The sequence below is a fragment of the Lactuca saligna genome, chromosome 4, assembly GCF_052625555.1.
Source record: "Lactuca saligna cultivar CGN05327 chromosome 4, ASM5262555v1, whole genome shotgun sequence".
Lineage (NCBI taxonomy): Eukaryota > Viridiplantae > Streptophyta > Magnoliopsida > Asterales > Asteraceae > Lactuca > Lactuca saligna.
The window spans coordinates 9,459,626-9,531,714 of NC_136420.1; the positions used below are offsets into that span (position 1 = coordinate 9,459,626).

The window sequence follows — 72,089 nt, forward strand, 5'->3', positions numbered from 1 at the left end:
ATCGGGAAACAACTAATGGACAGAGAGAATGAATATAATCCATGTCTCAGTCCATATGATATCTAGAATGGAGGAATATATGATCCCTTATCTAATGGACAAGTCATTGACAAGATCAGAGTTCATCTACAAGGTCAGAGTTCGACAGAAGCTTTTGAGAGCTACGATTGCCAGTTGGTTCCTGAAGTCATACACAATAATAGTTTTAGACTTATCCAAGTGGGATACTGTTGGATTAATGTCTAAGTCCATAACTATAATTTGTAAGACTTGACCCGACCCGGCATGGTCCATTTGGGTTGCATACCATCATGCACTTGGATAGACTAAATGAGAGAAATAAGACACTTATGGTTATTAATATATTATAAGTTCTAGTATATTAATAATAAGAATAATGAGATTATTTAATTAGTATTGATCAAGAATTAATCTAGCATTAATTGAGTGATCAAAAGAAGACTAATTAAATATATGGGTTGATTGTGTAAATCATCCATACTTGTATAGTGGGCTAATGCTCCATGGATTATCTAGTTGGGCCAAAACCCATATGATGCTCCATGGATGCTCCATGGTGTATTTGAACCCATGGATCCAAGGAAATGGAAAGTCATGACAATTAGGGTTTACCCTAATTGTATAACTATATAAGCATCTTATTCTTGAGGAAAAATCGGCCACTAGTGAGACTAAGAAAGGGCTAGCCGATTTCATGAAGTGTAGAATTCTCTCTAAGATATTCTAAGTGTTTTGATGATTGTGAACCATTTGAGGTTTCACACTTGGGGCACTAGGCACTCAAGCTTCATGAAGACAAGCACCATCAAAGAGGTATGTATTCTATCTTGTTATATTGATAGTTTTGTATGCTAGTTTAGGATAATACCTTGGATATTCATATTTGCATGTATAATAGAGAAAACATAGATCCAAGGTATTTAGGGTTGCATGTACACTTAGGAGTGTTAGAATGCTCATAACCCAACAGTTTACAGGTGTGCCTCCTAAGATGCAGGTTGAGTTTCGGATAGACCTGGTCCCTGGTGCAACACAGATCTCCAAGGCACCATATCGCCTTGCGCCACCTGAGATGCAGGAGTTATCCTCTCATCTTCAGGAGATGTTAGGAAATGAGTGTTGGATTAGGTGTCTAAGCCCATAACTATAATTGGTATGTACTTGACCTGATAGTAACATGGTTCTTTTGGGTTGCCTTCACCATAGCAATTGGATAGGATGAGTTTTGTAGAAAGATGTTAATTAATGATTTATTAATATATTATAAGAATAATATATTATTTGAGAATCATATTATTTAATTAGTATTGATCAGAAGTTAATTTATTATTAATTTAGTGATCAAAAGAGATTGATTAAAAGAACGGGGACTGATTGTCTAAATCAGTAATAGTTATAGTTTGGGCTAACGTATTCTCTTGATATGGGGTGGACGAAAATCTATGGGAAGCCTATAGAGTTTTCGCCCAAGGTCTATCATGGGGTATGTGGATTGCTTAAGGCCTAAGCAAGAGAATTAGGGTTTCTAGTTGAAAACCCTAGTAGCAATTCAACTATAAAAGGAACCCCAAGGCTCCTAAAATCAGCCACTTGATTCCCAAGAAGAAACCCAGGCCGATTTGTGCAGCCTCTACCTCTCTCTCTTGTTCATCCATTGCTAAGTGGTGTTTGTGACTCTATTAGAGGTGTAACACTTGAGGCACTAAACTCTTGAAGGCTAAGATCAAGTAATCAACAAGAAATATATTCTTCTAACCCTAGTTTATTCATTGAATCCGAAAATTGTATGCTAGTTTAGGGTTCTTGCTTTGGAAAATTGATTTTCATGTATAAATTGAGAAAAACTAGATCCAAAGCAATTAGGGTTGCATGTGCACCATAGGAATGTTGTAATGCTTAAAACCCAATAGTGGTATCAGAGCTTAGTGTGTTTTTCTGTTAAATTTGATGCTATTGTGTTTTGCCAAAGCTGGGGCAAAATCTATTTTGGCTCTTTGACTGCAGAACTCGAGGAGTCCTAAGATGGATTCGACGAGTCCATGCCCTGAATCGACGAGTTGGTTCGTCAATTGGCAGTTTTTTTGGGTCTCACGCCTAAATTAGATAAGGATCATTACCTTAAATTGTTTTAACTGTTAAAATTCGAACTTTCTGTCATGGTAATGAATATCCTCATCTAAGTGAAAGATAATGCTTAATTTTAAGATAATGTCCAAAATTATGTGATTAATTTGATTATTTAAAATTTGATCTAGAAGTTTTGAAAAGTTTCAAAATTTGCCCTCAAGTTTTGGAATTTAAAATTTGATTAAAAGTTCTAATTATGAAATATTAAATTCAAAAACCCTAGTGTTTTAAAAGTTTAAAATACAACTCTTATACTATTATAATATTAAAAGATTAATATGTATATATATGTATAAGATGAATCAGTGTTACCGTTAGTAGACCTCATTCACGAAGCCGATCTATAAGAGGGGGGGGGGGGTATTGTAACAGCCCGAAATTTTCAGGTATTTATTTTGGACTTATTTATGGAAATTGTGAGTGGAATCGGCGAGTTGGAGCCCAGACTCGCCGAGTAGGATCGCGGATTTGGGCACGGGTTCGCGTCCGGACTCGATGAGTCCAAGAGTGGACTCGGCAAGTCCACGCTGTGTGGTGAAACCCTAATTTCCGGGGTTTGCAGCCTATTTAAAGGGCCTTATGGCCGTCATTTGTGCTCACCCAACCCGTAGAGAGAAACCCTTGTGTGCTTGAACGTTTTGAGAGAGAAAGGAAGCATTCTTGACCCTTGTGTGTGTCATTTAGCAAAGAAGGAGAAGATTCTAAGCAAGAGGAAGCAAAGGAGGTTGCTATTCTGTGGAGTTGAAGCTTAGATCATCAATCTAGAGGTATGATTTTGGATTACTTTCTGTTTTGTGATGAATAATGGGATCTAGGGCTTCTTGTGGACATTTATGGGATGATTTGATGCCAAATAGTTTTCTTCTTGTGTTGAGGCTCTGGATCTGGATCTATAGAGGTCCAGAGAGCCTCATTCTTCAAGCTTTATGTATAACAATGGAGTTTATGACCTTGGGTTGTAGTATTTGAGACAAAAACATCATTTATGGTCATATAGAGATTATATGTGCGTCTAGATAGTGACTTTACGTGCCAAATATGCTTGGAAGGACTGGATCTATGGGTTAATGGACTGGATTTGACCTTATGAGCAAGTTTGAGTCATTGCATGGAACGGACTCGCCGAGTCCGAAGAACAGACTCGGCGAGTAGTATGAATGTTGCCCGACCACATAGCGAGTGGTCTTGCCGAGTTGGGGATGGTTGACTCAGTGAGTCAGGGGGGAGTCTGAGTGGACAGGTGGACTGAGTCAAGCTGGACTCGCCGAGTTGTTCTTGATACTCGGCGAGTTGAGTCGTGGTGGCCCCACAACTCATGCCAGGTGGAACTCGTCGAGTTAGGAGGATACTCGACGTGTCAAGGGAGGATTTCAGGGAAATCAGTGTATACGCTCAGACTCGCCGAGTCGCTATTGTGCACTCGCCGAGTCCGGTCAAAGTTGACTGTTGACCGTTGACCTAAGTTGACTTGTTAAAGAGTAGTCAACCTTAGTTGGGAAAGTGTTAATTAGAGATGTATTGTGATATAGGAGGACTTTAGCTCGGGGGATCGAGCACTAGTGATTTCAGGATCCACGACTTACAGAGATGCGAGGTGAGTCTCCTCACTATACTTTACCTTGAGTAGGTAACTAGAGTTATGTGATAGAGTGTTTGTATGCTATGTATGTTATGTGTTGTACTGCATTATTCATATGTGATTTATGATGTGCATGTTTACAGAGTTAGAACCTGAGGGTTCACAGAGTTTGGGTGCACGGACCCACAGAGTCATAGCCTCGAGTGGCTAATATGTGTTATATATGGTATTTTGGGGAACTCACTAAGCTTTGTGCTTACAGTGTTTGATGTTATTGTTTCAGGTACTAGTGACGACCGCGGGAAGGCGTTGGCTTGATCCATACACACACACGGAGTTTATACATTTGTGATCTTGGGATTTTTTATTTACTTGAATTGGATAATTAATATGGTTGTTTTATGAATATTAAATGAATTATGTTTTACGAAAATTTGAAAATTTTGTTTTGAAATTTACGGTGTTACAATTTGGTATCAGAGCCTTGGTTTAAGGGATTCGGGTACACCTTCGGGGGCGGTGCATGGTCCAAATAAGAATCTTTGGAATACCAAGAATCAAGGAGGGATGGGTTGTCGAGTGTGAGTATGCTCGAACGGATTCCAATTTATCGTATGTTGTATTTCAGAGGTTAATCATGGTGAGGACACGTCATATGCCAGAGGGTGTCGGGGCTAGTGATGAGGAGATCCGGCAGATCATTCATGAGGAGGTGGCTGCGGTCATCAGAGCAGAGATACCAGAGATGTTCGGGTCTATTAAGACCGCGTTGATCGAGACTTTCGACGAGCGTTATGCCGCTCTTTCTGAGGCTGCGGTTGCGGTGGCCACTGCAGCTGTTGCTGCTGCTAGGCCGCAGGGTGGTGATGCGTTGCTGTTCCGGGAGTTCAGCAACACGAAACCACCGAAGTTTGATGGGACCCAAGACCCGGTGGTGGCCATGAGATGGATTTCTGACATAGAGGGGTGTTTCTTCACTTGCTCATCTCCTGAGCATCTGAGAGTACGTTCGCGCTAAACCATCTTCGCTTGGGAGCGAAGGACTGGTGGAAGTTTGTCACAACACATTTTTCGCCTGCTGAGCTTGCGGCAGTGACCTGGGAGAGGTTCACTGCCATGTTCCGAGATGAGTATGTTCCCCAGGTGGAGCGGGAGCGGTTGGCCCAGGAGTTTTTGACCCTCAAGCAGGGTACTGAGTTTGTTACAGTGATCACCAGGATGTTTCACAAGAGGGCGATGTTTTGCCCTGAGCACGTGTCCACTGAGCAGGCACGTATGAGTCGATATTTGAGTATTTTGAGATGAGACATTCGGGAGTTCGTGGCGAACTCCTCATACCGGACATTTTCCGAGCTTCAGGCAAATGCCCGGAAGAGGGAGATTGAGCTGGAGACCCAGGCTAGGGAGGAGGCTGAGTCTCAGGGGTGGGATCAACGACCGGTACATTTCCATCCGGCAAATAAGCGGGCCAAGCCCGCTGATCCCAAATCATGGATCCAGAAGGGCCGCACTTGTGGAAAGTGCGGCAAGGGTCATGATGGAGTGTGTAGAGCAGGATCTTGCTACAAATGTGGCAAGGAGGGGCATATGGCCAAGGACTGCCCCAAGGGGTTTGCAGTATGTTTTCACTGCAACCAGACCGGATACCGGAAGGCGGAGTGTCCGAAGTTGTGTGAATCGGCTCAGGGAGCACCTCAGGGATCTGCCCCTGCCGTCATCAGAGCTACCGGGAGTGGGCCAGTGAAGGCCGAGGCGCCGAGGGCACGAGGGAGATCATTTCAGTTGACCGCGGAGGAGATCCGCGCAGTGCCCAATGTCATGGCTAGTATGTATTCTTTCGTGTATTTATTATAATGTTGAAATATTATGCTTATATTATGTTATGCGTAGGTACTTTTCTTGTGAATTCTGTACCTGCCTTGGTATTATTTGACTCGGGTGCGAGTCGGTCCTTTGTATCTTTGGCTTTTAGTCAGCACATCAGTATTAGTCGCGAGGCGCTGAGTCGGCCTCTAAGAGTGTCCATAGCTGACGAGAAGGCGATATATGCCACGGAGGTGATCCGTGGGTGCATACTCGAGATTTTCGGTGTTGAGTTCCCGATTGATTTGGTTCCTATTGCCATGGGGGATGTTTGTGTCATCGTGGGCATGGACTGGTTGAGCAAGTTCGGTGCGGTTATCGATTGCGAGCGACATCTAGTGACCATATGAGACCCTAGTGGGGGAGTTCTTACAGTGTACGGCGAGGGTACCCGTTCTGGATCAGCATTTTGTTCGGCCGCTAGGGTGAGACAGTGTTTACAGCAGGGCTGTAAGGGTTTTGTGGTGTACGTGTCAGATACGCGGGTTGATTCCGGGAGGCTGAGGTTGGTAGAGGAGGTTCCTATTGTGCGTGAGTTTCCAGATGTTTTTCCGGAGGAGTTGCAGGGGGTGCCTCCCGTGAGGCAAGTAGAGTTCAGTATTGATTTGGTCCCGGGGGCTGCGCCTATTGCTAAGGTGCCTTATCGTCTTGCACCTCCAGAGATGCAAGAGCTATCCTCGCAGCTTCAGGAGCTGCTGGGGAAAGGGTTTATTCGGCCGAGTAGCTCGCCGTGGGGAGCGCCCATTCTGTTTGTAAAGAAGAAGGACGGTTCACATCGGATGTGTATTGATTACCAAGAATTGAACAAGCTGACGGTCAAGAACCGTTACCCATTGCCGAGGATCGACGATTTGTTCGACAAGTTGCAGGGAGCATCTTGGTTCTCCAAGATTGATTTGAGGTCTGGATACCATCAGGTGAGGGTACGAGATGAGGACGTCCAGAAGACAGCGTTTAGGACGCGTTATGGGCATTATGAGTTTGTGGTGATGCCTGTTGGGCTCACCAATGCTCCGGCAGTGTTTATGGATCTGATGAACCAGGTATGCAGGCCGATGTTGGATCGGTCGGTGATCGTATTTATTGATGACATTTTGGTGTATTCGAGATCTAGGGAGCAGCATGAGGAGCATTTGAGGGAGATCCTTAAAGTTCTGAGATCGGAGAGGCTTTATGCCAAATTCTCCAAGTGTGACTTCTGGTTGCGAGAGGTCCAGCTCCTTGGACATCTTGTTAACCAGGATGGAATATTGGTCGATCCGGCCAAAGTGGAGGCAGTTATGAGTTGGGAAGTGCCAAGGTCACCCTCCGAGATCAGGAGTTTTCTAGGGTTGGCCGGTTATTATCAGAGATTTATCAGGGATTTCTCCAAGATCGAAGTACCACTCACTAAGTTGACCCGGAAGGGTGTTGCTTTTTCATGGGGTCCCGAGCAGCAGGCTTCCTTTGAGACGCTTCGCCAAAGGTTATGTGAGACCCCGGTGTTAGCCCTCCCGAAGGGTATGGAGGATTTTGTTGTATACTGCGATGCATCGATTTTAGGATTAGGAGCGGTCCTGATGCAGAGAGGGCATGTGATAGCATATGCATCGAGGCAATTGAAGCCTCACGAGTCGAGGTATCCCACCCATGACCTAGAGTTGGGGGCAGTGGTGTTCGTCCTCAAGATATGGCGCCATTATTTGTATGGGGTTCGGTGTACGATATACACGGACCATAAGAGTCTGAAGTATTTAATGGATCAGCCCAACCTAAATATGAGGCAGAGGAGGTGGTTGGAGGTGGTTAAGGATTATGATTGTGAGATCCGGTACCATCCGGGCAAGGCTAATGTGGTAGCCGACGCCCTGAGTCGTCGGACAGAGAGTGCCCCGTTGTGAGGTGTGTGTTTGCGCTTGACCGTGATGACTCCAGTGTTGGACACCATTCGAGGAGCACAAGCTGAGGCAGTGAGGTCGGAAAACCAGAAGAGAGAGCGAGTTGTTGGATTGGTATCGAAGTTCGTTACTGATGGTTGGGGGCTTATGACTTTTCAGGGGCGTATTTGGGTACCGTTCGTGGGAGGTACGCGTACCATTTTGATGGAAGAGGCTCATCGGTCGAAATTCTCAATCCATTACGGGGCCACTAAGATGTATTTGGATTTGAGGAAGGAGTATTGGTGGCCCTATGTGAAGAGAGACGTTGTGTGGTTCGTCGAGAGGTGCTTAACCTGCCGTAAGGTTAAGGCCGAGCATCAGAGGCCGCATGGTAAGTTGTAGCCATTGGAGATTCCCGAATGGAAGTCAGATAAATCACCATGGATTTTATCACTAAACTGCCAAGGACTACTCGGGGAGTTGATGCAATTTGGGTGATTGTGGATAGGCTGACGAAGAGCGCTCACTTCCTTGCCATCAGTGAGAGTTCTTCCGCAGAGAAGTTAGCAGAGATATATGTGAGGGAAGTGGTATCTCAGTATGGGGTGCCGATCTCGATTGTCTCTGACCGGGACGTGCATTTCACTTCCAGGTTCTGGAAGAAGTTCCACGAGGAGTTGGGTACTAGGCTGCATTTTAGTACCGCATATCACCCCCAGACAGACGGACAGAGTGAGCGGATGATTCACACCCTCGAGGACATGCTCCGAGCATGTGTATTGGATTTTGGGGGAAGTTGGGATACGTATTTGCCGTTGGCCAAGTTTTCTTACAACAACAGCCATCATTCGAGCATCGATATGCCACCCTTTGAGCTGTTGTACGGAAGGAAGTGTTGAACCCCATTTGTTCGGGAGAAGTCGGGCAGCGTGTTATGGGTAATATGGAGATAGTGCTTCAGATGACAGAGCAAATCCAGCAGGTCAGACAGAGGTTATTGACTGCTCTGAGTCGACAGAAGAGTTATGCAGACAGACGCCGGTCCGAACTTGAGTTCCAGGTCGGTGATTTTGTGCTCCTGAAGGTCTCTCCTTGGAAGGGAGTGATCCGATTCAGGAAGAGGGGCAAGTTGGGGCCCCGATATACCGAACCATTTCGGGTAATCGCGAGGGTAGGCAGGGTAGCCTATCGCTTGGATTTTCCGGCAGAATTGGGGCAGATTCACGACACTTTCCATGTGTCGCAATTGCGGAAGTGTATAGCCGATGAGTTGGCAGTGGTTCCATTAGACGATATTCAGGTGGATGCGAGCCTGAATTATGCTGAGAGGCCAGTGCCCATCAGAGATCGGAAAATCAAGGTTCTGAGGAACAAGGAGGTACCTTTGGTCTTGGTTCAGTGGCAGCATCGGAAGGGGTCCGAGATGACGTAGGAACCAGAGCGTGAGATGCGAGAGCAGCATCCAGAGTTATTTGCAGAGTGAGACTTCGAGGGCGAAGTCTCACTCTAGTGGGGGGGAATTGTAACAGCCCGGATTTTCAGGTATTTATTTTGGACTTATTTATGGAAATTGTGAGTGGACTCGGCGAGTTGGAGCCCAGACTCGCCGAGTAGGATCGCGGATTTGGGCACGGGTTCGCGTCCGGACTCGACGAGTCCAAGAGTGGACTCGGGTAGTCCACGCTGTGTGGTGAAACCCTAATTTCCGAGGTTTGGGGCCTATTTAAAGGGCCTTATGGCCGTCATTTGTGCTCACCCAACCCGTAGAGAGAAACCCTTGTGTGCTTGAACGTTTTGAGAGAGAAAGGAAGCATTCTTGACCCTTGTGTGTGTCATTTAGCAAAGAAGGAGAAGATTCTAAGCAAGAGGAAGCAAAGGAGGTTGCTATTCTGTGGATTTGAAGCTTAGATCATCAATCTAGAGGTATGATTTCGGATTACTTTCTGTTTTGTGATGAATAATGGGATCTAGGGCTTCTTGTGGACATTTATGGGATGATTTGATGCCAAATAGTTTCCTTCTTGTGTTGAGGCTCTGGATCTGGATCCATAGAGGTCTAGAGAGCCTCATTCTTCAAGCTTTATGTATAGCAATGGAGTTTATGACCTTGGGTTGTAGTATTTGAGACAAAAACATCATTTATGGTCATATATAGATTGTATGTGCATCAAGATAGTGACTTTACGTGCTAAATATGCTTGGAAGGACTGGATCTATGGGTTAATGGACTGGATCTGACCTTATGAGAAAGTTTGAGTCATTGCATGGCACGGACTTGCCGAGTCCGAAGAACAGACTCGGCGAGTAGTATGAATGTTGCCCAACCACACAGCGAGTGGTCTTGCCAAGTTAGGGAGGGTTGACTCAGTGAGTCAGGGGGAAGTCTGAGTGGATAGGTGGACTGAGTCAAGCTGGACTCGCCGAGTTGTTCTTGATACTCGGCGAGTTGAGTCGTGGTGGCCCCACAACTCATGCCAGGTGGAACTCGTCGAGTTAGGAGGATACTCGACGTGTCAAGGGAGGATTTCAGGGAAATCAGTGTATACGCTCAGACTCGCCGAGTTGCTATTGTGCACTCGCCGAGTCCGATCAAAGTTGACCGTTGACCGTTGACCTAAGTTGACTTGTTAAAGAGTAGTCAACCTTAGTTGGGAAAGTGTTAATTAGAGATGTATTGTGATATAGGAGGACTTTAGCTCGGGGGATCGAGCACTAGTGATTTCAGGATCCACGACTTACCGAGACGCGAGGTGAGTCTCCTCACTATACTTTACCTTGAGTAGGTAACTAGAGTTATGTGATAGAGTGTTTGTATGCTATGTATGTTATGTGTTGTACTGCATTATTTCTATGTGATTTATGATGTGCATGTTTACAGAGTTAGAACCTGAGGGTTCACAGAGTTTGGGTGCACGGACCCACAGAGTCATAGCCTCGAGTGGCTAATATGTGTTATATATGGTATTTTGGGGAAATCACTAAACTTTGTGCTTACAGTGTTTGATGTTATTGTTTCAGGTACTAGTGACGACCGCGGGAAGGCGCCGGCTTGATCCGTACACACACACGGAGTTTATACATTTGTGATCTTGGGATTTTGTATTTACTTGAATTGGATAATTAATATGGTTGTTTTATGAATATTAAATGAATTATGTTTTACGAAAATTTGAAAATTTTGTTTTGAAATTTATGGTGTTACAGGTATAAGGAATCTGACTATAAAATGGCGGTTGAATGGGTGTCCACTCTCACCCATCGCTTCCTTGATCGGTGGAGGGTTGTTAGCCGAACGGGTAGGATAGGACATTAATTCCTCATTAATAAGTACAATGAATATTATAAAGTAACTAAATGTTTTTATAAATTCTTAATCTTAGTTACTTTAGGAAAAATGTGTAAATGATGATATTCCATGAAATTGCACATTGCACCTTGCCAAGTCGTTAGTGGAGCGTGTGTGGTTAACCGACACACTAACTTAGACTAACAAGGCTGGCAAAGGGTAGCTCGAGAATTATCATAGATTAATGGAGCGTGTTTGGTTAACCTACACATTGATTAGGTGGTAAATGACATCGAGAGTGCCAAGCTAATTTGCATGGTTATTCACACCTTGTTTGTGATCATTAGTATCCCAGTTACAAAATTTAAGGGCATAATCGAGATTAAAAATGCCATTGAAAAGTTCAATGAATCTCAAAAGAATCTAGGAATCTCAATTCATTTAAAACCTAATTCTTCATTTCGTTTTTCGTGGTGGAATTGGTAAATTTCCATTTACCTACCTTCAAATAGTTTGCAATTGGATTACGACATTCCTCTTCCGAATTGTGAACTATTGTGTTGGGTCCTTGCCTTAATATTTCATTTGGGTGTTGTATTAAGAATTGTTTATCTAATCAAAACTTTGTTCCTTTTCTTTTTTAGATGTCTAGCTCAAACAACGCTTCCGACTCGAACTCCAACTCCTCAAGCTCTTTTTCTCTTTTGAACATTTGTAGGAGCGTCACTTTTGATGGGTCCAATTTCAATGATTGGATCTGCAACATTCGCATGGCCCTTAGATACGAGGAGAAAGAATACATACTCGACAAAGAGCTTAAAGAGATAGATGAAACCAAAGATACTGCTGAAGAAATACCTGAGTATAGGTCTCACAAAAAAGACGCAACAAAGGTGTCGTGTATTATGGTAGCCACTATGACTCTTGATCTGCAGCGGTTCTACGAGGACTTCTGGCCTTATGACATGTGTCAAGATTTGATGGAAAAGTACCATAAAAGCGTGCGTTAGGAAAGGTACGAGATTGTCACCACGTTGATAACAACCAAGATGAAAGATGGAGAGTCCATCACGATCCACTTGCAAAGGATAAAAAGGTATGTGGATCGTCTGCTCAAGTAGAATGTCAACTTAGATGAAGAGTTGGCGATTGATATCATTCTCCACTCTTTAGCTCCTTGTTATGATCAGTTCAAGATGACTTATCTGTTGGATTAGGTGTCTAAGTTCATAACTATTTCTGGAATGTACTTGACGATTAGCATGGTCCATTTAGGTTGCATGGCATTGAAACACTTGGATAGACTAAATGCGAGAAAGGACAATTAATGATTATTAAAATATTATAAGTTCTAATAATTAGTTTGGAATTAATTAAGTGATCAAAAAGAGACTAATTAATATATGGGGTTTATTCTGTAAATCATCTATTCTTGTATAGTGGGCTAATGATCCATGGTTTGTATGGATTGAGGTAAAACCCATAAGGTGCTCCATGGATAGTCCATGGAGATTGCAAACCCATGGATCACGGAATATGGAAATCCATGACAATTAGGGTTTATATGGTGTAACCTACTTGTGCCACAACTATATAAAGACCCCTATGCAAGCAAAATGGGCACTACTTGTACAAGCAAGAAAGAGGGCTAGCCGATTTTAAAGTGTTAGTGAGCTTCTCTCAAGGTTATTCCAAGTGTTGTAGTGTTGTGTAAGACATTTGAGGCATCACACTTGAGGAGCTAGGCTCACAAGGTTCTCAAGGAATCCAAACAACAAAAAGGTATGTTCTTCTTATGGCATTTATGTTTAAAAGTTCCCTATGCTATGCTAGATAGGTTAAGAACCTTGGAAAAACAATTTTGTATGTATCTTAGTAAAACATAGATCCAAGGTTTCTAGGGTTTCTTGTTCACCTTAGGAGTATTAGAATGCTCAAAACCCTTCAGTGGTATTAGAGCATAGGCTTGTTTATTTGATACTTGATGCAAACTTGTTGAAAAAACTTAGTTTTTTGCATTATGCAGCATGAAATCGTCGAGTCCCTGGAGGGACTCAACGAGTTCATGAGTTAATTCATCCTACTCATCGAGTAGGTTCGTGCACTCGACGAGTAGGAGCCCCATAATGCGGATTTTCAAGTTTTGCTGCCGGAAATGGACTAGAAACATTACCCTAAACTTTTTTGGTGTTGTAAAACTTGTTTTAGATGGTGTAATGGTTATGCTAATCCATTTTCAATAGCTATTATCAAAATTTCAAGTTTTATATGGTTTATTTATGATTCTTGAAATAGTTGATATGCATGTTCATGAACTTATGAGTTTAGAAGATCATAGGAATTATTATTAACTTGCTTGTTAGTTTAATTCTTGATCATTATGTGTTTTAATGGAATCCATAATTTGTCCTCAAGTTATGGATTACGAATAGTCATTCTTTTAAATTCCATTAAAGAAACACATAGGTTACATAAAATGAAACGTCTCTCATTTTAATAATGTTGGGTTTTGAGCAATCTAACACTTCCTAAGTGTGCATGCAACCCTAATAAACCTTGGATCTATGTTTGTCTAAATACATGCAAAATAATAATTTTCCAAGGTTTATAACCTATCTAACATGGCATGGGGAACATTTCAACATAAAAGAGTTAGAAGAGATTACATACCTTTTGGTGAGTTTGGTTCTAAGGAGTTTGAGGGCCAAGCACCAATAGTGTGAATGCCTCAAATGGAATCACAAACACCACAAACTCTTGGAAAACTTTGAGAGAGTATACACCTTGTATAAAATCGGCCACACACATGCACACACACACACACACTAGTTCACTAGTTTTCTCTTAGGCTCCATTTCATGCTCCATAAGCATGCTTATATAGTGTGCATGGTTAGGGTGAAACCCTAATAACCCATGTCTTTTCCTTTTCCAAGGATCCATGGGTTAAAAGCTCCATGGATCATCCATGGACTTCCACATAAGCCTAGCCCATTAACAAATGAGTATTAGCCCACACTATATAAAACAAATAGCCCATAATTTAATTAGTATTCCTTTTAATCTCTAAATTAATTCATAATTAATTTAAGACTAAAACTAATTAAATAACGTAACTTCATATTAATATATTATAACTCATAATATATTAATAAACATATGTGTATAACTCTCATAAAATTATCCATAATAGTTTGGATGAGATGCAACCCAAATGGACCATGCCGGTCGGGTCAAGTATATACCAAATAAGTTATGGACTTAGACACCTTATCCAATAGACTCCCACTTGGATAAGTCTAATAACTATATTTGCCTATAACTTCAGGAACCAACCAATAATCGTAGCTCTCGAAAACTCCCTCAAACAATGAAGACTCTGTCGAACTATGAAGCGCCATTTTAGATAAGTGATCACATAATCCTCTGTTCTCATGATATCAGCCGGACAAACACATGGAACTATGTCTTGCTTATTGTCTAGCAGTTGTTTCTCGATTTTCCGATTTGTTTGACGAAGAACTTCACTGAACACATCGGTTTAGTTCTGACCAGGCCTGGTATATGGGTCAACACAAAATCATCGAGGGGCCCAGATATCGCTTCTATTTCTAGAAGGAACAGATAAACTTCGACTGATATGCTTGTTCTACTACTTATTGAATTGTACACAAAGGCACGTTTTATAACATCAAGTTACTGATGCATTTACGTGCAATCAATGCACAACCAACTCATAGGTAACAACTCATATCTCTAGGTTTAAAGATTTATATGATGTTATCGTCTCACGATCACTCGAGATAAATTCCATGAAGTGATACAAGTGAGCGTGGGTTTATACCATACTCATAACTTATGAGTACTCATGAATGTTGCAGCAACCATTGCCATGTCTAAACACCTTTAAGGCATCTACAAACCCAATTCATGACAATCTTGATTCATACCTACTTCCGACGTATGATCGATTGTGGAGGTTTGAATAAATTAATTATTCTGGAAGTCAAAACATGCAAAACTGAAACAATAGTAAATAATTGACAATGATAGTAACACTTTAGTCATAAATAAATCACAAATTTTATTCATCATCAAACGTCGATTACATTTTACAAGTTTCAGGAAAACTATCTAATCTGTAAAACTAATATCGTCCCTCAGCCCGATGCGTCTCGCATGCTGAAAATGCTTAACCCTCGTCAGTCCCTTCGTAAGGGGATCTGCAGGATTCTCATCCGACGATATCCTCCTTGTCACAAAGAGTCCTTCTTCAATCTTGTGTCTTATGAAGTGATATTTTCTGTCAATGTGTCGGGATCTGCCATGATCTCTTGGTTCCTTGGCTAAGGTAACCGCACTATTGTTGTCACAGAAAATCTCTATAGGTTCCTTAATAGCTGGTACAACTCCAAGGTCTTCGATGAAGTTCTTTAGCCATATCGCCTCCTTCGCTGCTTCACTCGCTGCTATATACTCTGATTCACAAGTCGAATCAGCCACCGTCTCCTGCTTGGAACTCTTCCAAGAAATTGCACCTCCATTTAAGGTAAAGATCCAGCCCGACTGAGAGCGGAAATTATCCCTATCAGTCTGAAAACCAGCATCACTATACCCTAATATTCTCAAGTCATCACTGCCACCAAGGGTAAGGATCCAATCCTTAGTCCTCCGTAGGTACTTGAGAATGTTCTTTACCACGGTCCAATGAGCCTTGCCAGGGTTCCCCTGATACCTGCTGACCATGCTCAAAGCAAATGCCACATCAGGACGGGTACAAGTCATAGCATACATGATCGAGCCAACTGCGGAAGTATATGGTAATTGGCTCATCTCAGCTATCTCTGCCTCTGTACTCGGACTCTGAGTCTTACTCATTTTGGTATTGCTTTGGATCGGTAAATCTCCTTTCTTGGAATTCTCCATGTTGAACCTTTTCAACACCTTATCCAAGTAGATACTCTGACTAAGTCCAATTAGTCTTCTACTCCTTTCTCTTAATATCCTTATCCCTAGGATATAGGTAGCCTCCCCTAGGTCCTTCATAGCAAAGCACTTCCCAAGCCAGGACTTAACCTCCTGCAAGGTTGGGATGTCATTTCCTATGAGTAGTATGTCATCCACATACAGTACCAAGAAGCTAACTATACTCCCACTAGCTCTGACATACACACAAGACTCATCTTCGCTTCTCAAGAAGCCAAACTCTTTTACCTTCTCATCAAAACAAAGATTCCAGCTACGAGATGCTTGTTTTAATCCATAAATGGATTTCTCAAGCTTGCATACTCTATTAGGGTACTCTGCATTGACAAAACCCTCTGGCTGATTCATTTACACATCCTCAGCCAACTTTCCATTAAGGAAAGCGGTTTTGACATCCATTTGCCATATTTCATAATCATGAAATGCTGCAATGGCTAACATAACCCTAATAGACTTAATCTTTGCTACCGGCGAAAAGGTTTCATCATAATCAACACCTTGAGTTTGAGTAAAACCCTTCGCAACCAGTCGAGCCTTATAAGTATGCACTTTTCCTTCCATGTCTGTCTTCTTCTTGAAGATCCATTTGCACCCGACTGTTTTACGGCCTGGTACATTGTCAACCAAGTTCCAAACTTGATTGTCATACATGGACTGTATCTCGCTGTCCATAGCCTCCTTCCATTTAGCAGACTCCGGGCCTGACATGGCTTCCTTAACACTGCTAGGTTCATCCAAATTTACTAGTGTACTATCACTAATAAACGTATCACCTTCCGTAGTAATATGAAAACCATAATAAAACGAAGGTGTGTTCCTAACCCATGTGGAACGCCTCGGAGGTACAGACTCGTCAGCTGGATCAACAGGAGTTTCCTCCTCAGGTTGATTGCTAGTGTCTGAGGTTCCTTCACCAATTGATTCTTGAATTTCTTCAAGATCAATCTGCCTCTCACCGTCTCCTTGGCTTATAAATTCTTTCTCGCGAAAGATCCCTCTTCGTGCTACAAAGACCACATTCTCACTGGGTCTGTAGAAGAGGTAACCGAAGGATTTCTGTGGGTAGCCGATGAAAATACACCTTTCACTTCGGGGTTCAATCTTATCATGAGTTTCGCGCCTCACGAAGACTTCGCAACCCCAAATTTTGATGTGGTCTAAATTGGGAACCTTCCCAGTCCACATCTCATGAGGTGTTTTGGTAACCTTCTTTGTAGGGACTAGATTAAGGATATAGGCGGCAGTCTCTAAGGCATACCCCCAAAAAGAGATTGGTAACGAAACTCGACTCATCATAGAGCGAACCATGTTCAACAAGGTTCGATTACGCCTCTCATCTACACCATTCAGCTGTGGTGTCCTGGGAGGAGTCAATTGTGAGACAATCCCACACTCCTTAAGGTAGTCAAGGAACTCGGTACTAAGATACTCACCACCTCGATCGGATCGAAGCATCTTAATGTTCCTGCCCAATTGATTTTCTACTTGCTGTTTGAATTCCTTAAACCTTTCAAAGGTTTCGGACTTATGTTTGATTAAGTAGACATACCCATATCTACTAAAATCATCAATAAAAGTCACATAATACCGATTAGCATCCCTTGTGGCGGTTTTGAATGGCCCACATACATCAGTATGTATTAGGTCCAACAAACCTTCACCCCTCTCACAAGTTCCAGTGAAGGGTGATTTTGTTATTTTCCCAAGTAGACAAGATTCACAACTATCATCTGATTTGAGGTCAAATGATTCCAAGACTCCACTCTTTTGGAGTTGGCCTATGCGTTTCTTGTTTACATGTCCAAGACGACAATGCCACAATGATGCTTTATCTAGGCTAGTAGAAGAATCAATATACAACACATTATTTCCTAAGTTGTCCACAATCGACACAGTTTCATACACACCATCACAAGGTAATGCTTTAAAATAAAACACATTATTAAAGAAAGCATTAATACCACCACATTCATTATCAAACGAAAAGGTAAAACCTTGTTTGTACAAAGCATGAAAAGAAATAATATTCCTCGCCATTTCAGACGAGTACACACATTTATTCAAATCTAATTTTAACCCATTATTAAGCAACAAAGTATAAACTCCAATCTTGGAAACAGGTGAAGCCTTCCTATTCCCCATGATTAAGTTTATCTTCCCGTGCTCCACATCCTCACTTCTTCTTAGGCCCTGCAAATCAGAACATATGTGAATACCACATCCTGTATCAAGCACCCAAGAGCTAGAATATGTTGAGTAATTAGACAATATAGTGTAAATACCTGCATAGGTGGGTTTCACTTTCCCATCCTTTAGATCCTGCAAGTACTTAGGGCAGTTTCGCTTCCAGTGTGCCTTTTCATGGCAATAAAAGCATTCAGCATCCTTGGGAATGGCAGAAGGAGTGACAGAACCGTTCTTAGTCTTTGATGAGGAGCCTTCAAGAGACTTTCCCTTGGTACCCTTCGAAGGGTGCTTCCTCTTTTTCCCTTTGCCTTGCCTAATAGCTAAAACAGGGGTAGAAGTTGGAGTAGGAGTAGTAGAGGTAACAACCGCTTTACCCTTAAGACCGGTTTCAGCGGTCTTCAAGAGTCCTTGAAGCTTGCTGAGGGTAACTTCCTCCTTGTTCATATGATATGTCATTCGAAAATGATCATAACAAGAAGGCAAGGAGTGCAAAATGATGTCAATTGCCAACTCCTCGGGGATGTTAACATTCAGCTTCAGCAAACGGTCCACATACCTTTGCATCTTTTGCATGTGGCCTGTGACGGATTCACCATCCTTCATGCGGGTAGTTATTATGGAGGAGATTATTTCATACCGCTCCTGACGAGCACTCTGATGGTACCTTTCCATCAGGTCTTGGTGCATCTCAAAAGGGTAGAAATCTTCATACGACTTTTGGAGCTCGGCTGTCATCGTGGCCATCATGATACATGCCACCTTAGTAGCATCTCTCTCATGAGTCCTGAATTCAGCGATCTCCTCAGGAGTAGCAGTAGACTCATCAAGTTCTTTTAACTCCTTATCGAGGACATATTCCTTGTCCTCGTAACGAGTAACCATCCTGATGTTCCTAATCCAATCCATGAAGTTGGAACCATCAAAGATGACCCTCCCACAAAGATTCATGAGAGAGAAAGAACCAGTTGGGTTAGAGCCTGAAGCATTAGTGTTGGAAGACATCTGAAAGAAGAAAGTAAGTTTAGATTAGATATTTAGGATCCTTAATAAGACACCCAAATGTAATATTAAGGCTAGGATCCAATCACAATATATTACACTTAGAAGAGGGATGCCGTAATCTAAGTAATAATATATTTGAAAGGTAGGTGAATGACGATTCACCAATTTCCACCATGAAAACGAAATGATTTATTAGGTTTAATTGGATTTGAAATTCCTAGATTCTTTTGAGATTCATTGAACTTTTCAATGGCATGTTTCAATCTCGATTGTGCCCTTCAAGTTTTGTGACTGGGATGCCGAGGATCACAAAACAAGGTGTGAATAACCATGCTAATTCACTTGGTACTCTTAATATTATCACCTAATCAATGTGCCGGTTAACCACACACGCTCCATTGATCTATGACAAACATTAAGTCACCCTTCGTGATCCTTACTAGTCCTAGTTAGTGTGCCGGTTAACCACACACGCTCCACCAACGACTTGGTAAGGTACAAAGTGTGAATTCCATGGACTAGCACCATGTTCACATTTTTCCTAAAATAACTAAGATTGGGAATTAAAAGAGTTTAGTTATTTTATAATATTCATTATACTTTTAATGAGGATTTAAAGTCATTGTTCTACCCGTTCGGCTAACGACCCTCCACCGATCAAGCAAGCGGTGGGTGAGAGTATACATCCATTAAGTCGTCATTTTATAGGCAACAACCTTATACCCACCTTATAGACCGGCTTCGTGAATGAGGCCTACTAACGGTAAAACGACTTATTCTTATACATATATATAATAATTAACCATTAATGTTATAAATAGTATAAGGGTTGAATTTTAACTATTAAAACTCTAAGGTTTGGAATTAAAGTTTATTAAAGTGTGTGAAACTTTACAAATTCCAAAACTTGAGGGCAAGTTTTGTCACTTTGCAAAACTCTTCATTTCATAACTTATGAATTAAAGGTTCATAAAAATGAAGACTCTTCATTTTCATGTAACTTATGTGTTTTACGTTTGTGTTAAATGAAAGTGACCTTTGGTAATCCATAACTTGAGGACAAATTATGGACTCCATTAAAATACATAAATGATAAAGAATTAATCCTAAACAATTCAGCAAATAATTCCTATCATTTTCTAAATTCATAAGAACATGAACATGATCATCAAAAATTCAAGAATTATATGAACACATAAAATCATGGAATTTTGATATATGCTATTGCAAATGGATTAGAACAACCATTACACCAACTAAAATAAGTTTTATAACACCAAAACAGTTTAGGGTAATGTTTCTAGTCCATTTCCAGCAGCAAAAGTCGAGAATCTACACTCTTTCGATCCTACTCGTCGAGTGCATGAACTTACTCGCCGAGTAGGTTGAAGTTTGCCTTGGACTCGTCGAGTCCCCCAATGGAATCGGCGAGTCCACCATGCTGACAGCAACGATTTCGACTTTTTTTCACTATTTTGCATCAAGTATCAAACAAGCAAGCCTAGGCTCTGATACCACTGTTGGGTTTTGAGCAATCTAACACTTCCTAAGTGTGCATGCAACCCTAATAAACCTTGGATCTATGTTTGTCTAAATACATGCAAAATAATAATTTTCCAAGGTTTATAACCTATCTAACATGGCATGGGGAACATTTCAACATAAAAGAGTTAGAAGAGATTACATACCTTTTGGTGAGTTTGGTTCTAAGGCCTAATAACCCATGTCTTTTCCTTTTCCAAGGATCCATGGGTTAAAAGCTCCATGGATCATCCATGGACTTCCACATAAGCCTAGCCCATTAACAAATGAGTATTAGCCCACACTATATAAAACAAATAGCCCATAATTTAATTAGTATTCCTTTTAATCTCTAAATTAATTCATAATTAATTTAAGACTAAAACTAATTAAATAACGTAACTTCATATTAATATATTATAACTCATAATATATTAATAAACATATGTGTATAACTCTCATAAAATTATCCATAATAGTTTGGATGAGATGCAACCCAAATGGACCATGCCGGTCGGGTCAAGTATATACCAAATAAGTTATGAACTTAGACACCTTATCCAAAAAATAAACCATTAACTCATAAGTTATGAAAGATGAAATGTTTTGAAAGTTAGAAAACTTGCCCTCAAGTTTTGGAACATGTAATGTCACATTAAAAACTTTAGTTCCAACCCCTAGAATTTTAAAAGTTAGAATTGAACCCTTATACTTTATAATATTATAAGTTTACTATTTATTATACACACACACACACACACACACACACATATATATATATATATATATATATATATATATATATATAAAAGAATAAGTCGTTTTACCGTTAGTAGGCCTCATTCACGAAGTCGGTCTATAAGAGGGGGGGTATAAGGTTGCTTCCTATAAAATAACAGCTTAATGGGTGTCCACTCTCACCTACTGCTTCCTTGATATGGGGAGGGTCGTTAGCTGAATGGGTAAGAGAAGGACTTTAAATCTTCATTAAAAGTATAATGAATATAAAGTAACTAAATGTTTTTATAAATTCCCAATCTTAGTTACTTTAGGAAAATGTGAATAAGGTGCTAATCCATGAAATTACACTTTACACTTTGATTAAGTCGTTAGTGGAGCATGTGTGGTTAACCAACACACTAACCTGGACTTAACAAGGTAGGAAAAGGGTGGCTTAAGGTTTATCATAGGTCGGTGGAGCGCGTGTGGTTAACTGACACATCGATTGAGTGATAAAAATTAAGGGTACCAAGTAATTTTCATGGTTACTTCACACTTTGTTTTGTGATCCTCGGCATCCCAGTCACAAAACCTGAAGGGCACACTCGAGATTGAAACATGCCATTGAAAAGTTCAATGAATCTCAAAGAATATAGAAGTTTCGAAACCAATTAAAACCTCATAATTTATTTCATTTTTCATGGTGGAAATTGGTGAATCGTCATTCACCTACCTTCAATTATTTTATAGCTTGGATTACGGCATCCCTCTTCTAAGTTATAAAATATTGTGTTGGGTCCTAGCCTTAATATTACATTTGGGTGTCTTATTAAGGACTATCTCTATATCTAATCTAAACTTGTCTTTCTTCTTTTCAGATGTCTTCCAACAATGCTGCTTCTGGCTCAAACCCTACCAGCTCCTTCTTTCTTATGAACCTTTGTGGGAGAGTCATCTTTGATGGATCCAAGTTTATGGATTAGATCAAGAACATCAGGATGGTCACTCGGTGTGAGGACAAGGAATATATCCTCGACAACGAGCTTAAGGAGCGTGAGTCGTCTGTTACTCCTGAGGATATCGCTGAATATCCGACACATGAGAGAGATGCTACCAAAGTGGCATGTATCATGTTGGCCACAATGACAGCCGAGCTCCAAAAGTCCTATGAAGACTACTACCCTTTTGAGATGCACTAGGATTTGATGGACCGCTACCATCATAGTGCTCGTCAAGAGCGGTATGAAATTATCTCCTCCATGATAACAACCCAGATGAATGATGGTGAATCCATCATGGGACACATGTAGAAAAATGCAAAGGTATATAGACCGTTTGCTGAAACTGAACGTGAACTTCCCCGAGGAGTTGGCAATTGACATCATTTTGCACTCCTTAACTTCGTGTTATGATCAATTTCGTATGACATACCACATCAACAAGGAGGAAGTTACACTTAGAAAACTTCAAGGACTCTTGAAGACCACAGAAAGTGGTCTTAAGAGTAAATCAGTTGTTACCACTCCTAATCCTACCGCGGACCTTGTCTTGGCAATTGGGCAAGGCAAAGGAAAGAAGAGGAAGAGCCCTTCGAAGGGTACCAATGGAAAGTATCTTGATGGCTCCTCTTCAAGTGGAACCAAGAAGGTTTCGTCACTCCTTCTACTAACCCTAAAAAGGTTCAATGCATTCTATTCCATGAAAAGTCGCACTAGAAGAGAAACTGCCCAAAGTACCATCAAAATGTGAAGGATGGGAAAGTAAAACCCAACCATGCAGGTACATACACTATATTATCTAATAATTCACCCCATTCTAAGTCTTGTGTCCTTGATATAGGTTGTGGTATTCACATATATACTGATTTGCAAGGACTAAGACAAAGTGAGAATGTGGATCATGGGAAGATAAACTTGAGGTATTAATGCTTTATTTAATAATGTTCTTTATTTTAAAGCATTACCTTGTGATGGTGTGTATGAAACTGTGTCTGTTGTAGATAACCTAGGAAATAATGTGTTGTGTATCGATTCTTCCACTAGTTTGGATAAAACATCATTATGGCACTGTCGTCTTGGACATGTAAGCAAGTAACACATAGACCAACTCCAAAAGGATGGATTCTTCGAGTCATTGATGGGTTTTGGACATAAGAACTTTCCCTATGTGCACATACAACCCTATAGCTTGGATCGAGGTTTCACTAATTGAACATGCAACATATCCAAGACTTTCATGGCTAGATCTAATGTAAACTAACAATCAAAATCATATGAAAACAAATCTAGAATAATACCTTGAGTTACTTGCTTGAAAACCTTCTTCTTCTTGGAGCTTAGAGTCACAAATGTCACTCCTCTAATGGCTTACAAACACCAACTAGCAAGAAGATGATTTGAGAGAGATGAGGAAGAGGGAAATCGGCTTTAGGGTTACTCCAATCACACGGTGGTCGATTTCCTCAACCCTATGGGTCTAGTTATACTGTGAGCTCCTAGGGTTTCACCCTAAAACCATAATTGGATAACTTGGACTCAAAGCAATCCAAATCCTCTTCTAGATAAGGCCTTGGATGATTTCCAGGTGATCCACATTCCTAAAATCATCCAACACATATCAATAAGGGTTATCAGCTCAAAATACAACTTTCACACATTTGATAGTTTATACCCCTTTATTCAATTAATCTCTTTAAGTCACCAAATTAATTCCTAATTAATTTATGACTTATATTAATCAAATAATAATATTATTATTATTTTAACATATTATTCCTATAATACATTAATAATAATATCTCTTCTCTTTAAATCACCCTATCAAGTTGCTATGGTGAAGGCAACCCAAAAGGACCATGCACAACCGGGTCAAGTACTTACCAAATATAGTTACTGCCTTAGACACTAATCCAACAGTCTCCCACTTGGATAAGTCTAGTAACTATAAACATAAACCGATTAGCAATCATAGCTCTCAAGGACGCTGTCAACTCTGATCTTATCAGTAACCTGTCCTTTAGATAAGGGATTGTACAATCCTCTGTTTTGATATCGTGGAGACGATTATATGAAACATTGTCATACTTATTGTCCAGCAACTATTTTCTCGATCTCAGATTTATTCGACATAGAACTTAATTGAACACATCAATTCAGTCCTGACCGGGCCCGACACATAAGTCAAATTTAAATCATCGAGCGGTCGTGATATCGCTTTTACCCTCTTAGAATATAAGTAACAAATAAACTTCGACTTATATGCATTTAATTATCGACTAACCAACTATACACAACAATGCATTTTATGACATTAATTTACTAATGCAGTTTCGCATTATCAATGTACAACCAATTTGTAAATAATAAACCATATATCTAGGTTTTAAGACCATATGATATTATCGTCTTGCGATCACTTCAAAGTGATTCCAGCAAGCGCGGGTTTATTCCAATGCTCAAAACTTGTTCATAAGCACTCATTAACATAGCAGCAAACCTTTGCTATGTATAATACCATTTAGACAATCTACACACCAATTCATGACAATCTTCATTCATTCCTACTTCCAACATATGAATGATAGTGGACAGTTTGAATAATTTGATTATTCTTAATAAACTCAATTATTCTTGAAGTCAAAACATGCAAAGTGAAACAATAGCTAAACAATTAACATAAGACAGTAACTTTACTTATAAACAATACTCTTTTATTTAATCTTCAAATGTCAATTACATTTATCTATTTCATGTTTCTAATATTATCTAATCTAAACTAATATAATCCTTCAGCCCAATACTCTTAGCATGCTGCAAGTGCTTAACCCTACTCAGTCCCTTCGTAAGCGGATCTGCTGGGTTATCTTCTGATGATATCCTCTTAACCATGATGTGTCCTTCTTCTACTCGATGCCTAATAAAGTGATATTTTCTGTCGATATGGTGAGATCTACCATGATCCCTCGGTTCCTTGGTCAAGGTAACCGCTCCTTCATTATCACAGAAAATTTTCATGGGCTCCTTTATGGCAGGCACAACTCCAAGATCGCCAATGAAGTTCTTCAACCATATTTCCTCCTTTGACGCTTCGCTCGCTGCAATGTATTCTGATTCGCATGTTGAATCAGCTATAGTTTCCTGTTTGGAACTTTTCCAAGTTACCGCTCCTCCATTAAGGGTAAAGACCCATCCCGACTGCGAACGGTAGTTGTCCCTATCGGTCAGGAAACTGACATCACTATACCCTTGCACCTTCAAGTCATCACTCCCTCCGAGGACTAGAAACCATTCCTTGGTCCTCCGAAGGTACTTAAGAATGTTATTGACCGCAATCCAATGCGATCTACTAGGATTCCCTTGATATCTACTGACCATGCTCAAGGAAAATGCCACATTAGGACGAGTACAAGTCATAGCATACATGATCGAGCCAAATGCGGAAGCGTAAGGTACTCGGTTCATCTCAACTATCTCGGCTTCGGTACTCGGACTTTGAGTCTTACTCAACTTTGTATTACTTTGTATCGATAGTTCTCCCTTCTTCGAGTTTTCCATACTAAAACGTTTTAGTACCTTATCTAAGTAACTATTCTGACTAATTCCTATTAGTCTCTTACTTCTTTCTCTAACTATCCTTATTCTCAAAATACAGGAATCCTCTCCGAGGTCCTTCATAGCGAAGCACTTCCCGATACAGGACTTTACCTCCTACAGAGTCGGAATGTCGTTTCCTATGAGCAGTATGTCATCGACATACAAAACGAGAAAGCTAACTATGCTCCCACTGGCTTTGACGTATACATATGATTCATCTTCGCTTCGTACAAATCCAAACTCTTTGACTTTCTCATCAAAGCAAAGATTCCATCTGCGAGACGCTTGCTTAAGTCCATAAATGGACATCTCAAGCTTTCACACTCTATTAGGATGCTTCGGATCGACAAAACCCTCTGGCTGAGCCATGTAAACATCCTCAGCCAACTTCCCATTAAGGAAAGCGGTCTTGACATCCTTTTGCCATATCTCATAATCATGAAATGCGGCAATAGCTAGCATCACCCTAATAGATTTTATCTTCGCAACTGGTGAGAAGGTCTCATCATAGTCAACTCTGGGAGTTTGAGTAAAGCCCCTCGCAACCAATCGCGCCTTGTACGTGTGCACATTCCCATCCATGTCAGTCTTCTTCTTGAAGATCCATTTGTACCCAACCGTCTTACGTTAGGGCACATTGTCAACCAAATTCCAAACTTGGTTGTCATACATGGACTGAATCTCATGTCCATTACCTCTTTCCATTTTACAGACTCCGGGCCTGCCATGGCTTCCTTATAGCAATTAGGTTTATCTAGATTTATTAGTGTACTATCACTAATATACGTGTCCCCTTCGGTAGTGATATGAAAACCATACAACTGGGGTTGAACTCTAACTCTTTTGGAACGTCTAAGAGGTAAGGACTCGTCAATTGGTTCAACCGGAGTTTCCTCCTCGGGTTAAGCGCCAGCGGTAGAGGTTCCTTCATCACTCGACTCTTGAATCTCTTCAAGATCGATCTGCCTCCCACTGTCTCCTTGGATTATGAGTTCTCTCTCTCTCGGAAAACCCCTCTCCTTGCAACAAAGACAACATTGTCACTCGGTCTATAGAAGAGATATCCAAAGGATTTCTGTGGGTAGCCGATGAAAATACATCACTCACTACAAGGTTCTAGCTTATCATGAGTTTCTCGTCTTATGAAAACTTCACAATCCCAAACCTTGATATGTGCCAATGAGGGAGCTTTCCCTGTCCACATCTCGTGAGGCGTTTTGGCAACCTTCTTTGTAGGGACTTGGTTAAGGATATAGGCAGCAGTCTTTAAGGCATACCCCCAAAACAAGATAGGTAGTGAAGCACAACTCATCATAGAACGAACCATGTCTAACAGGGTTCGAGTGCGCCTTTCTGCCACACCATTTAACTACGGTGTCCTAAGTGGCATCAATTGTGAAACTATTCCACATTCCTTGAGATAGTCGTGGAATTCAAGACTTAGGTACTCTCCTCCTCCATCGGATCGAAGCATCTTGATTTTCCTACCCAACTGATTCTCCACTTCATTCTTGAACTCTTTGAACTTTTCAGATGTTTCAGACTTGTGCTTGATTAAGTAAATATACACATATCTACTATAATCATCGGTGAAAGTCACGTAGAAGCGGTTTCCATCCTTTGTGGTGGATCTAAAGGGCCCACATACATCGGTATGTATGAGATCCAATAAACCCTCACCCCTCTCACAAGTGCCAGTGAAGGGTGACTTGGTCATCTTTCCAAGTAAACAAGATTCACATGTGTCATCTACCCTAAGGTCGAATGACTCTAACACTCCATCCTTTTGGAGTTAGGCTATGCGTTTCTTGTTGACATGTCCAAGATGACAATGCCACAAAGATGCTTTATCCATACTATTGGAAGAATCTATACACAACACATCATTCCTAGGTTATCTACAACCATAACAGTTTCATAAATTCCATTACAAGGCATTGCTTCAAAGTATAAAACACCATTCAGATAAGCATAAATAGAACCATTCATATTATTAAACGAATATCTAAATCCTTGTCTAAACAAACCATGAAATGAAATGATGTTTCTTTCCATTTCTGGAAAGTAGCAACAATTATTTAAATCTAGACCTAATCCATTACTAATCACTAAAGAATACATTCCAATCTTGGTGACAGACGATGATCTTTTGTTTCCCATGATTAGATTTATTATTCCTTGCTCCACATCTCTATTTCTTCTTAGTCCCTGCAACTTAGAACAAATGTGGTAACCACATCCTGTATCAAGAACCCAAGAAATAGTGTGAGATGAATTACTAGATTTAATTGTGTACATACCTGCAAAAGATGGCTTGATCTTTCCATCCTTGATGGCTTGCAGATATTCTGGATAGCTTCTCTTCTAATGCCCTATCTTGTGGCAATGATGACAATCTGCCTCCTTCGGGTTAGGGTTGGGCTTAGCAGGATCAACTTTGGTCCCACTAGAAGAGGAACCATCTTGGGACTTTCCCTTGCGGTGCCTCTTTGACGAAGGCTTCCTTTTCTTGCCCCTTCCCTGCCCTATAGCCAAAACAGGAGTAGCGGTTGGTGCGGAAGTTGGTGCACCAGACTTGTCCTTTAGGTTGCTCTCAGCAGTCCTTGGAGTTTGCTTAGGGTGACCTCTTCCTTTTTCATGTGGTAGGCCATCCTAAATTGGTTGTAGCATGAAGGCAACGAATGAAGAACAATATTGATAGCCAAATCCTCTCCAAAATTAACATTTAACTTGCAAAGACGATAAACATATCGTTGCATCTTTTGTAAGTGCACAGTCAACGATTCTCCATTTCCCATCTTAGCAGTGATCATGTAAGTGATGATCTCGTAGCGCTCTTGCCTCGCGCTTTGGTGGTACCTCTCCATCAAGTCTTGATGCATTTCATAGGGATACATGTCCTCATAGGACTTTTGGAATTCTTGGTTCATAGTGGCTATCATGATCCAATGGACTTTCGTTGCATCATGTTCGTGCGTCTCAAAGACAGCCATCTCTTCGGGAGTAGCGATTTCCGGGTTGACCTTCTCGAGCTTTTCATCAAGGACATACTCTTTGTCCTCGTAGCGTGCAATGGTGCGAATGTATCTTATCCATTCGCTAAAGTTTGTACCATCGAAGGTCACCTTTTGGCAAAGACTCATTAACGTGAATGAGTTAGCAGCAGCGTTGTTTGCGTTCGACATCTACAAATAGAAAGGACAAAGTTTGATTAGAATTTGGATCCCTAATTAAACACCCAAAATGAAAAATTAGGGCTAGGACCCAACAACATTATTTACATATTATAAAAGGGATGCCGTAATCCAACATGCAAACAATTTGGAGGTAAGTGAATGACGATTCACTAATTCTTCCTTGAAAACATAACCTTATGTTTTATTGAGAATTCCTAGATTTTCTTTGAGATTCATTGAACCTTTCAATGGCATGTTTAAATCTCGATATACCCCTCTAGTTTGTAACTGGGATACCGAGGATCACAAAGCAGGTGTGAATTACCATGCAAATCTACATGGTGACTTCATTGTTACAATCATCTATTCGATGTGCTGGTAAACCACACACGCTCCATCGAACTATGATAAACAATGAATCACCCTTTTCCACCTTTGCTTAGAACCAAATAGTGTGCCGGTAAACCACACACACTCCACTAACTTCTTAGCAAGGGTGCAAAGTGCAATTTCATGAGATTGCATCAATTCACTTTTCCTAAAGTAACTAAGATTGGAAATTTTAAAAAATAGTTTAGTTACTTTATAGATTCATTATACTTATTAATGAGGAGAGGGAGTTTCCCTATCCTACCCGTTCGGCTAACGACCCTCCACCGGTCAAGCAACCGGTGAGTGTGAGTGTACACCCATTAAGCGCCATTTTATAGGCAGCAACCTTATAGACCGGCTTCGTGAATGAGGCCTACTAACGATAACACTAGCATTTTAATTTTACTTATATATTTATTAAGCTTTTAATAATATAATAGTATAGGGTTGAATTTTAAACTTGTAATACTCTAGGGGTTGAAATTTAAATTCTTCTAAATTAAACTATTAATCACAAAATTCAAATTTCAAAACTTTGGGATAAAATTGAACTTTTTCAAAACAATAGGGGTCAAATAACAAATAATTCAAATTAAACAATTAATTTCATAATTATCTATATTTGACCTAAGTAAATTTTAGTCATTAGATAATTACCAAATAATCTTAAATAGTCCAATATTTATCATATAAATAATCAGTATTTAATAGATTTGAAATTATCTATATTTATGTCAAGGATAATCATTAAATTAAGTTAAAATTCGGATTTTAACATAATAAAACGATTTAGGTATCAATCCAAGACAAAAACAACATCAAAATCCCGAATTATCCTCTGTCTGACGCTCGGACTCGCCGAGTAGGGCCAACTCGCCGAGTCCAAACATTGACTCGCCGAGTTGGGTCGACAGAGGGCAAGAAAAACGATTTTCAACAAGCAAAACAATTAAGCATCAAATTTAATTGAAACCAATCATGGCTCTGATAGCATCAACATTTGGGGCTGCGAGGCTTTTGTGAGGCGCGAGTCTCATGATAAGCTTGAACCTCGAAGTGAGAGGTGTATTTTCATCGGCTACCCATAGAAATCCTTTGGTTACCTCTTCTATAGACCCAATGATAATGTGGTCTTTGTAGCAAGGATAGGGGTCTTTCACGAGATAGAATTAATGAGCCAAGGAAGCAGAGGGACGCAAATTGACTTTGAGGAAATTCAAGAGTCAAGTGGTGAAGGAACCTCAAACCCTACCAATCAACCTCAGGAGGAAACTCCTGTTGATCCGAAAAAAGAGTCTGTACCTCTGAGGCATTCCACAAGAGTTAGAAATGTACCTGAGCATTACTATGGTTTCCATATTACTGCAGAAGGTGATACACTTATCAGTGATAGCACACTGGTAAGTCTGGCTGAACCTAACAGCTACACGTAAGCCATGACAGGACCTGAGGCTGCTAAATGCAAAGAGGCTATGGACAGCAAGATACAATCCATGTATGGCAATAAAGTTTGGAACTTGGTTGACAATGTACCAGGCTGCAAGACAGTCGGGTGCAAATGGATCTTCAAGAAGAAGACCGCCATGGATGGTAATATACACACTTATAAGGCGTAACTGGTTGTAAAGGGATTTTCTCAAACTCTGGGAGTTTATTATGATGATACCTTTTCACAAGTAGCGAAGATTAAGTCTATTAGGGTTATGTTAGTCATTGCTGCATTTCATGATTATGAAATATGGAAAATGGATTTCAAAACCGCATTCCTTAATGGAAAGTTGGTCGAGGATGTTTACATGAGTCAGCCAGAGGGTTTTGTCAGTACAATGTACCCTAATAGAGTGTGTAAGCTTGAGAAATCCATCTATGGATTAAAGCAAGCGCCTCGCAGATGGAATCTTTGTTTCGATGAGAAAGTCAAAGTTTTTGGCTTTTCGACGAGTGAATTAAGATGAATCTTATGTATATGTCAAGGCTAGTGGGAGTATAGTCAGCTTTTTGGTATTGTATGTGGATGACATACTACTCATAGGAAATGACATCCCAACTCTACAGGAAGTAAAGTCCTGGCTTGGGAAGTGTTTCGCTATGAAGGACCTTGGAGAAGCTGCCTATATCCTAGGGATAAGGATTTTGAGAGACATGAGTAAAAGACTAATTGGACTTAGTCAGAGTACCTACTTGGAGAAGGTGCTAAATAGATTCAGCATGCAGAATTCCAAGAAAGGAGAGTTACCGATCCAGAGTGACGCCAGACTGGGTAAGACTCAGAGTCCGAGTACAGAGGCTGAGATAGCATAGATGAGTCAAGTACCGTATGCTTCTGCTGTAGGCTCAATCATGTATGCTATGACTTTTACTCATCCTGATGTGGCCTTTGCATTGAGCATGGTCAACAGATATCAGGGGAACTCTAGTAAGGCTCACTGGACTGCGGTAAAGAACATTCTCAAGTACCTGCGGAGGACTAAGGACTGGGTCCTTACCCTCGGTGGGAGTGATGACTTGAGAGTATTAGGGTATAGTGATGCTAGCTTTCAGTCTGACAGGGATAATTTCCATTCTCAATCAGGCTGGGTCTTTACCTTAAACGGAAGAGCAATTTCTTGAAAAAGTTCCAAGCAGGAGACAGTGGCTGATTCAACTTGCGAATTAAAGTATATAGCGGCAAGCAAGGCAATGAAGGAGCTAATAACTTCATTGGAGACCTTGGAGTTATACCAGCTATAAAAGAGCCTATAGAGATTTTATGTGATAGTGAAAGTGTAGTTGCCTTAGCAAAGGAACCAAGGGATCACGAGAGATCCAGACACATCGACAGAAAATACGAATTCATCATACATCGAATAGAAGAAGGACTCCTCATGGCAAAGAGGGTATCATCGGATGAGAACCTGATAGATCCCCTCACGAAGGGACTGGGTAGGGTTAAGCATCTCCAGAATATAAGGTGCATAGGGCTAAAGGATGATATTAGTTTTAGTAGTTAGATAGCTTTTAAATGTGTAAAGTGTAATTGACATTTGATGATGAATAAAAGTTGTGTTTATTTATGAGTAAAGTGTTGCTATCTTTTGTCAATCATTTAATATCGTTTCATTTTGCATGTTTTGACTTCCAGGATAATTATGTTATTGTATTTCATATTACTCAAATTCTCCATAGTCGGTCATATGTTGGAAGTAGATATGAATCAAGACTTTCATGTAGTTGGTTGTAGATGTCTAAGATGTTGGACATTGCAAAGTGTTGCTACAACACTCATGAGTGCTCATAAGTTATGAGTATTTGATTCAACCCACACTCACTGGTATCACTTCATGGAATTTATCTCGAGTGATCGTGAGAGGGTAATATCATATAAGTCTTCAAACATAGAGATATGACTTGTTGCCTATGAGTTGGTTATACATTGATTGTACGAAAACGCATTGGTAACTCGATGTTATAAAACATGCCTTTGTGTATGATTCAACAAGTAGTAGAGAAAGCATATGAGTCGAAGTTTATCTGTTCCTTCTTGTATTAGAAGCGATATCTGGGCCCCTCGATGATTTTTTGTTGACCCATGTATCGAGCCTGGTCATAACTAAGATGATGTGTTCAATTAAGTTCTATGTCAAACAAATCGGAAATCGAGAAACAAACGGCTAGACAATAAGTAAGACACTGTTCCATGTATTTTTCCGGTTGATATCTAGAAAAGAGGATTATATGATCACTTATCTTAAATGCCATATCATCATCATCTCAGTTCCATGAGACCTTGAAAGAACTACGATTGCTGATCGGTTTTTGAATTCATTCTTGCAGTTATAGTTATTAGACTTATCCAAGTGGGAAACTGTTGGATTTGGTGTCTAAGTTCATAACTATTTCTGGAATGTACTTGACCCACTTAACATGGTCCATTTGGGCTGCATGGCATTGCAATACTTGGATCGACTAAGTGAGAGAAATGACACTTAAGGATTATTAATACATTATAAGTTCTAATATATTAATAAAATTATTTAATTAGTATTGATCAAAGAATTAATTTGTAATTAATTAAGTGATCAAAAAGGGACTAATTAAATATATGAGGTTGATTGTGTAAATCATCTATTCTTGTATAGTAGGCTAATGATCCATGGTTTGTATGGATTGGGCTAAAACCCATAAGGTGCTCCATGGATAGTCCATGGAGGTTACAAAACCATGGATCATGGAATATCGAAAGCCATGACAATTATGGTTTACATGGTGTAACCCAACTTGTGCCACAACTATATAAAGACCCTTATGCATATGCAAGCAAAATGGGCACTACTTGTACAAGCAAGAAAGATGGCTAGCCAATTTTGAGGTGTTAGTGAACTTCTCTCAAGGTTATTCCAAATGTTGTAGTGTTGTGTGATACATTTGAGGCATCACACTTGAGGTGCTAGGCTCACAAGGTTCTCAAGGAATCCAAACAACAAAAAGGAATGTTCTTCTTCTAGCATTTATGTTTAAAAGTCCCCCATGCTATGCTAGATAGGTTAAGAACCTTGGAAAAACAATTTTGCATGTATCTTAGTAAAACATAGATCCAAGGTTTCTAGGGTTTCATGTACACCTTAGGAATGTTAGAATTCTTAGAACCCTTCATTATCATATGAACAAGGAGGAAGTCACATTGAGCAAGCTTCAAGGTTTGTTAAGAACCGTTGAAAGTGGACTTAAAGGCAAAGTTGTCAAGTCCACTCCTACTGCATATGAAAAGGGAAGAATAGGAAATCTCCCTCTAAGAGCCACAAAGGAAAGTCCCATGATGGATCCTCTTCAAATGGATCCAAAGGTAAAGTCGGTTCTGCCACTCCCTCATCTGATCCTAAAGAAGCAACGTGCTTCTACTGTAATGACAAGGGGCATTGGAAACGAAGCTGCCTGGAATACTTGCAGGATCTCAAGGATGGGAATATAAAACCCTCCTTCGTTGGTATTTATACTATTTAATCTAATAACTCATCACATGCTAGTTCTTGGGTCATTCATACAGGATGTGGTTTTCACATTTGTTCTGATTTCCAGGAGCTAAGAAGAAGTAGGATGTGGAGCATGGGAAGATGAACCTGATATTGGTAAATAGGAAATTATCGATTGTCACCAAGATAGGGATCTATTCTTTAGTGCTTAGTAGTGAGTTAGGGTTAGATTTGAATGATTGTTGCTACTCGTCATAGATGACAATGAATATTATTTCTTTTCATAGTTTGTACAGACAAGGTTTTAGATTTTCATTTAATAATGAAGTTGGTTCTGTTAATGCTTTCTATTATTATCCTTTATATTTTGAAGCATTTCCTTGTAATGGTGTATATGAAACTGTGATGGTTATAGACAACTTAGGAAATAATGTGTTGCATATCTATTCCTTAAATGGTTTACACAAGGCAGGCTTGTGGCATTTTCATCTTGGATATGTCAACAAGAAGCCGATAGCCCAACTCCAAAAGGATGGAGTCTTGAGAGTCATTTGACCTAAAGTCGAATGACATGTGCGTATCTTGTTTACTTGGAAAGATGACTAAATCACATGTTATTAGTAATTGTGAAAGAGGTGTGGGATTGTTGGATCTCATACACACAGATGTGTGTGGGCCCTTCGGATCCACCATAAGGGATGCTAACTGCTTCTACGTTACTTTTACAGACAATTATAGCAGATATCGATATATCTACTTAATCAAGCACAAGTCAGAAACCTTTGAAAAGTTCAACAAATTTAACCAAGAAGTGGATAATCAATTGGGCAGGAGGATAAAGATGCTCAGATCTGATAGGGGTTGTGAGTATCTTAGTATCGAGCTCCAAGACTATCTTAAGGAATGTGGAATTGTTTCACAACTGACACCACCTAGGACACCGCAACTCAATGGTGTGGCTGAGAGGTGAAATCGAACCTTGTTGTACATGGTTCATTCCATGATGATTCGAGCTTCGTTACCTATCTTTTTTGGGGGTATGCCTTAGAGTCTGCTACCCATATCCTTAATTTAGTCCCAACTAAGAAGGTTGCCAAAACACCTCACAGAATGAGGACAGGGAAAGTTCCCTCATTGGAACATATCAACGTTTGGGGTTGCAAGGCTTTAGTAAGATGAGAGACTCACGACAAGCTTGAGACTGATAGTGAGCGGTGTATTTTCATCGGCTACCCACAAAAATCTTTTGGATATATTTTCTATAGACCTAGTGACAACGTGGTCTTCATAGCAAGGAGAAGGGTTTTTCGCAAAAGAGAACTAATATGTCAAGAGGGCAATGGGAGCCAAGTTGATCTTGAAGAGCTTCAAGAGTCAAGCAATGAAGGAACCTCTACCACTAGCGCTCAACTTGAGGAAGAGATTCCTGTTGAACCAATTGATGAGTCCTTACCTCTAAGACGTTCCAGTAGAGTTAGTGTTCCACCCGTGTTGTATGGTTTCCACATAACTAATGAAGGTGATATGTTTATTAGTGATAGCACACTGATATTTTTGGATGAACCTAGCAACTACAAGGATGCCATGGCGGGCCCAGAGTCTACAAATAGAAGGAGGTAATGGACAACGAGATTCAGTCCATGTATGACAATCAAGTTTGGAACTTGGTTGACAATGTACCGGGTCGTAAGACGGTCGGGTGCAAGTGGATCTTCAATAAGAAGACCGATATGGATAGGAATGGCATACATTCAAGTCACAGCTGGTTGCAAAGGGATTTACTCAAACCCCAGGGGTTGACTATGATGAGACCTTCTTACCAGTGACCAAGATCAAGTCTATCAGGGTTATGTTGGCTATCGCTGTGTTTCATGATTTTGAAATTTGGCAGATGGATGTCAAAACTGCCTTCCTTAATGGGAAGCTGGCTGAAGATGTTTACATATGTCAGCCAGATGGTTTTATGGCTGCTAAATATCCTAATACAGTGTGCAAGCTTGAGAAACCCATCTATGGATAAAAGCAAGTGTCTCACAGATGGAATCTTTGTTTCGATGAGAAAGTCAAACAGTTTGGATTTTCAAGAAGCAAGGATGAATCATGTATGTATGTCAAGGCTAGTTTGAGTATAGTTAGCTTTCTAATTTTGTATGTTGATGACATACTGCTCATAGGAAAAAACATCCCGGCCTTGCAAGAGGTTAAGTATCTAGGAGAAGCTACTTATATTCTTAGGATAAGGATTTTAAGAAATAGAAGTAGGAGACTAATAGGACTTAGTCAAAGTACTTAATTGGACAAGGTGTTGAAACGTTGTAGTATGGAGAATTCCAAGAAAGGGGAACTGCCAATCCAAAGCAATACCAAGCTAAGTAAGACTCATAGCCCGAGTATCGATGTTGATATAGCGGAAACGAGTCGAGTGCCATATGCTTCCGTCGTTGTCTCGATCATGTACGCTATGACATGTACTCGCCCTGATGTGGCTTTCGTGTTGAGCATGGTTCACCGATATCAAGGGAACTCGGGTAGAGCTCATTGGACAACAGTTAAGAACATTCTTAAGTACCTGCAAAGGGCTAAGGACTGGGTCCCTTACACTTTGTGGGAGTAATGACTTGAGAGTGACAGGGTATAGTGACGCCAACTTTCAGATCGACAGAGATAACTTCCGCTCTCAGTCAGGGTGGGTATTTACCCTAAATGGAGGAGCAGTTACATGGAAAAGTTCCACGCAGGAGACCATGGCTGATTCAACGTGCGAAGCAGAGTACATAACAACGAGCAAAGCGTCGAAAGAGGCAATATGGTTGAAGAACTTAATCGGAGACCTTGGAGTTGTACCAGCCATAAAGGAGCCTATAGAGATTTTCTGTAATAACAAAAGAGTGGTTGCCTTAACCAAGGAACCAAGGGATCATGGTAGATCCAGACACATCCACAGAAAATACCACTTCATTAGACATCATGTAGAAGAGGGACTCCTCGCAGATAAGAGGGTATCGTCAGAAGAGAATCCAACAGATCCTCTCAAAAAGGGTCTGAGCAGGGTTAAGCACTTACATCATGCGAGGAGCATAGGGTTGAAAGAAAGTATTAGTTTTAGTGATTAGATAGATGTTTAGAAACTTGTAATAGATTAATGTAATCGACATTTGATGATTAAGTAATGGAGATTTATTTATGAGTAACGTTTACTATCTTGTGTTGATTGTCTACTATTGTTTCACTTTTGCATGGTTTACTTCCAAAATTAATAAATTGTTCAAATTAACCACAGTCGATCATACTTTGGGAGTAAGTTATGAGATTAGACTATCATGAATTGGTTGTAGATTGTCTAAGTGCTTAGACATAACAAAGGTTTGCTGCAACGTTCATGAGTACTTCTAAAATAAGATTTCAGTATTGGATTAAACCCACGCTCATGTGAATCACTTCATGGAATTTTTATGAGTGATTGTGAGACAATAATATCATATAATCTTTAAACCGAGATATATGAGTTGTTGTTTTGGGTTGCCTTGCGCCACCCGAGATGCAGAAGTTATCCTCTCATCTTTAAGAGATGTATGAGTTGTTATTTTAGGTGTCTAAGCCCATAACTATAATTGGTATGTACTTGACCCGATAGTAGCATGGTCCTTTTGGGTTGCCTTCACGGTAGCAATGTGATAAGATGACTTCTGGAGAAAGAGGTTAATTAATGATTTATTAATATATTATAAGAATAATATATTAATTGAGAAATCATATTATTTAATTACTATTGATTAGAAATTAATTTAGTGATCAAAAGAGACTGATTAAAAGAATGGGGACTGATTGTGTAAATCAGTAATAGTTGTAGTTTGGGCGTACGGACTCTCTTGATATGGGGTGGATGAAAATCTATAGGAAACCCATAGAGTTTTCATCCAAGGCCTATCATGTGGGTTTGTGGATTTCTTAGGGCCTAAGCAAGGTAATTAGGGTTTTTAGTTGAAAACCCTAGTAGCAACTCAACTTTAAAAGGAACCCTAAGACTCCTAAAATCAGCCACTTGATTCCCTAGAAGAAAGCCTGGCCGATTTTTGCAGCCTCCACCTCCCTCTCTTGTTCATCCATTGCTAAGTGGTGTTTGTGGCTCCATTAGAGGTGCATCACTTAAGGAACTAATTTCTTGAAGGTCAAGATCAAGCAATCAACAAGAAAGGCATTCTTTTAATCCTAGTTTATTCATTGACTTTAAAAATTGTATGCTAGTTTAGGGTTCTTGCTTTGGAAAATGATTTGCATGTATAAATTGAGAAAAACCTAGATCCAAAGTAATTAGGGTTGCATGTGCACCATAGGAATGTTGTAATGCTCAAAACCCATCAATGGGTTTATTTGGCTGAGTAGTTCACCGTGTGGAGCACCGATTCTTTTTGTCAAGATAAATGATGGTTCATATTGGATGTGTATTGACTATCGGGAATTTAACAAGTTTACATTGAAGAACCGGTATCCATTACCGACGATTGGTGATCTTTCCGATCAGTTGCAGGGAGCATCTTGGTTTTCCAAGATCGATCTGAGGTCTGGTTACCATCAGATGAGGGTATGGGATGCCTTTTGGGCTCACCAGTGCACCGGCGACATTCATGGATCTCATGAACCGAGTGTATAAGCCTATGTTGGACCAATCGATGATTGTCTTCATCGATGTTATCTTGGTATATTACAAAACCGGGGAGCAACATGAGGAACATTTGTGTGAGTTTCTTAGGGTTTTGAGGATGGATAGGCTATACGCCAAGTTCTCCAAATGTGTGTTCTGGTTGTGCGAGGTTTAGATTCTGGTACACCTCATCAATCAGAACAATATTTTGGTTGACTCAGCCAAGATGGAGGCGGTTCTGCAATGGGAGGTTCCAAAATCTCCATCTGAGATTCGGAGTTTCCTCGGTTTGGCATAATATTATTGGAGATTCATTCGAGATTTCTCCAAGATTGTTGTTCCTCTCACTAAGTTGACGAGAAAGGGTGTTACATTTAGGTGGGGTCCTGAGTAGCATGCATCATTTGAGACACTTCAGCAGAGACTTTGTGAGGCGCCGGTACTTACCCTTCTTGAGGGAGTTGAGAATTTTTTGGTCTGCTGTGATGCATCTATTTCGGGATTGCGTGTTGTGTTGATGCAGAGAGGGCATGTAATTGCGTACGCTTCAAGGCATTTGAAGCCTCATGAGGTGAAGTATCCCACCCATGATCTAAAGTTAGGGGTGGTGGTTTTCTCCCTCTAGATTTGGCATCATTATCTTTACAGGGTTTGGTGTAATATCTACACGGACCATAAGAGTTTATGATATCATATGGATTAGCCTAATATAAAAATGAGGCAGAGGAAGTGGCTTGATGTAGTAAAAGATTATGATTGTGAGATTCTTTATCACCCGGGCAAGGCCAATGTAGTGGCCAACGCCTTGAGCCAAAGGGCAGTCAGTGCTTCGATTCAAGATGTGTGTTTAAAGATGACTATGATGACTATAGTCCTTGAAATAATCAGAGATGTGAATTCGGAGGCCATAAATGAGGAGAATCGGAAGAGGGAGCAGGTGATTGGTTAGATTTCAGCCTTTAATATTGACAACAGGAGGTTATTGACTCTTCATGGATGGTTTTGGGTACTGCATACCGGTGGGGATTGACGGGTGTTGATGGATGAGGCCCACAAGTCAAGATTATTCATTCATCTGGGGGCTACAAAGATGTATCTTGACTTGAAACATAACTATTGGTAGTCGTGTATGAAGAGGGATGTGTCATGGTTTGTGGAGCGGTCATTGGCCTACGGAAAAGTCAAGGCCAAACATCAGCACCCTCATGGCAAGTTGCATCCATTAAACGTCTCACTATGGAAGTGGGAACAAATCACGATGGATTTCATAAAAAAATTGCCGAAGATTGCAAAGAGTTTTGATCCTATCTTGGTGATAGTTGACTGTTTGACGAAGAGTGATCATTTCTTATCCATAAGTGAGAGCTCTTATTCCCAGAAGTTGGCCGAGATTTATATATGAGAGGTAGTGGCTCGTCATGGGCTGCTTACTTCTATTGTATAAGACCGGGATGTTCATTTCAGCTCCAAATTCTGGAAGAGGTTTCATGAGGATTTGGTCACCCGATTGCATTTTAGTACTTCATGTAACACTTGGTTTAGGTATTTGTCAGTTTTCAACATTTTTAGAGTTTTGGGCTAGGACTCAATGATTTAGGGAGCTCCAACTCGTCGAGTATAAATCATATTGGACGTGCGATGAAGGACCTACTCAACATGTTGGAAGACACTAACTCGACGAGTAGGAGCTGAAAAGAAAATCCTTAATGTTCACGGTTTGTACCCTATTTAAAGGCCTTAAGCCTCCCTTATCACCTCCTTTTTCTAGAGAAACCCTAAATCGTGTCTCATCTCCCATTTGTGTGTATGTGAGCTTGGAAAGTGATTCTTGGTTCACTTTTGGAAAGAACTTGAAGCTTGAAGAGGCTGGATTAAGTGGAAGGCAGTAGATCTGAGATTTTCTCCAGTGTGGTAACCATTTTAAGGTATAAAGTCGAAACCTTGACCTTCCATTGCTTAAATCTCCTTTTATGAAAGTTTATGGTCATTATTAGCCTAGTTTGGTACCATTCTTGGTTTGGAGCATGATATGAAGATATTGTTTTAGATCTGGACATCTCAGGGCCTTTGGGGACTTAAAGCTGCCAACTTTATCAAGTCTTGGCCCTCCTTCATGCTTTAAGTCCCTTGATAAGCCTTGATTAAGTGTTTTTAGCCTTTAATGCCTTGCATGGATGTAAATTTAGCAACTTTACGTGGTATCTCAACCCTAGGGTGTTGGATCTAAAGATTGAGACCTTAGATCCCAATGGAAAGGACTAAACACAAAAAGGACTGAAGGAACTCGTCGAGTCCCTTAGTCGACTCGACGAGTGGGGTAGGGTTTACCTATTTTTGAGATTATGGATAAGTGCAATGAAGGATTAGAGTTTTGTTCTGCATAAGTTTGCGGTCTTCTGGACATTAAGAAACTCGACGAGTTACATAGGAAACTCGGCGAGTTAACGAGTTACATAGGATGCACTCGACGAGTTCAGGTCAACATTAACTGTTGACTTTGACTTTGACCGGGAGTTGACTAGGGTTGACCATTCAGTATTCAAGGCCTTTTTGGTATTGTACCTTCTCGGGGTTAGGCCCATTGACGAATTATGGACATTATAATGTTGGGCTTTATTTTGGGGCTTGGGCTTCAGTTTTGGGATCATATTGGGCCAGGGGTAAAATAGTCATTCTACCCCATGAAATGGATTAAGGATTATAGTATGGAACCCAATTTCTAATTGGGAATATCGATTAGTATTGATAGCTTGGGAAGTCGGCAGGGCAACATCTAAGGATGTCATTCGGGAAGCTTCTACATTCGAGGTGAGTCTTCTCACCATACCAATGGGTCTAAGGCACCAAGGCAGACCCATTTATCCAATTGTGATGATTATTGTGGATGTGCTATTGATATATTATGTATTTATGTGAAGACCATGCGGGGGTTCCCATGGCAAGTAGTTATATATATGTGGTATGCTAGTTGATTATGTAGTATTTGGTATGCTAGTTGTCTTTGTGATACTTGTATGGAAGACCCTGGGGGGTTCGTGAGGTAGTTGGATATAAGACCATGTGGGGGTTCCCATGGCTTTCCTGGCTAAGACCATGTGGGGGTTCAAGTGGAACCATGTGTAAGACATTGGAGGGTTTCCCATGGACTTTGTCTGATTCTAGTTGGGGGTGGGGGTGTGAATTGTAACACTTGTTCCAGGTATTTCCAATTAAACCCTTAACATTTTAAAATTATTGCAAATAAGCCCTTTAAAATGGGTGTGCCAACCTCGTACGCTGAGCGTAAGTTAGTATAAAGGTCATGGAAGAGGAGGAGTATGTTAGGCGTACATATGAGTATGTCGGGCGTACTCTTGCAACTTCTAAACCCTAAATTTTTAGGATCATGTCCCATATTTAAACATCTTAATCCCCTTGGACCTCCTTATGACCAGCCTCCATTTCCTCCAAACCTTAAAATCAAAACCCTAGCCCTTGTGAGTGAGATTTGAAGATTGAGAGTAATCCTTGAGTTTTCTTGATAGAGAAGGAAAATCATTCAATGAGTGGTGGTGCATTCAAGCCTTGGATCCAGGATCTGCATCTCTTTGTTCATCTTTTGAAGGTATAAAGTTCTTACTTTGGAGCTTGTTTTGATAAATCTTGTTTAGGCTTGGATTTAAGTTCATTTTGTCCAAAAACTTGATCTTTGTTATTCTTGAGCATATAAGTTATCCTTTCAGATGTTTTAGGGTGTTTAGAGTCATAAAATTTTTAGCTTGGTCCTTTCCTTTCTCCCATGCATGACTTATGGAGTTTCTAGTGAAGTGAAATGTTAGGGTTTTGGGAATTAGCTCTTTTTAGCCATGTAAAGGCTTAAAGTCAGAGACTTTATGGATTAAGACGTCCTTTAAGGCCTAGATCTGAAGTTGGAGTAAATGTCTTAATGATTAAGATATTAAAAGTTGAGTTTTGGGACTCAATCGTGTACGTCGAGCGTACTCCTGGCTACGCCCAGCGTAACCAGTTGCGAGCCCGTTCCTTCCTAACCAAGTGCTCTACACCTAACGTAGAGTTGTGTATGTCGGACGTACGACTGCAGGTTGACTTTCGTTGACTTTTGACCAATTGTGCCTTAAGTGGATTTGTGAGGGATTTTAAAGGGGCAAAATGGTCTTTTGCGCTGAATGTGGATAAGTCTTGTCATAGGTTTAGTAGAGTATGAAAAATTACCTTAATTATTAATTAGTGTTAATTGGTGTGATTATTAGGCGAAGTCTAGTTCCGGCAGTTGGGGTGTGAGTGTTATCAGTTATCTGTGCGAGGTAAGTCTCCTCACTATTCTTACCTGTGTGGTAAAATATATTTATATATGTGTTGACTAGCTGGGTCTATATGCCATTACTGTGATATGTGTTACTGTGTGTACTGAGACTTCGGGTAGTCTCCAGGGTTGATGATAACATAGTTGTTTATTTTATGATGTGTTATATGTAGTATTTTAGGAAACCCACTAAGCTCCGTGCTTACAGTTGTTGATTAAATGTGTTTCAGGTACTTATGAAGATCACAGGAAAACGAAGGCTTGCTTATACACATTCATCTGCAGTTTATGATTATGCATATTTTTGGACACTCTGATATTTTGATGATGATCTGTATTTGAGAATTGTGATTTTCTTAAGATGGTTTTTATGAACAATGTTTAATATGAAGTTAAAAATGAAAATTTTGGTTTAGAAACAACTAATCAACAAAACTTGGTATTATTAATATAATTTTTTCTATTTTCTATTTTTTGTTTCAATAAATCATAATTATTTTAAATTCATTATATACCGAGTTCAACTTAACGAGAATTGAAAGGAAATGTGTGGAAATGAGAAGAAAATAAAAAAATTTGATGTTCCCGAGTTTTATTAAAGGAATGAAGTAGAAGGAAATGAAATGATCATTTTTCCTCTTAACTTTCTTTTCAATTTGGAAGAATTTGAAAAGAAATAACAAAATGATTCATTTTCGTTCTTCAAGTGCCTTTCTTTTATATTCTTTTCTTTTTCTTTTGATAAACTAGGAAGTTTTTGAGTAAGTGTTATAAATAAAAATATAATATTTTAGAAATATATGTTTTGGGAAAAAGTAATATATAAGAAATATGCATGTGAGGGTATCAAATGAGGTAAAAAAAATGAAGTATTCAATTTTTTTACTCTGGTGGAGGTCAGATTCTCTGAAAAGGTTGAATTGATCGATTGTCTCTCTCATGGAATCCGGCGTATAGCTCCAATCTTCCGGCGACGGTTGTGATTTCCGGCGGGCACCACTTTCATTCGCGAACGATCTTTCTTTATCCTTGTCCAGGCAGCAAGTTTTATCATTTTACTTGTTTTGATTTTTAGTACGTTAAAATTCAAACCACTGTTCTATCATGGCTTGAATGAAGTCTCTATCGATGATTATTTGGGGGCAAGAAAGTATTTCTTCATTCGATGAACTAATATCCGCCATAGATGATCTTGAAAAAGCTTGGTAGCTTTGTGAAAAAACAGGGTTCTAAAAACGACGACTATTCTCCTTTTTATATAGAAAGTTCTCTCCAGCTCAAAAACCTTTCAAAAATGGCTACTCCTCAGCTTCCTTCCTTCTTCAAGGTCGTGCTCGACCCATCCAACCCTCACCTGGTACTCATTTGCGCACTCTATAGTCTCTATTTTTCTTTTTTCCTGTAAATTCCATTAACATGAAATCGTGTAATTAATTTTACAGCCATTGCCACCTGGTTTTATCAGCGTGCTCTTGGAGAACAACATCCCTGAAAACGTAATGCTCCGATCTGTATATGAAGGCTATTCCTGGAGATTAAAGATCAAAAAATATGGTGATATTTACTGGTTTTCCGAAGGATGGAAGCAGGTCGTTGAAGATACCCAGTTGGGTATCGGGGATATTCTTGTCTTCAGATTCGTTCATCACTCCACCTTCGAACTTTCAATTTACAGTCCAGATAGGTGTGAAAAAGAACTCCCCACAAAAATACAGGTGGAACATGATGTTGTTGATGAAGAAGAAGAAGGGGAAGATGATGACTATGTTGATAACGGTGGTCGTCGTCATGATGGTGGTGACGAAGATGACAATGGTGGTGGTGATATTGAAGAGAATCCGTTCTTTATGAAGATTATATCTAAAGCCCACAAGTATTATTTGGTAAGATCTGCGAAAAATACTTTCTTAATCTGTTTAGCTTTGCATTTTTTTTTTTTTTAACTTATATTTGCAGTTTGTGTGCATTTGTTGGTAACATGGATCAATCAGCGGCTTCCAGCAGAGTTTGTGGGATTGGCCGGAATGGACGAAGAAAAAACGATAAGAATGAAGAATGTTGATGGCAAGGAGTGGAAGATGAGGTTAAAGTTGGAGAGAAGTCGGAAAGCTAAAAGGTATTATTTGTCGTCAGGGTGGCCTGATTTCCGGCGAGATAATGAATTATATGAAGGAGACAAATGCGTATTTAAATTTATCAAAAGTGAAGATATGTTATATCTAGCCAAAGTGATCAAGAAAAAGGGTAAACTTCCGGTGACTGAAGCTATCAGGAGGCCTAGAGGGCGGCCACGGCGGGTGGAGAAAATGGTGGCAGACAAAGGTCCAGCAACTGAAGTACCGAAGAGGAAGCGAGGCCGGCCACCGCGTGTGAAGGCGGAAATGGAAAGTAAAGACGACAGTACCAAGGGGGTGAAGAGATCAAGAGGAAGGCCATTTAAGAGGAAGTGACGGCGGCTACTCTTAAATATATATATTTAGTCGAGTAACTTAAGTTTAATGGTGTAAATAAGGTTATGTGGCATAGCCACGTATTTTTCGACCATTTCACTATGGCTTAGGATATTTCATTATATGTCAATATAATTGTTTTTAATAGCAAAATTATATATTATACATGTCAATATACATATTTTGAGCATTAGATTAATATTGTTTGATACAAAAGTTGGTTGAAATTTGATCAATTTTTAAAACCCGGTTTTTTAGTTGATCCGGTGTGATGAACAGTTCACGGGTCAACTGGTTCAACCGTTGAACTGTCGGGTCAACCCATTTTATGGTTTTTTTTTTTCTATTTTCATATATTTTTAATTTCAACCATAATGAATAAACATATAAAACTAATAATTTAATGTCTACAAAGTTTAAATATTAAAAAACATATCAAAACATAATATATAGATCAATCTAAACACAATAAACAACAGAAATTAAATTGATTCCTACTTTTTATGCCTACAAATGTTCCTACCCAATAAAATTATGATAAGTGTCATCTTTCCATATTTTTTAAACTAAATCATTAAGATTATATTAGGAATATATAAAATACAATTAAATTGAATGGTGATTTGTTATAATTTTAGTGGGTAGGAATAATTATAGGAATAAAAGGTAGGAGGTAATTTAATTTCTCAATAAACAATCATGTCCCTTAATCTAAAAAATTAGAGCAATTTTCCAATTGAATTTTCCGGCTGAAAGTTTCTATGTGAAGTTCAGAATATACCATTTCTGCGTTCTTCTCCCTTAATCTCGCATATCTAATGTTACTTCCTAAATTAGATTTTGGATTCAAATTTTGAAATCCTAAAATTGTAGATATCCCTAAATCTCGGAAATTATCCACATCCATCTTTTTTCTAGCCACATACATCTTCTGATATCATTAATTACGCTCTTGGCTTCAATTTTCTGAAACAAGGAATTCCCCTTTACACAATTATGCTCTTCGCTTTCACCCTCTGCACATCTTTCTCATTTTACTCGGTTTAGTTGTTGTTTATACCAACTTTAAGATAATCATTGCTTCATACTTCAAGTTAATCGGTGGATTATTCTTCGTATAGGCCCGAAGATTGCATCTTCTTCAGGTTAGTTTGCTAAATTGGATTGGAGTTGAGTTTGCTACTAGAACTCTTCAGGTCTAAATTTCCTTCTTTTTCCTGTTGATTTCTCTTATGAACTTAATAAACCTATGATTTGATGAACAATTTATGCTAATATATCGACTAATTAGGAATTACTCTTGTCTGATAATCCATGTCACGTATCTAAAGTATCCAATCCAATTTGGCACACCAAGTGTTTGATAGAATGCGTAGGGGTGTTATGAGTTCATTTTTCACCAAGATTTGACTAAATGACATGAAAACAAGTTGATGGAAAGACAGTATAGGAACAAATTTGGGACACAGCAGGGCAACAAAGGTACAGAGCGATAACTGATGCATACTACAGAGGTGCAGTTGGAGCTCTTCTGTGTATGACATAACCAAGAGCCAAACCTTTGATAACATTCAAAGATGGTTGCGTGAGTTAAGAGACCACGCAGACTCCAACATTGTGATAATGATGGCCAGAAACAAGTCTGATCTGAATCATCTCCGAGCAGTGGCTGAACAAGATGGCCAATCTCTCACTGAAAAAGAAGGGCTTTCATTTCTTGAAACATCAGCACTTGAAGCACATAGTGTTGAGAAAGCATTTCAAACTGTTTTGAGATATATATATTATATATATATATATATATATATATATATATATATATATATATATATATATATATATATATATATATATATATATATATCGTTAGCAAGAAAGCATTAGCAGCTCAATAAGCATCAGGTCTACTCCTTTACCTGGTCAAGGAACCTCCATTAATGTCGTTGATTCATCTGGGGATAATAATACAAAAAGTGTTTGCTATTCAACTTGAGTTGAAACATATTTGATGAGGTAAAGCTAAAGATTTCTTTTTTTTTTTTTTTTTCTTTTTGTAATCAAGAAACACCTTCTTTTGACCTTGTAGAATACTATCAGATTGCCCAAGGGTAAAAAGGTAATTAGAATCATTTGCGTGGAATGGGAATATGCGATCTTGGCTTGCTTCTTGAAGTTGTGGTCTTTTGACGTTTATTGTTAGCAGTTCAGGTGTGATGCTAACTTTTTTTTTTTTTCTGAAATGACAATTTAATTGCATTGTATTTTCAAAAAAAAATGTTTTTACTAAATATTTTTCATGAATTGTTTCCTATTTTCCTGCGAATTTGATGTGAATGTTATTTTTTATTGGAAGGTATGTGTGTTATAACAATATACATTCTAAGTATAATGCTATAATTGGCATCATTTAGTTTTTAATCTTTCTGGTATTCCTCTCAAAATCTTATTTTTTATAATTATTTTGTTTGTGATGAAATATTGCAATGTCATCTTATATGTGAGCGTTATTGGCTTCACTCCAATAAAGTTTTATGATATGGTTGTGCTTTTTGTTAATCATATGTATATGCTCATTTAATTGAAAAGGGAAGATAAAATGTTGGCTTCCAAGGTTAATTTAACTTAACCTACCAACTTCCTACTAACTATTTCATGTGCCGGTTTCCTTGATTCTTTTATAGAATAAACTAATTCCTTCGACATTAAAATGCATCAGGTTCCTTGATTACTCCCAATTATAACAATGTACTTTCTAAGTACAATGTTATAAATGGTATCACTTGGTTGTTAATCTTTTTTATTTTTGTAAAAAAAATTATCTTTTAAAATTCTATTGTTTGTGACAAAAATGTTGCACATAGACCATTTCTTAAAAATTTCTCTTACATTGAAGCGGTGATTTTTGTGTGTGTATATGTGATCAAAATGTTTTACGGTGATTAAATTATTTTTACAAAATGAAGCTACATAGCTTGGGCCTTGAGTTTCATTCTTTTGCTTATCGACTATTATCAAAATTGACTTATAAACCTTCGATGTTTAAAAATGGACAAAAATGACTTTATTTATGCTTAGCTAATACTTTCAAAATTGCCTTTTGATATGTGTGTAAGCACAAATAACAAACTAGTTTCATTTTTTTAAACAGGGACAACTGAGTTTCATTCTCAAATAGTCATGATTTTCAAGTTCTCACCAATAAACACAAGGAACATTCAAATACTGAAGTTTATAACTACCATCTACAAGAAGAATAGTGTGTATGTATGTGACTATGTTCATGTCTCCTTAGTATTTAGTATGTATTTTAATCAAACCTGATACGGTTGCATCATATGTTCTTTTGGCTAATTTTAATTAATTATACAAGGTGGGTTTATGTCAATAGATTCTTGGTTCTCTTTTTCTCCACATTCAAGACCTAGCATACGATTATATCAATTAAAATTTAGAATTTAATTTTATACGTTCTTGACCTAAGATGGAAATGGATGCCATAATTGTTATTTTGCACATCAGAATTTGATTTGACACTGATTTACTATTTTTTTTTTTTTTTGTGTGGTAGGTTTTTATAGGAGTTTCTTTGTCTTTTTTATTAATAAATAGCTCTTTGTAGTTATATTGATATGTGTTAGTATTTTTAGTAAAGCATGGGTAATAGATAGGTATGATGAGGTTTTTTATATAGTCCGAAATAAAAATACACTACATTTCTATTTGATGTTTTAGTTTTCATAAAATCATGCATTCAACATTAGACAAATGATATTATGTTGTTATTTCTTTAATTTTTATTTCTAAATCCAAGTTATGTTAATTTGTCACCCGTGTAGCACACTAGCTTTAACCCAGTAGAGTATAAAAAACAAAACAAAACATAGTTTTAGCATTCACTATTTGTATCCAAGACTTATTAAAACGGATCAATCCGGTTTTAACCGGTTCAACATAACGGCTCGACCACGGTTTAGGGGAAACTCGGCTGGTTCGATCCGGTCCGTATTTTTACAAAAAATCGTTCTCAATTGAACCGTCTTCTACCCCAGGTCACTGTCCAACCGGTTGAACCAGCCGGATCGACTCGGGTTTTAAAACATTGAATTTGATTGTCACATCATGCATTAAAATACTTTGGACAAAAGATGGATCATTGGTTGCCAGTGTTTGATTGCCTACAATCTACATGTTGGTAATGCTTTGTATAAAAAGATCATTGCGTACAAAAAGTTTCTACAACAATATGTAGACTATGCAAACAGGGGCGGATTTAGGGTGGGTCACCGGTGGCACCGGCAACTCCTAACTTTTCCGGCCGTAGTGGAAAAGTTTTCGAAAATTTTGAAAATTTTTATTTTTTCTACTATCGTGCAACCCTTAACTTTCCTGTGCACCCCCTACCGAGAAATCCTGCGTCCGCCCCTGTATGCAAAATAGAATATCAATGGGTTGTGATATAAGTATCATTTTATCCATATTTATCCCTTCAACTCAATTAAATCAAATTTTTAACATTTGATTTGATATTATTTTTTTTTCTTTTTTAACACAAATTATTATTATTATTACTATAATAATAATAATAATAATTATTATTATTATTATTCTTATTATTATTATTATTATTATTATTATTATTATTATTATTATAAATTTCCCACAAAATTTTAACATTCGGACGACATTATAAATTCGAATGGTTATGTAAAATCGGTTTTAAATATTTTTTATATTTTAATATTAATATTATTATTGTTATTATTATTATTATTATTGTTATAAAATTCGAACAACATTTTATAAATCAGACATTATAAATTCGAACGGTTATATAAAATGGAAACAAAAGCAAAAGTTTGTCCCTATTAATTACGGATGAGAACATTCGGTTGTATGAAAAACATTGTATAGTGCTCGATTAAATGTTTTCAATCCACATAACGCACTATACAATCGTAATACCGTACCAATTAATATCCGTTATTAATAGGGACAAACTTTGTTTTTCTTTTGATTTTATATAGCCGTTCGAATTTATAATGTCTGATTTATAAAATTTTGTTCGAAATTTATAATAATAATAATAATAATAATAATAACAATAATAATATTAATATTAAAATATAAAAAATATTTAAAACCGATTTTACATAACCATTCGAATTTATAATGTCGTCCGAATGTTAAAATTTTGTGGGAAATTTATAATAATAATAATAATAATAATAATAATAATAATAATAATAATAATAATAATAATTAAAAAAGAATAAAAAACAAGAAAAAAAAAAAACAAAATTGGAAAAAAACAAAAAAAAAAACAACAAAAGACAAGAAATCAAATTGGGAGAAAACCCATTAATTAAAATTAATACATTATCCTTATCTATTGCTTTTATTTTCATTTTTAATTTAATGTGTTGATGAAATCTTTCAGCAAACCTGTTTTTACCCGAGGTAACTCAAGTGTCAACAATAGCTATTCCAAGATTCTGATGCCTGCAAAAACTCAGTTTAAAAGGGAAAATGACTTATTTGATAAAAACACTTCCAAAGTGTCAGCTGGTAAATATACCAACATAGGACACAAACAAACTATAAACATTATACAAATGTATTAAAATAAAGATTACCATCAAGTGACAAAACTGTAAAATACATAGCCATAAAATATGATTGCACTAATATCTTCACAGATACACCAATACCATATAAAAATCTAATTTCTAAGCAATATCATACCAGGGGTAAAATTGTCAAAAAAACACTTCCAAAGTGCCAAATAGTATAGTGCATTGCCTTAAAATACCATTACAAAATGATTGTTATATCAGGTTATATTTTTAAGCAGTAAAATTGTCCTCTTCATGCTCCTCTCTTTCATCTGTAACATGCTCCTTTACTTCAGCTTCTAAACATGCTAGTTGTGAACCATACGCCTCTCCATTAATGGAGCTTAATGTAACATTATATTTGTCGATTAAAAACTTTTAATTTAGAAATAGTTTAATAACAAGAAACAAAAGAAAACTACATATTCGGATGTAAATCATTATAAAACATGAATATCAGAATTAAAATTCCAAATCGATTATTTTGAGACCAAAAATGCTGAAGTGTTGAACTCAGGGACCAAAATGCAATTGCTCTAAATGGGACAGGGGCTAAGACTACGAACATAGAAGAAGAGGACTACACTTTTCACAGCTTCTTGAGCAATGTCCTGTAAGATTCAAAAATTGGTCAGATTAAACAGAAAACGAAAACACCATTAGAAGACAAATCGAATAGAAGTTTCAAACCTGTTCTTTTAGGGTTTTGCCTCGATCGATTACCGGTTGGGTATCAATAGTGGTGCCCTAATTCAAAAAACAAACAAAAATATTAGTTTGAAGGAGGAGGAGGAGGAGGGGAACAAATTAGAAACCCAAAAAGATCGGTAGGAGAAATTGAAACAAGAAGAATGTATCATCGTTCAAGGAAACATCAGTAGCTGTCCAGTCACCGCCGGTGATCGAGCACGAAGCACCAAAGTTTCTTAGTCGTCTCTGCTATGGAAAACTCTAGCAACATATGCTTGATTTTCGAATTTCAGTTTGGGTGCTTCGTTTCCAGCATACGTACGTCAAAGGGGAAAAGCAAACGATAAAACCAGATCGTGTAATAATAATAACTAGGAAAAGATTCATGTTTCGAGTTTTTTTTTTTTTTTTTTTTTTTTTTTTTTTTTTTTAATTGTGTAAATGTAATGGATTTTCATATAATAAGGGTCTTCGGATAAATAGTTTTTAGCTTATTAGCTTATTATGATGAGAATAATTATTTTTAAAATGTGTTTGGATTAGCTTATGAGTAAAATGACTAATAAGCAATAAACAATAAGCAATAAGCATTCCTCCTTTTGCTAATAATAATATCCATTAACAACAAGTGTATTTTTTTATAATAAAAATATTTGTTATGTTTATAAATGATTTATTAATAATAATATCCACTAATTTCATTGTAATTTTCAAAAAAAGTCTCAATATTTGGTTATAAGGTAATTTTCGGAAAAGTCCCAAAATTTTAAGCAAACTAACGAAAAAAGACAGAATACCGGCAAAATCTTCAAAACCGGCCGAAAAGGGTTTTTTCGAAGTTTTAACCGGTATTCTGTGTTTTTCTATAAACAAAATTTAGTTTGGGACTTTATCATAAATTAGACTAAAATTTTGAAACTTTTCTTGAGATTTCCCTACGTTTTTATGAATTTTTTCTTAAGCGGTATTAATTTTGACTTATCCCTTTTCTTTCTTCTCCAAAATTGTTATTGTAACCTTAAGACAAAACTGCAAAAATGGTCCTTGTGGTTTCTCATTTTATGTGGTTACAATCCAAACATTTGAAAAGTTGCAGATTTGGTCCTTTTCAACAACTTTTGTTGTGGTTTTTGTCTCTCATCCGTTAAGTTTAAATGGTTCGCTGTTAACTTCCTTAAAATGACAATTTTACCCCAGCGACAATTTTTGCAGTTTTCTCTTTTACCATACTATAAGGACCATTTTTGCATACATGCTTTTTATTTTATTCAAGTATTATATATTAATAGATATTATTTTTAATATATAATATTATATTTTAATAAATATTGTTTTATTGGATTATTAATTTATTATAGTTGATTTTTAATTTGTTTTTTGGAATAATTTTTTTAATGAATTATTATATATCAATACATATAGTTTTTAATATTTAATATTTATATCATAATAAATATTATATTATTGGATTATTAATTTTTTAGTTAATTTTTTTAATTCCTTTTTTTATATATATTTTGTTGGATTATTACTTCTAATTTATTATTTTTCTTCATATACTAAATATTGTTTTATCGGATTCTTAATTTATTTTAGTTAATTTTATTTTTAATTTTTTTTGTCAAATTTATTATTTTTTTATTGAATTATTATATATTAGTATATATAGTTTTTAATATATAATATTTATATCATTATATATATATATATATATATATATATATATTATTGTGGGATTATTATATTTTACGAAACATTATTTTATTGGTTCAGTAGATACCCTATCATGTTCCACCCAGCATTGCAGGTAGCCACCTGCGACAACCTCTTCATAATCCACTATAATCATTTATATCTCACATAATGGGGAACAAACCCTTATAATAATTATAAGTGGTGGTGGTGACCAAGTAATGGTGCTGGTATGTTCCATATGGTTTCTCATTATAAGCTATATGAAATGAAAGTGTTTGACAGTGATACTAACGATTTTGATGATGAGAGACGATGATTTTGCGTATCCTACGACTTTGTGGTGAAACCAATAAAATATACAAGAACTATTATTATAAATTAAAAATAAATTAATAATCCAATAATATAGTATTTATTATGATATAAATATTATATATTAAAAACTATATGTATTGATATATAATAATTCAATAAAAAAGAATTACTTCAACAATTTTAAAAAAATAATTAACTAAAATAAATTAATAATCTAATAAAATAATATTTAGTATATGAAGAAAATAATAAATTAAAAGTAATAATCCAATAAAAAATAATTAAAAAAAAAGAATTTAAAATATTAACTAAAAAAACTAATAATCCAATAATATATATATATATATATATATATATATATATATATATATATATATATATATATACACACATACATATACTTTTCATGTAACACTATATTTTTACTTTTTCTTAGACAAAACTGCAAATTTGGTCCTTATGGTTTCTAAAAAACTTTGGATAGGGTCCAAAAAGGTTTCGACTTGCATGGGAAGTCCAAAATCAAAACCTTTCCGTGGTTTTGGTCCTTAGAACACCTGAAATGACGGTTTTGCCCTTTTAATTTCTTTTTTGTATTTTTTATATTTTTTTAATACTTTTTTATTTTAAAAAATAAAAAATAACATCCTATATCCTCTCTTTCTCTCTCTCACACACACACATATACGACTTTTTCTCCCAACACAATACCTAGATCTTCTTCTCAATCTCATCTTCTTCACAACCATTGTCATTTGTAAATCATCCTCCTCAACCACCCAATTGACATTTAAGAATCACCCAGAGATCAAGCATCCTTCGACTGCATCCTTCACAAGGTTTGAGGCCATAAACAGAAACTCGGTCTCCATGATTTCTCCATCAACAACCCCAATGAAACCATCATCGACCCTCTATATGAGTTCCTACAACAGTGGATTAAACCCAGATCCTGGAATGACTTATCAGCTGCATATTCATGCTTCAACCATGAGTTCCTAATTCCACTAACTTACGTGTACCAGATTAAAGAGATCTGTTTTGAGTTTGCATTTCAGATTCATGTTCATTGAGCAATCAATAGTGTTGCGTACTGCTAAACCGTTGACAGCTCCTCCTAGGGCCACCGTATCATCTCCGGTTGGCTTCCTTTCCAATAATCTGCTCTGGTGCACCATTCCATCAACCTATCATCGACATCCCCTTTGGTCGACCTCTTGATGATCGATCCAAACAAATATCAATTTTAGGAAATTGATCTGGTCAGCAATTGAGGAGTAGTGGTGCGAAAGTGGTGTTATCGCTTTCTTAATCTCATCGTTTGTCTTTTTGTTATCTTTATCACACACACAGACACATACACAATCTGTGTGTGAGTTCCCACCTGTTGTTCAATCACAGATTAACCCAAGATGGCAGATTATGTTTTTTTTATCAAGTATTGCCCTTCCACTTTCTTAATGACGATGGTGAATGGGTGGGACTCGTCGGAGGTGTCGAAGGTGGGTTAGCAGAATGAGGAGACGAAAAAGATAGAAGGGGAAGAGAGAAAAGGGAAGGTACGGTGGATATAGTGGGTGGGATATATAATCCTTTTGATTTTATTATTATTTTAAAGTTAAAATAGTGTTAAAGTAAATATAGAAAATATAAAATGGAAATTAAAAGGGCATAATAGTCTTTTCAGATTTTTTAGGACCAAATTCACAGAAAATTTCTAATTTTGGACCTTCCATGCAAGTTGGAAACTTTTTGAACCCTATCCAAAGTTTTTTACAAACCACAAGGACCAAATTTGTAGTTTTGTCCTTTTTCTTAATTTTGCCACTAAAGTTTCAACAAACTTTTCTTTTTTTATAATTTTGCCACTTTATTTTTACTTTTTTATATTTTTGTCACTGAACTTTCACTTTTACTTCTTTAAAACCCTTTTTCTTTATTCTTTTATAATTTTACCACTTTATTTTTACTTTTTTTTTTTAATCTTGTCACTAAAGTTTCAACAAACCATTCCTCTTTATAGTTTTGGTACTTTATTTTTATTAATTTTGTCATTAAAGTTTCAACAAACTTTTCCTCTTTATAGTTTTAGCACTTTATTTTTATTTATTTATATTTTTGCCACTAAACTTTCACTTTTAAGTCACTATTTTTTCTTTTTTATAATTTTGCCAGTAAAGTTTCAACAAACTCTTCCTCTTTAGAATTTAGGCACTTTATTCTTACTTCTTTATATTTTTACCACGAAACTTTCACTTTTACTTCTTTACAGCCCTTTTTCTTTATTCTTTATTATTTTGGTTTACCGTATTCTTGTCTCATTTTTTTTCTAAAAAGATTCAGTTTTGACTTTTCTTACATGTTTTTTATATTTTCACAAAAGTGTTCCGTTTCTTTAATCCATTTACACTTTTGTCTCTCATTTTTCAAAATTATTCTATTTTGATACTTTTTCTTCTATTATCAACCCGAACTTTTTAACATTCAGACTTTTGTCAAATGTTTTCTAAAAGGTTGCTAAAATCAATCATTTTTCTTTATTTTTTGTAGTTTTCGTCTATCATATTATTCTACCTTTTTTTTCATTAAAAACTATATACATTGATATATAATAACTCAATAAAAAAATTACTCCAACAAAACAAAATTAAAAAAGAAATCAACTAAAATAAATTAAAAATCCAATAAAAAATATTTTTTAATACATAATATTATATATTAAAAAATATTTATTAATATATAATACTTTAATAAAATAAAAAAAGAATGTATGCAAAAATGGTCCTCATAGTATGGTAAAAGAGAAAACTGCGAAAATGGTCACTGAGGGTAAGTTTGTCATTTTAAAAAAGTTAACAGTCAATCAGTTAAACTTAACAGATGAGGGACCAAAACCACAATAACACTTGTTGAAAATGACCAAATCTGCAACTTTTCAAACGTTTGGACCATAACCACATAAAATGAGAAACCACAGGGACCATTTAACCCTAAATTCAATTGAAAAGCCAACATACATCATAACATATATTAGTATTTATCATAAGCACAAAAAAAAAGGAATGTTTTAGAGGGTGGTTGATATTTTTCTAGATTGACTTTGTAACTTTTAACTTTTTCAAAAAGTTAAAATAAGCTAAAAGATATTTGGATAATTGAAAAGTTCTTTTGAAATGACTTTTTACAAAGAGTAAAAGAATAGGTTTCAAAAAGTGTGACTTTTTGTGCCTTTACATAAAAAGTTAATCAAAAATCATTTTGTTTCATCCAAACACTTTTTAAATAACATCTTTTGCAAAAAATCCTTTCACTAAAAATTGTTCTATAAAAAGAACTTTTTATGCTCCAAAGCAATCCTAAACACCTAAAGTATAATATGTTACATTATTACAACTTCGGATCTTCGATTTTTAGGGCTTAAACATCACAAAAGAAACAATACATAAAAAGAATCATCATATTGAACTTCATGCTAAAGAATCCATAACTATATTAAAAGTCATTCATGAAATTCTACCTAAAATAACACAGTAAATTAAAATTTTAATAGTTAAAACGTCATTTTTTGTCACTTAACTTTTGGGTTTGTACTCATTTGGTCACTTAATTCTTTTTAAGTTTTAAAAAGTCATCAAACTTTTGGCTTTATGCTCATTTTGTCACTTAACTTTTGGTTTGATTACATTTAGTCATCTAACTTTTAAAATTATGCTCAGTTAGTCATTAAACTTTTAAATTTTTTCAAAAGTTTAGTGACTAAATGAGCACAATTTAAAAAGTTAGGTGACTAAATGAGCACAAATCTAAAAGTTAAGTGACCAAACCAAAAGTTAAGTGACTAAATAAGTACAAAGTCAAAAGTTTGATGATCTTTTAAAACTTAAAAAGAGTTAAGTGATCAACTGAATACAAAACCAAAAGTTAAGTGATAAAAATGACCTAAACCCTAAAACATAAAAGAAAGAAACATTGACATGATTTTGTTCCTTGAGGCCTTCTAAGTAAAACTACGGCAAGCAATAAAAAACAATAAATATGTTTTTTGACAAAAGATTATATAATTATATATAAAGAAAACAAAGAAAAAAAGGATACATGTGGATACATGGATTGTACCAAAATATATAAGAAAACAAAACTTGCTTTGGAAGTTTTAAGAGTATTTATATAAAAACGCTTGTAAAAGCTTCAAGTGCAGTGGCGGATCTATGTAGGGCATTTGGGGTCCCGGGTTACTATTTAATTTCCGGCACGCAGTGTAAATTTTTTTTTTTTTTTATTTTTTATTTTTCTATTACGTGCACCCGCTTGAAGTACGAGGGACACCCCTACTAAAAGAGTCTGTGTCCGCCACTGTTCAAGCGTAACTCTTAAAGTTTTGGTCTCTGGCTGGCTGTATTTGGTATTTGCAATTTTAGACTTTATTTGGTATAATCTTTGGTTTGAAACTTTATTCAAGTCCAAAAACATCCATCGACGTTTTCCATTAGGATCAAGTACCTTACAAGGCATTCAAGTTTTATAATAGTTAATGATAATAATAATTCTTAAAAGTGTTAAAGTAGATTTCTTATTTAAGGGTTAATGTCAATTACATTGATTTTAATTTGTGCCTAATCGAACATAAATTTTTGGACCTCCACATAAAGAAACAACTTCAGCTCCAAAATCACATATTTTTTTTACCTTAAGAAGAGCAGAAACAGTATACAAAATTTCAAAATCTATTATGAAACTCACTAATATTCCAATTAATATTCAAAATATCCAGTCTTTTCATCACCAAATAAATCTTTCTTTTCCGAAATTAAGAGCACAATACATTAGGAAAAGGAAATTGAAAAAAAAAAAGATAAAAAAAAAAAAGGGAAATCTTACCTTTTCTTCTTTGGCGCAGAAGGAAGCCCAACCGCCTATAAAAGATAGTTGAGTTAAAAGTGTGGAGATTTTCTATTAATAATAAATAGTTGAATTAGGAATATAAAGATTATTACCGTTCTCCATTAGCAAACATGACATCAAATACAAAGACATACATATCAACCTAAAAATAAAGAGTATTACTACTAACTCAAAGAATCACCTTTTCAAGAGTAATTCTCATAGAAAACAATCTAACATTTATATTATCTATTAAAATAGATAAATTTTTGCAACCTTCAATCACAGGAAGATAGTTCTTGAAAATATAGAAGCATGCACCATAGTTGTCCTCATATAACTTACCAGACAGCCCGAGCCCTTCAACAATTTTTTTTTTTTTTTTTTTTTACAGAAACACTACTATAAAATAAACTATGAATATTCTTTTTTGGTGTCTTTGTGTGCAGTGTTTGTCGTTATGAAGTGGTAGATATGTATACAATTCAGATGAAGAGCCTAAAATATTAATGACACACAAATGGAACGGATCTATGAGCTATCAATGTTGTGATTCCGAAGAGAACCTCTCCTAAACAGTGAAATCACACAGGTTTTTTTTTTTTTTTTTTTTTTTTTTTTTTGAAAGTATTGAAGAGAAACAAAGGTTTGCAAAAAGAGTTAGAGAAACAAAAAGGAAAGAATTTGTCCCAAAATGGTTTGACATGATAGACCAAATTGCCCCTACACCATGTAGAGATTTGGAGATTTCGACCAGGCGGAGTGGGTGCGGCTTAGGCCGCACTCCCCTTGCCACATAAGCGCAAACACCGCACTTAGGTGCGCTCCAGATGCGGCTGAGGCCGCACTATGGCCTTCGAAGGGAGCGTTTATTCCTTGCTTTTGATTGGTCATTGTGGTTACCGTTTGCAAACGGTCAATTTTCAAAAAAAAAATTACTAACACTATAAATAACTTATCAAATTAACCAAAAACACTCACAAACATTTTACTTTTTTTAAGATATTCTCTATTTTAAAACCTACAAAAATGTCATCCTCCAAAAATCCAACCAACCAAAAACACCCACTAGTAAAACCACAACTCCAAGACCTTCACTCGATCAACCGGTATATTCGCCTCCTTTCTACCACTACGGGGGTATGCTTCCCTATTTTCCACAACATATCCAACAACCACAACACCTTATGCAAGCATTCCACAAACACAGACACAATTTGACCCAGATTTTTATCCTGTTGATTTTGATTCTCAACGAGAGTTTGCTCCACAAACACAATCACAACCACGCATATCCATTTCCAAATCCGAACCAGAGTTTGTTCCACAAACTCAACCCTCTCAACTAGGAAATAAAACAAAAGATAAGGCAAAATCTAAACCGTGGGAATCTCAAGAAGCATTAGTATTAGCACAATCATGGATTCACGTTTCAGAGGACGCGAAGACGGTAGGGAACCAAAAACATGATCGTTTTTGGATGCACGTTAGAGCTAGATTCCATAAAGGAATGAACCTAGAAAGATATCGTACTAAACATCAAGTGTACTCAAAATGGGGAAAGATGAACAAAGACATCATGTTGTTTAACGATTTATATAACAACATGAAACGACAATGGAAAAAGCGGAGAAAGTGACGAAATGATTTTAGAGAAAGCTTTTAACATTTATCAAAAAGAGCAAAAGAAGACTTTCAAGTTTTTTGAAGTTTGGAATCTACTCAAAGGAAACAAAAATGATAAAATCTAAAAGCAAGCGACGAGCACATCGATTGTGGATTAAAACGGTCAAGAACTTCCGAATCCAAACACACTTCATCGGATGCTCGTGTTGGTTTCGACCTCAACGAGGATGAGCCCGTTCAAGTGTCACCACCCCCGACCAATGGGAATGGACAAAAAAACAAAGGCAAGGCAAAGCGGCGGAATCAGATGACTTGAAATAAATGAGCGAGAATGTGCAATGCATAAAAGATAGAATGGATAAAATTTAGCAACTTGCTTCGGATAGAGAGAGTCTGAAACAAAGAGACAGCAACCTGAGAATGCTATCGATGGACACGTCGAATTTGACCTGGGATGCACTTCAAATTGTTTTGCAAATGAAGGAAGACATGAAAAAACTTTATGCTAATCGTGGTTAATTTATAGTTGTTTTCCAAGTTTTTAATTATTTGATGTGTGTGTATGTTTTTAAGTTGTATGTGTAAGCTTTCTAGTTTTTTATTTTCTAATTTCCTAGGAACTTTTTAATGCATGTTTTTTAAGTAATGTAATGGTTTTTATTTTTAATTAATGAAATCTTTTGTTTTTAATTAAAACTAAAAAATTTATTTATTTAAAAATAAAAATAATTAAAGGAGTGACATCATTCCTTAGGTGTGGTATGAAACCACACTTTTATGGTAAAGAGTGAGGTGGCGCCTACGTGGCAGTGAAGTAAGTGCAACTTTTGTGGCACCACTTCCTCCAGTCTTATGAATACAACGGGAGATAGCCTAAACACAGAGTTGAAGCTAATAAGTGAAGTAGTGTTGAAGATGTTACCATCGACAATACAAAATTCAACCCCTGCCAGTTTGGAATAGTAAAGCATGGAAAAAATACAACACAATTTTAATGTAAATATGCAATTTGATTTCAAGATTGAACAATGAACATGAGGAAAGAAGAAAATTAGATGCAAACCTGTAAATTGAGATAAAAGATGATGGGGTTGCTTCAATATGTCCAAGTATGTAACACTTCGTTAATTTCTATTATGATATGCCCATCAGCGTAGTCCTCAACCATTACCTTACCCCTTCCGAAACCCCTAGACATCGTTATCTTCATATTGTCAATTGATTTTTTCTTCCCTGAAATTGCGTTTTCGATACCGAGTTAATATTTCCATTGCATCGTTGAGTGAGAATAGGAGTACTAACAAATTGAAAAGGAAATGTTATTGGTGTGATTTTCTAAATTTTTTCCCCAAATTGCTTTTCCAAGTTGCTTGCGATAAGTCTTTGACAGGAGATACCATCCACGATGGATGCTTGAAGATCGCCGATACATGAACAAGAAGAATGGTTTTGTCTTTGAGAGACTGATAGGGAAACACGGAGGAGCCGACAAACTTGCTCATCATAGAATCACCATCCGAAGAGAAGAGGGAAGCAATCGGAGACAACAACAGGTTCAGACAATCCTTGGCGAAAGAGCAACGGTGTGAGGTAGAACTCGATCCTTTTGTCATCTCTATCTCACACGAGATTAGATTCTTAATTGATCAATAAAGACGAGAGAGGCGGTATAATAAGAGGCTGTGAAAGACTTGTGGACGTTGTCTATTGGTGGAAAAGGAGGCGCTCAACAAAGTAGAGGGAAAAGAAGTACGCTGCAAAAAAATTGAAGGCGAAGGAATGAGTAAGATGAGTGGGTAAATCGGGGAGAAGGCAGAGTAATGAGTGAGAAAAACAGGTAGACGATGAAAGCAGTGTGATAGAAGTCTAGAATGAAAAAAAATAAAAATAAAGGCATCAATATTGCCAAAGGCCGAAGATTGTGTGGCAGAAGTCGTAAACAGTAAGAATATATTGTTCATAAGACCCTCATATATATATATATATATATATATATATATATATATATATATATATATATATATATATATATATATATATATATATATATATATATACACTCTAATAAATGAAAGTTTTTTTTATCATATGTCAATCTCTCATAAATTTTGATACTTGTCATTTTATGATTTATTTAAAATAAAATAATATCCACATGTCAATTTCTAAATTTTTTTTTTAATTTTTAAAATTAAAATCACATAATATATGTGTAAAGTATTTAATGTAATAAATGTGATAATAAAGTCCAATAGGTATGTTTTTTTTCCTTTCAAAATTTTATTTTAAAAAATATTTATTATTTATATTATGATATTTAATCTTTTTTTAATTAATCAGTGTATTACACGGGTTTATATATATATATATATTTGTATGTATTTGTCGGTGATGATATGGAGCTTCTAAAATTCGTCAAAATTTTACAAAAAGTCATTAAAATTCACATTAAATCTCAAGCTTCACTTTCTTAATCTTTTATATATATATATATATATATATATATATATATATATATATATATATATATATATATATATATATAAAAGAATAGCTTTAATCTTTTTTTGTCATGTGTGACTCTAATACGACTCCTCATTTATATTACGCCACTTGTCAGAGAGATATATTAGACAAATCTCTATAACAATTAATGACGTTAAGGTTTTAAATAATAGATTTTAATTTTTTTTATAGAAACATTTATTTTTTAGAATATACGTTAAATTTGAAGTTATAAGTTATAACTAACTTTAAAAGTTTGGTATATATCTTAATAAATAATTTATTTAAAATAACTGATTAATAATTATGAATTTTTACTAGGAAAGTTGAATTAATTTTGTAAACGTGGTTTTCACGGGTTATAAACTAATATATATATATATATATATATATATATATATATATATATATATATATATATATATATATATATTCATGTGACTACTTTTTAGTAATGTAAAATTTACATTAGTAAGTATACAATTATTGTTTAAAGTAAAAAGATTTTGGGGTCATAATAACATATATTAGCAATTTTTTTAATGGGACACACCATTTGAACAATCTTTTGTAGCAATTTTTACCCTTTATGATGATGCAAAAAAAGGCGAGAAATGTTAAGTTCTGCTTTGTTGTTTGTAATATCCCAAAAATCACGATACAATTTTTTCATTTTTAATTTAAGAGAAGCCATTGTCTTCAAGAGAAACCCATATCAAAATCAAGTATCAATATACATATATCCCCAGGACCAGTGTATCATAAATCTCAAAAACATAACATTGAAGATGTTTATGATCGCGCCTTCGCTTCACCCCGATCATCTGAAGTACCTATAATATAAACTTAAATCGTAAGCCGAAGCTTAATGAGTTCCCCCAAAGTACCACACACAACCATATAATTAACAACATGCATACATGAGCCTTCAGTCTGACTGTACCGACGCACCGGGCATACATACTACTTGAACCGTTTTCAGAGCCTTAAGCATGACTGGACCACCACACTAGGCCTACAACTTATCTGGACCGGTCTCCGATCCTTAGGCCATACTGGACCCCCCGTAAGCCTTTAGTCTATCTGGACCGTCCTGGGTGTCTTGGCCTTCAACACAAAGCAAGGCCGACTCAACCCTATCGACCATATCACACCAACATATACCATAACAATCAATAGCCAACAAATATAGGTAATCATACCAATCTATCAAACTAACACATATCATGAATCATTAGGTAATCATACTGATATACCACATACTTAGAATATCATTAATTAATATATCAAGATATGAAATCCATTAGGCTTGCCTTGGTGCCTTCGACCCACAAGTACATTGAGGAAAACTCACCTCTCAATCTGAAAAGATCGATGAACAGTACACAACTCTGAATATCAACTTAACCGATCACCTATTTATTGAAACATAACCAAACTTAACTTATAATTAAAATACCCTTGGTTCAAACATGGTCAAAGTCAAAAAGTCAATCGAGTCAACTCAGATGTACTTTCTCTCTTCAAGTTTTCTTTCTTGTTGAAGATTAAATGGCAGATTATAAGGTGTTAAAAGAAATTAAGAGACTAGGATTAAAAGTTATGGATCCAAAGTTTCGTCTTAAATAAGGATATTTGTTTTGGGATGTTCTTGAACAGTCTATGTTGAAGAATGCCATTGAGATGTATAATCTCTATTTTGATGAGAAGATTGGTGATTTTACACTGATTTCTGGTGGTGGATTTAAGTGATCAAGTACAGGAAGATAAAGATTTGTTAAACCAATTTACCACTATCAAAGAATACTTACTTTTGAAACGCATACAATAGAAGTTAGAGAAAGAAAGAAAAGAAAAAGAAGTTGTTCTTGGTGTTTTTAATAAAGCTCATGATGTTCTTCAAGTTTCTAAAGAAAAAGTGACTCTAGATCTTCTTGTTAAGGGGGACTCAAGTGTTTCGAGTTTTTCAGAAGCTTCACAATTTGAATCTAGTTGTTCTAAAGAAGAATCTCAAAGTAAATCTTCGGAAATCGTGAAAGTGAAGGAGTTTTGTTCTATTGGAACAACTACAAATGATTTTTTGTGTGTTGATGATGTTTTTGAAGGATTGGTTCCTTACAAAAAGCCAATAATTCAAGATGTTCAGATTTATCAAACTCCTAAGGATCGTGTTCAAAAGTCCTCAAATGTTTAGATTCAGAAAGATGAAAAGGTTGTTCAGATCCGAAATTCGTTTATTAAGCCTACAAATCAGAAAAAAAGAAAGAAGAGGAAGAAGAACAAGAGTAAAACAAATAAGGTTTGGATGCCCATAGTACAAATACCAATGCTTGTGAAAAAGTTGAGAAAGTTGAAGTTAAGCGTGTTCAAAGAAACTTTAGTTCTCATTTTTCTTTAGATAAAATAGTTCGAAGTTGGAAGGAAAAGAAAACTATATTTGGTTGGTTCAATGAAATTTATGGAAATTTTTGTTTTCCAACTAAAAAGAGGGTATTATTTTCAGAAGATGATAGATTTTCTTCAAATAAATGGGTTTTCAAGAAACAAACTTCAATGTTGAACCTTAAATGGGTACCAAAAGTCCCATAAAATGTTTTGTCCTTTATCAAAAAAAAAAAGGACAAAATATGGTGAAATCTTATGAAGATTTAGTTAAAGATGTGAAAGTGTGTTGAAGAAATCAATTTTATTGATTTTTTAATTGTTGGAAACAACAAAAGGCTTAAAAGGTTGAAAAAGTGGGTGAAAAGTGCTTTTCCTGCAAAAAGAAGGCTTTCATCTGACACTTTTCAGCAAAAAGGGTGCATTATGTCAGTTCACTGCAACCACAAGGGTCAGATTCGGAAGTTTGAAGAAATGAAGTGTTACATTTGCAACTTCATTAAAACAAAAGCGAAAGTCCATTTCTCACCTTAAGTAGTGAAAGTTCATTTCTAAAGAAGGAAGGTAATGAAGCGAAAGCCATGTAGCAAAATTCATAGAAGCGAAGCTCACAGAAACGAGCTCTGATACCACTTGTTGCGATTAAATCTGAGATGACAAATGTGGAATATCAAGAACAATCAAGAATCAATCACCATCATATGCAAGTAATCTGATAAAGGTTTTTGTGTATATAGTTTATCACATGAACGTACTGAGAAAAACCCAAATCTAGTAAAAAGCTTACACCAAAAGCTAACATAATGATTATTTATAAGGAACAATAAATATATGCCATAAATATAAAATCTATGACTAATATAAAACCAATGCCTTAGAAGAGCTCGATTAAGAACTTCTACTACAAAGGCACCGTAGGGAATCATAAAATGATTAACCCTAAAAAGGCTTCCCTGAATAACCAAATATGCCAAATCAGTTTCAATATCTCAAATACTTAAAAGTCACCCTCTATATGTTAAAACTGATGAATATCACGATTTCCAACATTCTTGGCATTTCTCCCCCTAAATTGTGAGACTCATCAGCACATGGGGTCTTCAAAGAGAAAGAAATAAAAATAATCTTCCAAATACGAACTACCTATTGAATAATCATCACTCCCCCTTGAATCTTCAATAAATACTATGGAGAGAATCCGGAAAGTTAAGAAGAATCACCAACAATCTTCAAAACCCGTCAGATTAGATGAAATAAATCCCTTTAGAATATACTTAATTCTCAAAAATTAAAACCGGAGAAATAAAAAAAATTAATTTTGTGTTTTTCGATTTTTAAATATTAGACAAAAGAATAGAAAAAGAATTAATTATTTAGAAGGGATTAAAAAGAATAAGACCAAAGAAAATAATAAGAAGTGAAAATACTTTTGGAAAGAATGGGTAAAATGGGCAAAAACCCAAGAAATTGTGAAAAATGGAATTCGGGGATAAATCTGTCAAGATACCGAATTGCCGGAGATTGGAACAGAAAAGATTATCATCTTCCTTAGAGGAACAACGCAGCGTCACTTGTTGGGAAAAAAATCTATCATTACAAACAAACTTCAGGTATAGGAAATGAAAAATATAACCATCGTCGTCATTGTAACCACTGAACTCTGTCTTTGACTTGTAAAAGTAGATGGAAACTACCAATTTGTTCAAACTCAGGGAACCAAAACTGTAAAACATGCATCTTCTTCCCCATTTAACCGAGAAATGCGAATAACATCTCGTTCTTTGACTTAGAAAAGTCAAAATTAAAATACGTCTTCTATCTCCAATGAAATTACAAACGAAATTATTTGTTATGAACTCCTCCGATTATGAGTTCTCCAATTTCGAATTTGATAATGAGATTTCCATGTTCGTGACACATCTTAAGAAGTTTTAACACACTCGTCAAATGTGGATTAGAAAAATGTTTTCTTATTCTTGCACATTTCAAAATTGGTAAGTTGTGATGTCTTGGACAAGACAAAGACCAACTAAGACCAATTGTGTGTAGTGGTTTGTCTTGATAAGAATCCGCACTAACTCTTGAATATTTGTTTGTCAAGAAATGTTTCTTGACAAGAGAATCTTATATGTCAAGAGGTCAGTGGGAGTTTAAATGTAACGTCCCATAAATCCGTACCAAAAATTTTCTTTAAATCATTGCCAAAGTCGTATTCATAAAACATATCATAAGTCATAACATGAATTAAGAGTATCATTTCCAAAACATATTTTCATTATCAGAGTAAAACATTCCAGGCTGACCAATCAATGGTGTGTGCCATGCGATCACCCTGAGCTCTTCCCTCCGCTAGTGGAAGTACTTAAAACCAAAACTGAAAACCGTAAGCACGAAGCTTAGTGAGTTCCCCAACCTACCACATACCCTGATAAAAACACAAACAACACGTATTGGGCCACGCCCGTTATTTCGGGTCTCGCTCGCTACCTGGGGCATCACCCGCTATAACGGCCCCGCCGCTCAAGGCCCCGCCTGGCTTCGAGCCCCGCTCGGATACATATCTGTTTCACTCAGGCCTTTCCTGTCACTAGGCCTCGCCCGCTAATCATATAATAGAACATAAACATATCACAACACATAAGCTAAACATATACTAATGAATCTTGTCCTAAGGCCTCGCCTATCTTGGGCCTCGTCCTTGACCTACTGCTGATGAGTCATGGAACCCCATCCACGCCCTTACTGGTGGTGAGATACGGACCCAAACCACACTCACTCTTTCCCTAACTTGGTCCTCGCCCCTGCTCTGTTGCTAATAAGATGTGGAACACCGTCCACACTCTGTTATTGGTGAGATGCGAGACCCCGCCCACACTCACCACCCTACCAGGCACATACAAGTATCACACAGACAACAAGTATACTCTATCATGCAAACCATTCCTTGGGCACCCGCCCGCTATCAATGGACCTTGGTCCTAAATATCATACTGGCATACAGTGCCTAGGGCTAACCCCTGGGTCTTCCTACTCATATCTACATGGGCCGGTATTGTGGCCTTAAACCCATTCACACAAAGGGAAACTCACCTTGAACCGCTGAACTTGTTGGTAATCCCTCTGGCTGCTGTCTCACAACTCTCTCTGAAATGTTGCTCCACTAGCTCCCTAAGCTACCCATATCAATATATAGCACTTAGTCAAACTGTCCTCCGAAGCCAACTAAGTCCACTCTGGTCAAAGTCAAAGTCCTGATCAAAGTCAACCTTCCAGGTCAACCCTATTCGTTGAGTCTGCCTACTGACTCGCCGAGTGCATATGCTCAGAATCCTTTCATTCGCGACTCAACTCGCCGAGTCAGCCCCTGACTCGCCAAGTCTACCAATTTCCAAGTCCTGACCTGTCCAATTCACTGATTCCCCACTCAACTCACTGATCTGAGTCTTAACTCGAAGGGTTTGAGGTTTTGCGACTTGACTCGCCGAGTCCCAGAACAGACTCGCCGAGTTGTTCATCCAACTCGTCGAGTTCATCTCCATCTTCATACTACTCGCCGAGTTCACTCGAAGGACTCGCCGAGTCTAATCAGTTCTTAATCCATACAGTGGCTTTTCGAGCCATGTAGGGGATACAACTCATAGATTCACTCTTCCCAAGTCTATTCTTCACGTAAAGTTGCAAACTTTACATGAAACCAAATAGATATGGGCTAAAAACATTCTAAGGCTAAGGTTTGGGGCAAACATGCTTAACCAGCACACCAAAAACTGATACTTTATGGATCTCTGGGCCAAGACACACCTAGATCTAAAGTAGCAACCTCAAATCTGGACTTCTAACTCAAAAAGGCTCCTTATCATACCAAAATGGCCCCAAAACATCATCCATGAGAAGATCTAGAAGCAACAAAGGCAAAGTGACAGATTGTTACCTTCAAACTGATGCTCACAATAAAAGGGTTGGATCCTCCAGCTCCTTATTGGTCAAATCCTCCAAACCTTCCTCTTGCAAAAGCCTAAAACCCACTTCCTTCCTTCTCTCACTCAACTAGGGTTTGGAATCGTGTATAGCAGCTTCTGGCTAACAAGGGGGACTAAGGAGAGGACTTAAGGTCCTTTAAATATGGTGCAAACCCTCGGATTAGGGTTTTCCTCGATCAGACCAGACTCGCCGAGTCTACTTTCCGACTCGTAGAGTCGGTTACTTATTCCATTACCCAGATCCCGCTCCGACTTGTCGAGTTCACCTATGGACTCGATGAGTTGACCCCTAGACTTAGGGTTTTCCTTTCCTTTCTTATCCTTTCTGATTTTGAGTGTTACAACTCTCCCCTACTTAAACTAAACTTCATCCTCGAAGTTCGCTATAGACAACTGACCTCCGGTCTACGTTCAACACTCTGTTTGGGAAACCTAACACCCGCTGACTACCTTCGCTGGCCTTCCGCCTGATCATTCTAATTAACATTAACCCTTACAGATAATATTCTCGGGTTAACCTTAACCCTGACCATCCTGGAAACACAACTTACTCGACTGACAAACCTTCTGGTTCTCTCTGAGTACTTATGCTAGACACCCCAGGGGGTTCGCCTCTTTTTCCTTGTGCATTTTCTGGCCTCCCCAAGGCAACGTTCCATAACTAACTACTCCCTTTGTCACTGTGAAAGTCCTATCTCTCACCAAATCCATTAGTCTCGCTTCTTCCAGTACAGGTCATTACCGCCAGTCTCCACTGGACACTTTTCACTGCTAACTTAGTGTTGAGCAACCCTCGATCAACTAATTGTATTCCACCATAGACTGCTTATCATCACTGCCTCTGATTGAAAATTTATGTTGTCCCTTTTCTGCCTTCCGGATGAACCGAGACCACCCTGGTCCCTACTGATCTATCAATGTCTGGATTACCGGCTCCCACCGGTTGCTAGCCCCCAACACAAATTTCTAGTCGCCCCCAACGACTCCCGAGGAAACTTAGGCTACCTAATACCGCCCCCTTTACTCTGCCATTCTGGTGCTACCAGTCCTGGGATCCTCGATCCCCTAACTGGTCCCTAAGGTCCTTATCAGGTCCCACCTGTACTACTAAAACTCATGGGCCTCGCCCACGGGTCCCTCGCAACTATACTACTGAGCCACCCTGCTTTCAGTTCTCACCTATACTGCTACTCTCAAATGGGTCTCGCCCACGGGTCTCGCCTAACTATATCCTGGAGTGGCCTTTCCCAATGTTTCACATCTCTAGGGCTATGCAGGCAAGCTCCATACTATTCTCATCTACTACCCATTCCTGATTCCTACCTAGATTACTAGGAGGTAAGGGCCTCGCCCCAACTCCGCTACTAGGCTGCTAGGGAATGCTACGACTTACCCATAGCCTTACCACACCTTCCACCTCTGGCTTGCTGACGCAAAATGTTGCAGCTCTCCCGCCGCTCTACAGTGCTCTACATGTTGACTCTGCCACTGGCTATTATCACGAAAGCATCCCATGCTATCGTCCTCAAAATCCTCATTCCAACTCTTTCGAGTCATGCAGGCGATCCTCCATCCTGAGATTCCAACCAAATACCAACCATCTTGATTACATGATCTAGCTGTTGGGAAGTTTCTCAAACTTCCCACCTGGAACTCATCAACCCATCCATCGTTGTGCTACTTCTTTTCCTTCTCAGAGATCGTGTACTCATCCTGGTTGTGTGCGCTCTTATCATTGTACACTCGGAGGGTTCTCCCCCACTTTGATCCTACCTATACCTCACTGCTCAATGCTTGAGGAGGATTCCCAATCTTCTCTGCTATACTGCAAACAATCTGCTGATGAACCAAGCTTTCCATAGCTAGGGACCTAGAGGATGCTTAATATAACTTTATTTCTTGTTCCTCAGCTGGTTATGAACTTAGGGTAGAATTAAGTATTCGATTGTCTAGAGAATCCAGTGTTATGTATGATTAGCATGCACGAGTGGCTGCAGGGTTGGTGGAAATTTCATGAGTGAGTACAATTTATAGTAGACCAACATGGGTAATAATTATCCACTCTTGAGAGAGTAGATTCAATATGTATGTGTATCCTTGATGCTTCGGCCTAGTGTTCTAGAATTTATGTGTAAGGATCTGCCCGATTTTTTGATGTGTTAGTGCCAGTTGGTTTCTCTGCTCGAATGTTGCTTTGTGCTTTGTGGGTCTCATATTGATGCGAGTTAAATATTAAATGAATATGTTAAGTTACATGTTGTAATGGTTAAATAATTTTAGAATGATTGGTTCGACCCTATTGCACAACTCTCATTTGAGTATAACCATAGTAGGGTTGGGTCTTTTAGTCGAAAGATTGTTTAAGTTTTGTTGCATGTAAAGTAATTCATGATGTGGTTAGCTAGCATTGATATGGTTTTTCAACAGCTGTTGGCAGGGTGATGTAGGGATCCTAGGAGAACCTACGAAGTGCTTTAGTGCGGTTGCTATGCTGTTTAGCAGGTATTAGGAGTATTATTATGAGTAGGTGATTTAGAGGACTCGAGACGATTCTTGAGGAATCTATGGATATGTGTGAAAGGTAGTATTGGACCCATACTATAGGAAGAAGGTTCCATACTCGAATCAAGGAAATTCATGAGGATTCTAAAAAGTTAGTTGAGGGTAGATGACATGGTTTGATATCCCTGATTCATGGAAATGTTACCGTATTAGTCGATCTTTTGGTTGTGGATATTCAAGAGAATAGGTCTGGTGTTTTTTGGGCCT

At 37.4% G+C, this 72,089-nt stretch overlaps 1 protein-coding gene and 2 long non-coding RNA genes across 7 annotated transcripts; 2 read left to right on the forward strand and 1 right to left on the reverse strand.

Annotated features, from left to right (window-relative positions):
* The first annotated feature begins 44,056 nt into the window (after positions 1–44,056).
* LOC145044329 (B3 domain-containing protein Os03g0212300-like) lies at positions 44,057–45,774 on the forward strand. The gene is made up of 3 exons (XM_078993191.1): positions 44,057–44,541; positions 44,627–45,067; positions 45,176–45,774. The coding sequence occupies exons 1-3, from the start codon at positions 44,371–44,373 to the stop codon at positions 45,632–45,634; spliced, it is 1,071 nt and encodes a 356-aa protein (XP_078849317.1). The 5' UTR covers positions 44,057–44,370; the 3' UTR covers positions 45,635–45,774.
* A 601-nt stretch (positions 45,775–46,375) lies between these two features.
* Positions 46,376–49,019, forward strand: LOC145041178 (uncharacterized). Of its 5 annotated transcripts, none has more exons than XR_013679981.1 (4): positions 46,376–46,675; positions 46,756–47,647; positions 47,721–47,842; positions 48,783–49,019. It is a non-coding gene; the product is annotated as an uncharacterized LOC145041178 (long non-coding RNA). The 5 variants fall into 5 exon arrangements; XR_013679980.1 differs by having other exon boundaries at positions 46,377–46,830; positions 46,926–47,647; XR_013679984.1 differs by having other exon boundaries at positions 46,377–46,830; positions 46,966–47,647.
* A 704-nt stretch (positions 49,020–49,723) lies between these two features.
* Positions 49,724–52,303, reverse strand: LOC145041179 (uncharacterized). Its single transcript, XR_013679985.1, has 3 exons — positions 51,937–52,303; positions 51,077–51,857; positions 49,724–50,056 (listed from the first exon to the last, which is right to left on the reverse strand). It is a non-coding gene; the product is annotated as an uncharacterized LOC145041179 (long non-coding RNA).
* Positions 52,304–72,089: the final 19,786 nt, after the last annotated feature.

What these genes read in the sequence shown, in the direction of transcription:
- LOC145044329 (XM_078993191.1), top strand. Translation starts at nt 44,371, where the DNA reads ATGATCTTGAAAAAGCTTGGTAGCTTTGTGAAAAAACAGGGTTCTAAA. An exon ending in ACCCATCCAACCCTCACCTG is followed by an intron (nt 44,542 to 44,626) that starts GTACTCATTTGC and finishes TTAATTTTACAG; the next exon opens with CCATTGCCACCTGGTTTTAT. An exon ending in AAGCCCACAAGTATTATTTG is followed by an intron (nt 45,068 to 45,175) that starts GTAAGATCTGCG and finishes TGGATCAATCAG; the next exon opens with CGGCTTCCAGCAGAGTTTGT.